The 60948-nt window shown below is 53.5% G+C and overlaps 5 protein-coding genes and 2 non-coding genes across 13 annotated transcripts; 2 read left to right on the top strand and 5 right to left on the bottom strand.

The window, feature by feature from the left end:
* The first annotated feature begins 281 nt into the window (after positions 1–281).
* On the top strand, positions 282–5324 carry EIF3G (eukaryotic translation initiation factor 3 subunit G). Its single transcript, XM_055238221.2, has 11 exons — positions 282–401; positions 542–588; positions 1081–1164; positions 1272–1360; positions 1502–1561; positions 3019–3123; positions 3218–3407; positions 4153–4260; positions 4389–4525; positions 4626–4732; positions 5209–5324. The coding sequence occupies exons 1-11, from the start codon at positions 382–384 to the stop codon at positions 5222–5224; spliced, it is 963 nt and encodes a 320-aa protein (XP_055094196.1). The 5' UTR covers positions 282–381; the 3' UTR covers positions 5225–5324.
* Positions 4929–8654, bottom strand: P2RY11 (purinergic receptor P2Y11). Its single transcript, XM_055238217.2, has 2 exons — positions 8589–8654; positions 4929–6703 (listed from the first exon to the last, which is right to left on the bottom strand). The coding sequence occupies exons 1-2, from the start codon at positions 8605–8607 to the stop codon at positions 5598–5600; spliced, it is 1125 nt and encodes a 374-aa protein (XP_055094192.1). The 5' UTR covers positions 8608–8654; the 3' UTR covers positions 4929–5597.
* Positions 8655–9032: 378 nt separating this feature from the next.
* PPAN (peter pan homolog) lies at positions 9033–14089 on the bottom strand. 2 transcript variants are annotated; one of them, XM_055238216.2, is made up of 12 exons: positions 13899–14089; positions 13640–13810; positions 12697–12798; positions 12448–12498; positions 12167–12337; positions 10639–10715; positions 10306–10410; positions 10081–10204; positions 9926–10004; positions 9714–9843; positions 9463–9632; positions 9033–9384 (listed from the first exon to the last, which is right to left on the bottom strand). In XM_055238216.2, exons 1-12 carry the CDS (start codon positions 13914–13916, stop codon positions 9164–9166), a joined length of 1419 nt encoding a protein of 472 aa, XP_055094191.1. In that variant the 5' UTR covers positions 13917–14089; the 3' UTR covers positions 9033–9163. The 2 variants fall into 2 exon arrangements, with proteins under 2 accessions (XP_055094191.1, XP_055094190.1); XM_055238215.2 differs by having other exon boundaries at positions 10306–10413; positions 13899–14015.
* Positions 10510–10589, bottom strand: LOC129461359 (small nucleolar RNA U105B). The gene has a single exon (XR_008650508.1). It is a non-coding gene; the product is annotated as a small nucleolar RNA U105B (small nucleolar RNA).
* On the bottom strand, positions 12562–12652 carry LOC129461350 (small nucleolar RNA SNORD105). The gene has a single exon (XR_008650501.1). It is a non-coding gene; the product is annotated as a small nucleolar RNA SNORD105 (small nucleolar RNA).
* A 6-nt stretch (positions 14090–14095) lies between the features above and the next one.
* ANGPTL6 (angiopoietin like 6) lies at positions 14096–27808 on the top strand. Of its 4 annotated transcripts, XM_063616040.1 has the most exons (8): positions 14096–14238; positions 15160–15293; positions 17615–17703; positions 23672–24263; positions 25305–25485; positions 26296–26483; positions 26557–26827; positions 27387–27808. In XM_063616040.1, exons 4-8 carry the CDS (start codon positions 23682–23684, stop codon positions 27575–27577), a joined length of 1413 nt encoding a protein of 470 aa, XP_063472110.1. In that variant the 5' UTR covers positions 14096–14238; positions 15160–15293; positions 17615–17703; positions 23672–23681; the 3' UTR covers positions 27578–27808. The 4 variants fall into 4 exon arrangements, with proteins under 4 accessions (XP_063472110.1, XP_055093409.1, XP_063472109.1 ...); XM_055237434.1 differs by lacking the exon at positions 15160–15293 and having other exon boundaries at positions 14121–14238; XM_063616039.1 differs by lacking the exon at positions 14096–14238 and having other exon boundaries at positions 14490–15293; positions 17615–17666.
* On the bottom strand, positions 26928–34020 carry SHFL (shiftless antiviral inhibitor of ribosomal frameshifting). 3 transcript variants are annotated; one of them, XM_063616074.1, is made up of 9 exons: positions 33699–34020; positions 33101–33224; positions 32853–32902; positions 30463–30501; positions 30110–30259; positions 28794–28897; positions 28517–28563; positions 27812–28076; positions 26928–27714 (listed from the first exon to the last, which is right to left on the bottom strand). In XM_063616074.1, exons 1-8 carry the CDS (start codon positions 33717–33719, stop codon positions 27844–27846), a joined length of 768 nt encoding a protein of 255 aa, XP_063472144.1. In that variant the 5' UTR covers positions 33720–34020; the 3' UTR covers positions 26928–27714; positions 27812–27843. The 3 variants fall into 3 exon arrangements, with proteins under 3 accessions (XP_063472144.1, XP_055093411.1, XP_055093412.1); XM_055237436.2 differs by having other exon boundaries at positions 28517–28671; positions 33699–34018; XM_055237437.2 differs by having other exon boundaries at positions 26928–28076.
* Between the last annotated feature and the right edge of the window lie 26928 nt (positions 34021–60948).

Below are 60948 nucleotides of genomic sequence, written 5' to 3'. Positions count from 1 at the left end.
CCAGCTACTCGGAGAGGCTGAGGCAGGAGAATGGCGTGAACCCAGGAGGCGGAGCTTGCAGTGAGCCGAGATTGCGCCACTGCACTCCAGCCTGGGCGACAGAGCGAGACTCCGTCTCAAAAAAAAAAAAAAAAAAAAAAAAAATTTTAAAGGTGAATAGGACCAGCCCTGAAATCAGCCTTTGCCGCGCTGGCCCTACTCTGGTACCAGCAACGCTCAGTAGCACACACAGTCGCGTGCGCCTCCACCTCCGTCCGCAGGTGTCGCTGTGGGTGCCGCGCCTGGGCCCCTCTAGGCGGCGACGGCGGCACCGGAAGTCTCGATTTTCACCCACTTCCGCCCTCTGGCCCGGCTTGGGCTGCGTGGAGAATACTTTTTGCGATGCCTACTGGAGACTTTGAGTGAGTCGGCGATCGCGGAAGGGGGCACGGAAGACCGTTGGGGTGCTCTGGGAAGTATTATGGGGCCTGGGTGCGCCGAAGCTGCGGGGGGCCGGGCCTGGCTGACTTAATCTTCGTTCCCCACACGTTTGTTTCCGCAGTTCGAAGCCCAGTTGGGCCGACCAGGTGGAGGAGGAGGGGGAGGACGGTAAGTGTACCCGGTCGCCTGGGGTATTGGCGGCCAGGCCCGAGCCGGGTGACTGCCGCCTGCTTCCATCTCCCAGTCTGGCACCGTGTACCCCGTCACGGCCTGCCCCTGCCCCGCGCCATCCTCCTTGGGACCCGCCTGTTGCCAACTCCAGGTGTTCCCCGGCGGGTCCCTCTTCCTCCCATGCCACTGCCCAAGTCCTCTCAGCTGTTCCCTTACTCCAGGGAGGAAGTTGTAATCTCCCGTCTCCTGTTTCTCTACTGGCGCCTGGTTGGCTTCATGGCCTGGCACCCACCTTCCTACGAGAGATCCCCCATCCTTGCCACTCCGAGTCCCCACAGGGCCATCCCATTGCGCTGCCTGGCCAGCCCTCTGCCCTTGGCCTGCCTTTCTCCGCTCTTGCTGTTGGCGTCATCCCAAAAGCCCTTCCATCGCAGCTGGGGAGCTCCTGCCCATGGAGCTGACCCCTCCTCCCTGCGCTGCCTCTTGCAGACAAATGTGTCACCAGCGAGCTCCTCAAGGGGATCCCTCTGGCCACAGGTGACACCAGCCCAGAGCCAGAGCTACTGCCGGGAGGTGAGTGAGGACTGCCACTCCATGTCCGGGCTGCCTCTCCCTCCAGCCCTGCCGCTCCTGATCCCCATGACTCAGGGCTCAGTCCTCTGTTTTTCCCCTTCTCCCAGCTCCACTGCCGCCTCCCAAGGAGGTCATCAACGGAAACATAAAGACAGTGACGGAGTACAAGATAGATGAGGATGGCAAGAAGTTCAAGGTGAGGGTGGGGGGGTGCAGGGAGTGGAGACCCTTGTGCTTGAGGGCCCTTAGACCGGAAGGGGGCGGGGTGTGTTGAGGAGGTTGATAAAGGAGATCCCTTGGTCCCGGGAGCCTGACCCTTCTCCCCTCCCATCTTCAGATTGTCCGCACCTTCAGGATTGAGACCCGGAAGGCTTCAAAGGCTGTCGCAAGGAGGAAGGTGAGGCTCTTCTTCCCCAGGGCTAACCTAGAGGAATTGGAAAACCGTGCTCCCGGACCTTTGTGTTTAGAGATGGGGCTTAACTCTTTTTTTGTTTTTGTTTTTGTTTTTGAGACAGAGTGTTGCTCTGTCCCCCAGGCTGAAGTGCAGTGGCGTGATCTCGACTCACTGCAACCTCCGCCTCCTGGGTTCAAGTGATTCTCCTGCCTCAGCCTCCCGAGTAGCTGGGGTTACAGGCATGCGCCACCACGCCCAGCTAATTTTTGTACTTTTAGTAGAGACGGGGTTTTGCCATGTTGGCCAGGCTGGTCTCAAACTCCTGACCTCACATGATCTGCCCGCCTCAGCCTCCCAAAGTGTTGGGATTACAGGTGTGAGCCATCGCACCCGGCCGGGCTTAACTCTTTGTACCTATTTTGTTGAAGCTGAACTGAGGCCTGGGGTGCTTGCACTCTCTTGGGGCCCTGAAAAGTCCAAGGCACAGCAGTCGATAAATAGCAACTAAATAAATCATAATAAATATCTAATAAAAGTTCGATGATATCAAATTATATTAATATCAAATAAATTTGATGGTAAATATCAAATAAAAGTTAGATTCTTTTAATTTTTTTAAAGACACAGGGTCTAGTTCTGTTGCCCAGGCTGGAGTACAGTGGCACGATCATAGCTTACTGCAGCCTTAAACTCCCAGGCTCAAGCCATCCTCCCACCCCACCCTCCTGAGTAGCTGAGATTACAGGTGGGCCCTGCCACACCGGCTAATTTTAATTGTTTGTAGAGATGGGGTTTCACTATGTTGCCCAGGCTGGTCTCCAGCTCCTGGGCTTAAGAGATCCTCCCACCTTCGCCTCTCAAAGTGCTGGGATTACAGGAGGGAGCCACTGCGCCCAGCCAGGGTTAGATTCTTATTCCTCTTGGCCTGTCAACCTGGAGGAATGGAGGCAGGAGGTGGTCGCAGCAGTTTTTGGAAGAAGCGTTAGCAATAAATACACTTAGAACAGCTTGCTGTGCGCTTAATTTTAACATACCCCACGCCAAGCACCTTGCATGAAGTGTTTCTCATTCAGTCTCCTTAGGAGCCCAGGGAGGCAGGAAGCTTTTGTGGTTCCTGTTTTATAAGGGAGGAAGCTGAGGCTCAGGTTGTCTAACTCAAGGGCCCGGAGGTCTGGATGGACCCCTGCACATCCCTGAGTATTGCTCCCTGGTGGGAGCTGGTCCGCCAGGCTGCACAGGCCCCATGCTGTGTAGCTGTCACCTGGAGCCCAAGGCTGACAGCTGCCCTGCTCAGGAAATGGGAACTGTCGCCAGGACTGTTCAGGGAGTGCTTGAGGAGGATGAAAATGGGGTTCGAGGCCCAGACACTCTGGGGGTGGCTGTTGTAGGTCTAGGGTACCCCACTGTGGAACCCGGCCTGCCCCTGCCCTCAGCTGTCCCCCATCCCTCCCTGAGCCCAGAATTGGAAGAAGTTCGGGAACTCAGAGTTTGACCCCCCGGGACCCAATGTGGCCACCACCACTGTCAGTGACGATGTCTCTATGACGTTCATCACCAGCAAAGAGGTAAGCGGGGCAATCAGGTGGGGCTGGCATCCTGGGGTGGGGGCAGAAGGGTGCCTCAGCTGCCTCTGAGCTCCCCCCAACCCGCCCCTGCCAGGACCTGAACTGCCAGGAGGAGGAGGACCCCATGAACAAACTCAAGGGCCAGAAGATCGTGTCCTGCCGCATCTGCAAGGGCGACCACTGGACCACCCGCTGCCCCTACAAGGACACGCTGGGGCCCATGCAGAAGGAGCTGGCCGAGCAGCTGGGCCTGTCTACCGGCGAGAAGGAGAAGCTGCCCGGAGGTGTGGGGCTGGGGGTGCTGGCTGCCATTGCGGGGGCGGGAGGGTCCTGCTGTCAGTGCACGGGTTCTGTCCCCACTGCTGCCTTAGTGCTGTCATCTCCCGCACGACAGTGCAGCGGGTTTGATGGCGCCAGACTCTCTTCGGGGCGTCTGTGCCTTCCTAATTGGCTGTACCTTCTATGGTTGGGAGACGGGTGTCTCCCATATATGTGCGACTTGGTAGCTGTGACTTTGCTGGTGGCCCTGTGACTGTCCTGATGAGCGGCTGTCTGTCGGCCCCAGGGTGCTGACCACCCCACCTTGTGTGTGCGCACTGTGTGTATAGTGTCTCTGTTGCATGCCTGTGGCTGTACCGTCCGAATTCTTTGGTGGGATTTGCTGGTGGCGAGTGAGAGTGGAGACGTGCACTTGTCGTCTACCATGCGAGGGGGACCTGGGCACTGTTCCTGTCGTGTGTCCCATGCCTGCCGTCACTGTGGATGTGAGGCTGCCGTCCCTGTTGCCCTCCCGCCCTCTCTGGGGTGGGATTGGGGCTCCTCCTCCTCCGCCAGTGTTGCCAGCTGGGAGCTCAAATGGTGTCAGCTTCTCAGGTGTCAACCTTGGTGTCCTCGTGCCCAACTGGCTGCCTGTGGCTTGGCACATAGTGCCTGCGCTGGATCAGCACTGAAGCCCGAGCTTCCTGGGGCGGCTCTGTCCCCACGCCCGCGCCAAAGTGACGTTGAACTCGCCTGTCTTTCCGTCCCCAGAGCTAGAGCCGGTGCAGGCCACGCAGAACAAGACAGGGAAGTATGTGCCGCCGAGCCTGCGCGATGGGGCCAGCCGCCGCGGGGAGTCCATGCAGCCCAACCGCAGAGGTGAGGGGCACCTCAACGCCAGGCTGGTGGGTAGGCACCTCCCGGCACCTCGTAATTATCCCCGAAGCGTGCACACGAGGGCCAGGCAGTGGCCTCCCCCTCACAGCCACTTCCCCTCTCCCACACAGCCGACGACAACGCCACCATCCGTGTCACCAACTTGTCAGAGGACACGCGTGAGACTGACCTGCAGGAGCTCTTCCGGCCTTTTGGCTCCATCTCCCGCATCTACTTGGCTAAGGACAAGACCACTGGCCAGTCCAAGGTGGGCAGGCAGGCAGGCGCGGCGGGGCTGTGTGAGGGTCGCCTGTCCGAGGGTCGCCTGTCCTAGCTCGTGCCCCTGACCCTATCCTGCCCCTCCACAGGGCTTCGCCTTCATCAGCTTCCACCGCCGTGAGGATGCCGCGCGCGCCATTGCCGGGGTGTCCGGCTTTGGCTACGACCACCTCATCCTCAACGTCGAGTGGGCCAAGTAAGACTCCACCCCCGCCCCGCCCCGCCCCGCCCCGCCCCGCCGCACCCCACCCCACCCCGCCCCGCCCCGCCGCACCCCACCCCACCCCGCCCGACCTCTCCCACCCCCAGCCCCTGCTCCCCGCCTCGTCCCAGCACCTTCACAGAGCATTGGGCCAACCAATAGCCCTGAGCCAATTTAACAGTCCCCCAGCTGGTTTTGAGGGGACAGTCCTTTATTGTCTTTTTCTAAAACCTGGCAGAGGGGCAGAGGGGCAGAGGGGTGGCAGCTCTTGTGCCTGGGGTCCCTGCCAGTCCGTGGGCCAGGCCTGGAGACTGGCCATCTGGCTCCGTGCCCGCTTTGTCCTCACATTACCCCATCCTTCTCTGCCCACCCACCCTTCTCTGCCCACCCACCCCCAAGATGCCACTTGGGTGTCTGGGGTCTTGGGGTGACCCCAGAGGTCTCATACCTGCCACCCTCCCGTACCCCAGGCCGTCCACCAACTAAGCCAGCTGCCACTGCGTGCTCAGCCCAGGACCCTTGGCGACAGAAGGCAGCCTCCGAGAGCGCGGGCTCCAAGGGCAATAAAGCAGCTCCACTCTCTCTACTTGGTTCTTTTTGTTCTTTCGTCTCCCGTCCTGTGGTGGGGGCCAGCGCCTCCCTTCCCCTGGGCGTGGTTTGGTCCGACCCTGCAGGGAGCCCTGTGGCTAGCGCTGTGGGTGGGAAAGGCGACTGCTCCTGCCTGGGCTGCAGCTGGGCCTGACTTGGCCGCAACCACAGGTGTTGCTTTTTGGGGGAAGGGGCGCGTCGGGGCTGGGGCCCTGCCCTCAGGGTGCTCCAGCAACACCTGGGGTGAGGAGGCAGCTTCCGCTAGGCCACGTCATGGGCTCAGCTCGTGGGACTGGGGCTCCGACGGTTTAGGGGCGGCTGTGGCATTGAGGGGCAGGGCTTGGCCGGTGCTCTTGGCGTCCTCTGGGTTCCAGCTGTCCCTGTAGCCGGGACAGTGTCGGCGGCAGCAGCCCAGGCTGGGCACCGCAGCCATGTAGAGTAGCGGGTGGACACAGAAGGCCAGGGGCATGAGGCCCCGCATCACCTGGTAGCCCACGTAGGGCCCCAGCTCCAGGGCTGCTGTGGCCTGGGCCATGTCTGCAAAGCTCGGGCAGCGGGTGCTCCAGCGCTGCCGAGCATCCACGTTGAGCACCCGCATGATGTGGTAGGGCACATAGGAGCTGGCGTAGAGGGCCACACCACTGGCCACCAATGCTGCCACACGCAGCTTCTCAGCCACAGTCATGCCTGGGCTGCGTAGCACGGCCCGCCCGAGGGCGCCGTAGGCTGCCAGCGTGAGCAGCAGTGGCAGGCCGCAGCCCAGCCCCGCCAGCGCCAGGCTGTACGTTCTGTAGGCTGCTAGTGTGTGGCCTGCTGTCCCCATACACTTGATGCAGGCCTCGGGCCTGGCCACGCTGCAGTTGCCCGCCCCCTGCTGCGGCCTCTTCAGGTGGGAGAAGCTGAGTGTGGGCGTGGCCAGCAGGGCGGCCAGGACCCAGCCGGTGGCACTCACAGCCCAGGCGTGCTTGGGTCGCAGGTGGCTTCGGGCAAAGAAGGGGTGCACGATGCCCAGGTAGCGGTTGAGGCTGATGCAGGTGATGAAGATGACGCTGCCCAGCAGGTTGCAGGTGAAGAGGAAGCGCTCCAGGCGGCATGCGGCCTCCCCATAGCGCCAGTGCTTGGGGGGATAGAGGTAGGCGGCCAGCGGGGGCAGCGTCAGGGCACAGAGCAGGTCGCTGACCGCCAGCTGGACCGAGAAGACCACGGCGGGGTGCCACGGGCGCTGCTCCCGGGTGCTGAAGCGGTACAGGGCCAGGCCATTGCTGGCCACGGCCACCAGGAACTCAACCACCAGTATGGGCCACAGAAAGTCCCCCTGGAACCCACTGAGGATGTTGTCGGCAGCTGCCAAGAAGTTGGCAGGGCAAGACTTGGCACCTGTGGGCAGAAGGTGTCACCAGCTAAGCCCTATTCCCCCATAAGGCGGCTCCTGCTATCCCGAGAGCCCATGTCTGCCATGGCATGGATCCCTTGACACGAGTTCTTTCCCCTCCCTGGAAGGGGAACGGGCTCCAATCCTTTATATGGACAGGATTGGGGCTCAGAGCCAGGGTTCTGCATTGGGCCCCGATGGACCAGCTTAGGCGGGCCAGGCAGTCTTGGAGCTCAAGGTCCACTGGTAACACAGGCAGCGGCCACCCTGCTCCCCCACCATACCTGGCCCCACTAGAGGCCTCCTCCCCAAAGTCCAGCCCCAGCAAGGCCTGCCGGCTCCACTTTAGATCTGTGCCGTCCGAAGCCCCGCGGGGGTCCAGCCCCCACCCTGCCCTGACCTCGGCACCTGCCGCCGCCCACAGCCTCTTCTCCCTGTGGCCACCAGAGGGCACCCGCGAGCGCCGGAGTCCTGTCCCATCCTTTTGCTTCCAGGTGCTCACACCTGGTTAGGGAGTTGCCGCCAAAAAGCCAGACTCACCCCACAAGGTCCCACAAGAGCGCTCCCGCCCGCCATACCCCCCAGTGCCACCCACTGTGCTCCGCGACTCACTCCCTCGCACCAGCCCACCCAGGCTTCTTGGCTGCTCTTGCAGACTTGTGCCTTGGTACCTTCGCACCCATTTTTTTTTTTTGAGACAGAGTCTCGCTCTCATCACCCAGGCTGGAGTGCAATGATTCGATATCAGCTCACTGCAATCTCTGCCTCCCGGGTTCAAGTGATTCTCCTGCCTCAGCTTCCTATTTGGGACTACAGGCACCCACCACCAGGCCTGGTTTAATTTTAAATTTTCTATTTTTAGTAGAGATGGGGTTTCCCCACGTTGGCCAGGAGGTCTCGAATTCCTGACCTCAGATCTGCCCGCCTCAGCCTCCCAAAGTGCTGGGATTACAGGCGTGAGCCACCGCCCCCAGCCACACCCAGACATTCTTGAAGCTCCTTTTCCCACGTCCGTGGTCCTGCCTGCAAGAGGCCCCAAGACCACCCTAACCACTGTGACAACAGCCCTCGTGCCCTCCACTCTCCCTTCCCTGCGGTATTTTCCCCCATACCCTGTGCCCCCGCCTGATGACGGTGAAAAAAATCTCCCTCCTTCGGGAGGATGGGGGGGCCCTGCTTACCTGCTACTGGCACCAGTGCTCACCACAGTGCCCAGGGCACAGCAGCACAGGGGCACTCACTCCTTGTGCACCCCACTCCTGCCTCTGCAGGCTGGGGACAGGCTTCTCCGGAGGAGCCTCCCCGCTCCCAACGCCAGCCTGCTCAGGGAGGAAGTGTCGTCTAGACCTGGCTTTTTTTCGAGACAGGATTTCACTGTCACCGAGGCTGAGGTGCAGTGGTGCAATCCCAGCTCAGTGCAGTCTCGACCTCCTGGGGTCAAGTGACCCTCCTGCCTCAGCCTCCCGAGTAGCTGGAATCACAGGCTCGTGCCACCACACCCAGCCTTGATCTAGGTTTTTTTGAGATGGAGTTTCCCTCATTGCCCAAGCTGGAGTGCAATGGTGCAATCTCGGGTCATGGCAACCTCCGCCTCCCGGGTTTAAGTGATTCTCCTGTCTCAGCCTCCTGAGTAGCTGGGATTACAGGCATGTGCCATCAGGCCCAGCTAATTTTTTATTTTTAGTAGAGACGGGGTTTCTCCTTGTTGGTCAGGGTGGTCTCAAACCCCTGACCTCGTCTTCCGCCTGCCTCGACCTCCCAAAGTGCTGGGATTACAGGCATGAGCCACCGTGCCCAGCCCCAGACCTAGGTGTTTTACCAATACCCACTGGCCCCACCTCCTGACAATCTGCAGACCTCCTGGAGACAGCCAACATGCCTTCTCCTTACCTGAGACGTTGGCTGCCATGCTCCCGTGCCGAGCCTCAGCCTGTGTCTGCTACCCAGTTCCCCAGACCCTCCCCCAGTCACCAGTGGCTTAGCGGGCCCTGCCCCAGCCCCGCCCCTAGTTCCTGGCCCAGCCAGCACCAACAGGCCAGGGTGCCTTTCCACCCACGTTTCCTTCCTCATTGTGCCACAGCCCTACTGAGGTTCAAGCTCATCTGCTGAAAGCATGACCTGTCTGCTTGCAGGGCTCTTTGGTGGATTGTGGGGAGGGGCCACTCATGCCTGCTGCTGCCACCAATGAAACCAACCCTGTGCAGGGTAGGGGAGAGACCCAGCTTCCAGGAAGAAACCAGGTGGGAGGGACTGTCAGGTGTCGCCGGCCCAGGCCTCTCTGGGTTGCTTTGTAGGGCTCCAGAATGCCCCATCCCAAACGCTGACATGGACCCCTTGCCAGTTCAGTTCTTTATTGGAGTGGAAAGGTTGGGGACACAACTCCTTTATGAAAGGAAACCGAGGGCCACGTCTCGGGCCCCAATCTGGGGCGTTCAATCCATCCGCTGCTCCGGTGCGGCTTGGGCTCAGGCCACTCTCTTCCGTGGGTGGCCCCGGCCCTGGCCTCGCCTACCATCCCGGGAAGCCCCTCTGGGCCCCCGCCTGGCCTGGGCTCCCTGGGGCTTGTCCTTGGGCTTGGGAAACTTCTGGTCACAAAGGCGACCCCTGCCTCGATCCATTTCCCGCCGCTTCCGCTTCTGCCCTGGAGACTTGGTGAGCCGTTTCTGTTTGGCCTCGGGGAACAGGTCTGTGGGGAGAGACAGTGTCAGGGCCCCCAAGGACAAGGACAGGCTCTGGGTGCCCTGCTGCAGACCCCACTCCATACCCTCACTGGGCGCCTCGCCCACCGCCTGGCAGAAATACTCGACGTCATCATCTTCCTGTTCATCATCGTCCTCACCCAACCCCAGGCTCGCTGTCCTTGAAGGGATCCCAGAGGCCTCTTCATCACCACTCCCGACCTGTGCCTTCTTCATGCCCTCCAGGCTCTTCTTCCTGGAGGAGGGCGTGGGGGTCAACGTGGCCGCCCATCCCAGGGACCCCCCTCAGCCCCGCCCTTCCCAGCCCTGCCTGGACCTGTGGGCCTCCCGCTGCTCCTGCTTGCGCTGCACGTTCTGGGCCTGCTGGGCCTGCCTCTGCGCCTTCAGCCGCAGCTTCTTCTCCTTGGCTTCCAGGATGGCCTGCAGCTCCTCCTCTGTCTTGCGCACTGAGCCAGGAGACGCGGGTCACCAAGATCCGGGTGCAGCTCCACACCCATGACCCCCCACCCCCGTGGGCCCTGGCCTCACCAAAACTGTGGAACATCACTTTGCCCTCCCCGACGCCCTCCTGGACCTTGATGAGCTGCAGTGTCATCCGCGGGCCGATCTGGGGGGACGAGGGAGAAGTGTCAGCCCATCGTTGGGACTGGCGGACCCCGGGGGTCCCCTGCCCTGGGCCTCACCTCGGTGAGCCGCACTGCACTCTGCTGGGCCCGCATGTTGCCACGGCCGGCGACAGCCTGAGGCAGCTCTGTGATGTTGTGGTCGCCGTCAGGCTCTGCCTCGCTCTCCGACAGCCCTGCGCCCCTGTGTGTAGGACATACAGGGCTCAGTGGGGGAGCTCAGGCTCCCAGGCCTGTTCTGGGGTCCCCGGGCCGCGGTGGCCTTCCGCCCCATGCCCTCCTCACGTGGCCAGCAGCTCGCTGATGTCCTGCAGGCGGCTCATGTTGGGGAACTTCTCCTGGAGAAGCTTCTTCATCCCACGACTCGCGCCCACAGGAACGACTTTGATGCTACTGCATGAACATGAGTGGACGGTTAAGGGGGTGGTCGGGGGCAAGTGGATGGTCGGCGGTCACGTGACGGGGCTGGTGGTCCCCATCTCACCCTTCCCACAGTGCATCAGGGCGTTTACTTTGAGACAGAGCAATCACAGAGTCTCAGCAGGAGTGCTCTCATCAGCTGCAGGTGGAGGCCCCCACCCGGCACCCCCTCATCTCCCATCCTGCTGGGACACTCACTAGTGGCGGAAGTCCAGCTCCTGGGAGTCGGGGTTGTAGTCGATGAGGAGGCAGCGCTTGATGGTGTTCAGGTTCACCTAGAAGGTGAGGAAGACACCATACTCCAGTAGACTCATGGCAAAGTTTGGGGAAGTAGGGGCTTTGGGGGATACACACACTGTTCGTGGACTGTGACACTGGCTAGAAATGCTGCTTCCAGCTCGTACCTGCAGTTTCAGCTACTCCAGAGGCTGAAGTGGGGGGACTGCCTGAGCCCAGGAGTTCAAAACCAGCCTGGGCAACACAGCGAGTCTCCATGTCTACAAAAAGTAGATGGAAAAATGAGTTGGACGTGGTGGCACATGCCTGTAGTCTCAGCTACTCAGGAAGCGGAAGCTGCAGGATTGCTTGTGCCCAGGAGTTCAAGGCCAACGTACAGAGACCCCATAATCCCAGCACTTCGGGAGGCTGAGGCGGGCGGATCACGAGGTCAGGAGATCGAGATCATCCTGGCTAACACGGTGAAATCCCGTCTCTACTAAAAATACAAAAAAATCAGCTGGAGCATGGTGGTGGGTGCCTGTAGTCCCAGCTACTAGGGAGGCTGAGGCAGGAGAATGGCATGAACCCGGGAGGCAGAGCTTGCAGTGAGATGAGATCGCGCCACTGCACTCCAGCCTGGGCAATAGAGCGAGACTCTGTCTCCAAAAAAAAAAAAAAAAAAAAGCTTACGAAGAAATCCTGGTCCCAGAGCCTGTATTAGACTCCCTGATGACTGATATCTTATATAATTTGTAAGTCCCATCTGAGAGTCACTAGTGACAAGGATTAGGAGCTAGGACTCAGGAGCCACATGAAATTAAAAATCCAGTCCTGCCCCCTGGAATCTAAACTTAGCATCTCTGCCAGCCTCAGTTTTGCTTTTTTTTTTGAGACAGTGTCTCACTTTGTCACCCAGGATGGAGCAGAGTGGTGTAAACACAACTCACTGCAGCCTCGACCTCCTGGGCTCAGGTGATCCTCCCACCTCAGCCTCCCCAGTAGCTGGTACTATAGGCATGCACCACCACACTGGGCTTTTTAAAAACCTACTTTTTGTAGACATGGGGTCTCACTATGTTGCACAGGCTGATCTCAAAGTCTTGGCTTCAAGCGATACTCCTGCCTCACCCTCCCAAAGTACTGGGATTACAGGCCCGAGCCATAGCACTGGGCCTGCAGCTTTCCTCCGTAAAACAGGGCCACGAGAACAGATGCTACGATCCTGCTCAGCCCAGCACTCAACACACACGGGAAATAGAGCTCCATCAGTATTTCTTTCCACCTGCTGGAAAAGGTGCAGCTTGCGGGATGGGGAGCGCTGGGGGCATCTCTGGACACTTTTGCCCAGCATCATCACACACAGGAGTGGGATTTGACCTCAGGACTCAGCAGACCCAGGAGCTCTCAGCCTCAGCGCTGGGAGGAGTGAGCAATCCATCTGAGGGCCTGTGGCACCTCTACCCGCTGCACCCCCCACATACGTGCCACCTTGCCAGGCCAGACCCACCTTGTGCACATTGATGGAGGGGAACAGGTTCTGGAACATGGTGGCCATGAGCTTCACATGCATGCCATGGGGGCCAAAGCTGTTGAGTACCAGGAGGGGTGGGTGGGCAAACTGCTGCTCGTGCATGCGGTGCCGGCGCAGGGAGGAGACCACATCACGCACCAGCGAGTACTGTAGGGCAGGAGCGAGGAGGGGGTGACCACCAACCACACATGGTTGCGGACACCCCCCAAGTCCAGCTCTCACCCCACATGGCTTTGTACCACCTCCACCCCTCTCACCTTCTTGACCTGGAAGGTCAAGGTGGGGCCTCCTGGGAGGCGCATCAGCTTCTGCAGGAGAAGAAAAGATCAGTGACGCTGGAGGGGTCTAGCAGAGGAGCCCGCGAGTAGGCACCTTTGCCCCATATCTTCTTCAGAGCGTTTACTTTGAAGCCAGAAATCACAGCAGCTCAGAGGCATATGTGTTCATCATGAGAGACAAGGGAAGTGGGGGTCTGGGGGAGATGAAGGGTGAGGGCATTTACTCACAAAATAGACACTGGTCTCTGTTTTGCTCAGGATCAGAAAGTGTGTGACCCCGAGGGGCCCAGCCACTGCCACGCAGTCCTTCAGCGAGTTCTTCTTACGAACCTGGAAATGACAAAAAGAAAAAGAGAAAACATAGCTCATCCCTTGTTGCGACGACTATAAGCTGACGGTGCAGATCCTGTTATGGTCTGTCTTGCATCTGACCCTTTCAACAAGCCCAGATAAGCAAAAGGATCTTAGCCTTTAGAGTCAATCGGACGCGGATTTGAGTTCTAACTCTGTCTCTTGCTCACAGCGCATCTTCCCATTGACAAATGAGCGAACTCACGCCCAGCGAGGTTAAGTAACTTGCTTCAGGTACTGAGGAGAAGTCAGTTTCCAACCCTGCTTTGCTGCCTCCAGATTCTAGTCTCTCATTTTTTTTTTTTTCTAACACGGTCTCCTCCTGTCGCCCAGGCTGGAGTGAAGTGGCACGATCTCGATTCACTGCAGCCTTAATTTCCTGGGATCAAGGAATCCTCCCACCTCAGCCTCCCGAGTAGCCGGGACCACAGGCGCGCACCACCATATCTGGCTAATTTTTCTATTTTTTGTAAAGACGGGGTTTTGCCATGCTGCCCAGGCTGGTCTCGAATTCCTGGGCTCAAGTGATCCTCCCGCCTCAGCTTCCCCAAATGCTAGGAATACAGGCATGAGCCACCACGCCCGGCTCCAGATTCCAGTCTTAACCGTCAGGCTTAGGCGACCAACTATCTCCCAAGCTGCGCGCCCTCACTCCAGCCCAGCAAAAGCCCTGAAAGACAGAGATGATGCTCCCCATGAGGGTCCCTTTTTCCAGCCGGGGAGACTAAGGCCTCCCACAGTTTTATAGCGGGAGCCATTACTGCAGCTACGAAGACTAGGCCGAGGGTGGGTGGAGGCGGGCTGGGGGTGGGGTACAGACCTGCAGACGGCTGGCAGTGAGCGGCTCCATGACCCGCCGCACGTCCAGACTGAGCTGCCGGATGTTGCGACCCGTGCAGCCCCGCGTGAACACGAACGAGTGCGGGTTCGCGGCATAGGCCTCGAGGTTGCGGAGCTGTGCCTGGGCGCGGGCGCGCTTCTGGTGCCGGGACTGCGGCGGCGAGAGACAAACGGTGAGCGCCGCGACCTCGGCCGGGACCCCACCTGCGCCACCTGCCTCCCAAGCTGCGGACCCTTACCCTCCCTGACTGGCCCATGCTGCTGTGTCCTCCACGAGGCCTCCTGCGTCCGCCGCTTCCGGCGCCGCGCAGCTCACTTCCGGCGCCTGAGAGCCTGCACGGCGTAGTGACGTCATCAAGCGGGCCTGCGCACTAGTGGCCTCTGGGAGCGGGGAGGGGCAATCAGATGGAGCGGTTGCTATGGAGACACGGGTGCCAGTTTCTAGGGAGATCGGGGCGGGGCTACGCGGCTCCGGGCTGCAGAGAAACTAATTCGCCGGTTCGAATCCTGCTTTGGCCCATTTACTCCAGCTGGGCTAAAACCACTTTCTGCATTCCGAGGCTCCTAAAATATCCCAAAGTAAGGCTGATAATGTCCCCCGGGCCCACGAATTAGGAGCGATCATGTATGCACAATGTTGGGCGCTCTGCCGCCAAGTACTTGGGGAGAAGCCACCGGAGGGAATGACTGTGGCAATCATTCATTTTCGTCCCGCAACTCCTCTGGGCCAGTTGTCCTCCCTGGGTACCCCTGTCTGCAGACAGGCTGAGGGATGGAAACTCCACATCACCTTCTGGAAACTCAGGGCAAGGCGGGCGTTTCGTGAATAACTCGCCCCCTCCTTCTTTCCGCTCAAAGCCTCAGTCTTGGCCTCAGGCCTCTGGCTTCTTCCCCAAAACCTTGTAGTGGGGGGAAGGGACACCCCCTCGCTGGGCTGAACATTACTCTCCCCTCCCCCATCGGCCTCCTCTCCCTCCTTGCTCTCTCTGGCACCCCAATTCTTCCTCCTCTCCCCCAGATGTGTCTCCCCTCCCCCTCGTCTTCCCCCTGTCTCTTTCTCCCTCATGTAACTTTGTCTCTGTCATCAGTTGTCTCTTTCATCATTTATAACTAAAGATGGAAACTAAAGAAATTTCCTTTCTCTGTGTCTGGCCCCATCCCTCTTTCTTTCTTCTCTTCTGCCTCCCTGTGTCTCTCCCCATCTTCCCATCTCTCTCTGTCTCTCCCCATCTCCCCGTCTCTCCCTATCTCTGCCATCTCCCTATGTCTCTCCCACCTCCCTATGCCTCTCCCATCTCCATCTGTCTGACTCTGTGTATTCTTCAGCCCCTCTCTGTGACTTACGAAGTTCCCTCCCTCTCTACTGCCATTGGGGAAGCCAGAAGGGGCTGAGGGTGGGGGGCCGAGGGGCCCAGTGTGGGGGCCCCAACCCAGGCCCAGAGCCCAGCCTGGCAGCCTCTCTCAGATCTGGGACGACCATTTCCTCTTTCAACCCTGGAGTCCACTCGAGTTACTCGGGAGCTCAGGACGGTGCAGACCAGGAGAAGGAGGCGGCTCTCCCAGCCTGTGGCTGGTCGTCGGTGGGGCCTTCAGACAGGTCTCGGACCCTGGGCCTGGGCTCTGCGGGGCTCTACGTGAGTTTCTTTGTACCCCTGGGAAATGACTGCTTGGTTACTTCCCCCAGTTCCGTCCTCGTGTGATTTGACTTGTGTGAAAATGTGACCGAGTGTGTGGGAGACAGATGGGGACCTCTGTGGTGTGGTGGATAGGTTTCCGGGTGTCACCTGTGTGTACCTGTTTTGTATCTGTGCACTACTGTGTGATCACAAGAACCAGGATGTGGACAAGCCTGACACACAGATAAAGACCCACTCAGCCCACCCCATTTCCCTTTAAGTTGTAATGTGTGTGTGACCATATTTGGAACGTACAGTTGTTGCCTGAAACTGTGTTATGTTTCCAGCTGTGTCTTTTTTAAAATTTTTTTAATCAACGAGATATCTTTTATTTATGAAAGCATAGTTCCAATGCAGAAGTCAAGCTTTATAGTTATATATTAGGATAGGTTCAGATCCAATATGACAATGTTTAGCAGTAACTTTAACATGTTAAACCTCTGATTCCTGAATGTTTTTCTCACTTAATATATTCTCTCCAATGACAAGCTGGTGTGCTTGGCTTCTTATGCTGAAAAATATATGCCTGAATTCTATAACAAGGTATTAACAAAATCATGAATAGTTAATTAAATAAGTGCCAGCACTACATAGAACTTACTGGCCACCAACTCAGAACCATAAAACTACACACACACACACACACACACACACACACACACACACACACAAAGAAAGATAGCTATCACTGTACATATGAATACTGTCCAGGATATCAGATCAATTATCAAATCCAAGGTCTCTGGTGTTCTGCCTTACACTGTTGAATATATGAATGCTTCTCTATTATACTGACTTGTATTATTTTCAACAAATAATTACGTGGACTCAAAATCTTACATTTTTATTTCTTTTCTTTTCTTTTTCTTTTCTTTTTTTTTTTTTTGAGACAGAGTCTTACTCTGTCGCCCAGGCTGGAGTGCAGTGGCTCACTGCAACCTCCACCCCGCCGCGTTCAAGCGATTCTCCTGCCTCAGCCTCCTGAGTAGCTGGGATTACAGGCGTGGGCCACCACGCCTGGCGAATCTTTGTATTTTTAGTAAAGACAGGGTTTCACCATCTTGGCCAGGCTGGTCTTGAATTGCTGACCTCGTGATCTGCCTGCCTCGGCCTCCCAAAGTGCTGGGATTACAGGCGTGAGCCACTGCGCCCAGCCTTACATTTCTATTTCTAATTATAAAATCCAGATTAATCCAGAAAACATAAATCACATGTAACTGAGGTAGGGTTTTCACTTTAAGAATATACTGCTTCTACCACAATTTAAAATTTTACAGCTGTGTCTTTTATATTTATTTTTATTTTTATTCATTAATTCTTCAATTTATTATTTATTTATTTATTTATTTCTGAGATGGAGTTTCAGTCTTGTTGCCCAGGCTGGAGTGCGTGCAGTTGCTCGATCTCGGCTCACTGCAACCTCCGCCTCCTGGCTTCAAGCAATTCTCCTGCCTCAGCCTCCCGAGTAGTTGGGATTACTGGAGCATGCCACCACGCCCAGCTAATTTTTGTATTTTTAGTAGAGACGGGGTTTTAGCATGTTGGCCAGGATGGTTTCGAACTCCTGACCTCAGGTAATCCGCCCGCTTCGGCCTCCCAAAGTGCTGGCTTTCAGGCATGAGCCACTGCACCCAGACTTTTGCTGGGTGTTCATGTGTGCGTGCGTGTGTGTGTCTTTGTGTCCGCTCTGTTATGTGCCCATATGTGTGTGACTGCTGTGGTGCACATGTGTGAGTTTCCGAGTCAAGCTACCTCGGCTGGCTCCTGTCCTGGTCTCTTTTTGGCTGTGTGACCGCAGGCAAGTCGCTTACCCTCTCTGAGCCTCAGTTTTCCCTGCCGTAAAATGAGGGTACATACAGAATCCAGCTCAGGTTGTGAGGATCAAATACATAAAAGGTGTGGAGAGTTTAGAGCCAAGCCCTACACACGCTGAGTCCCCAGAGATGTTCCTCATTCTATGTGTGGTGTGTGCGTGTCTGGGGCTGGGATCACGCCTGGCTGTCCTGGGGCCTGCAGCCTCCCACACTCTGGGCTCTGCATTGGAGTGTGTGGGGGAAGGGGAGGGATGTCCAGGACACTGACCTGTGTTATCAGGCTCTGGTGGCCTGGGCAGGGGTGTCTGGCAATTCTGTCTCATTTCTCACTCGGGAAATGCTAAATATTTATAGTTTGGGCTCCTGGGCCCAGCATCCCAGCTCCACTCCCAGGCTCTGGGGGCTGGGGAGTGGTTACCAAGGTTCCTCTCTCCCTCTGTCCCACTGCCCTCTCCCCTTCTCTAGCTCAGAGGCCCCACTGGACCCTCGGCTCTTCCTTGGACTTCTTGTGTGTTTGGTGAGCTTCGCTGGATTCAGGGTCTTGGGCAACAGAGGTGAGGGGGTGGGAAGGTAGGTGGAGGTTGATTCTCACTGTGGGGAAACTCCGACCATAGCTTGGCTTGGGGGCCCCCAGGCCATCCTGCCACCCCAGGCTGAGAGTGTGAAAGGCAGTGGGTGTTATACATATGTCCCAGTTCTGGGGGGTTGGTCAATCTCTGTTGTAGGGGGTGGGGCGTGTCAGTGATCAGGAGACAAAGAGAGGACCCCACCCCCGGACCCTTGTGAGCTCTGCTTGGTGTCTGAGTCCGGAAGTAAATGTGGCCATCTCCAGCCCAGAACCCTCCATGGCTCCTACCTGACTCAGAGTAAAACCCAAGTCCTCCTCCGGGCCCACAGGACCCTTCACACTTTGCCCTGTCACGTCTTACCTCCTTCTGCTTCCCTCCTCTCTGTTCTGGCCTCATAGACATTTCTGCCATTTCCTTTTTTTTTTTTTTTTGAGACGGAGTCTCGCTCTGTCACCCAGGCTGGAGTGCAGTGGCGCGATCTCAGCTCACTGCAAGCTCCACCTCCCGGGTTCACGCCATCCCCATGCCTCAGCCTCCAGAGTGGCTGGGACTACAGGCACCCGCCACCACGCTCGGCTAATTTTTTTTTTTTTTTTTTTGTATTTTTAGTGGAGACAGGGTTTCACCGTGTTAGCCAGGATAGTCTTGATTTCCTGACCCCGTGATCCACCCACCTCGGCCTCCCAAGTGCTGGGATTACAGGCGTGAGCCACCGTGCCCGAACTTTTTTTTTTTTTTTTTTTGAACCTTGCTCTGTCGCCCAGGCTGGAGTGCAATGGTGCCATCTTGGCTCACTGCAACATCCACCTCCTGAGTTCAAGCGACTCTCCCACCTCAGCCTCCTGAGTAGTAGCTGGGATTACAGGCATGCATTACCATGCCCAGCTAATTTTTGTATTTTTAGTAGAGACGGGGTTTCACCATGTTGGCCAGGCTGGTCTTGAACTCCCAACCTCAGGTAATCCTCCCGCCTCAGCCTCCCAAAGTGCTGAGATTACAGGAATGAGCCACCGCTCCTAGCCCCTTTCTGCCATTTCTTGGGTGCAATCTCAGGGCCTTTGCACCTGCCTGTTCTCTCTGCCTGGAATGCTCTTCCTCTTCTCTCTCTTCCTTCAGGTCTTTGCGAAAGTGTCACTTATCCTTTATTTTATTTTTATTTTTATATTTAGTAGAAATCGGCTTTCACCGTGTTGGCCAGGCTGGTCTCAAACTCCTAGGCTCATGCAATCCTCCTACCTTGGCCTCCCAAAGTGCTGAAATTACAGGCATGAGGCACTGTTCATGGTCAAGTGTCACTTCTTCTGTGAGGCCTTTCCTGAGTCCTCTATTTTATTTTTTTGAGACAGAGTCTCTCGCTCTGTTGCCCAGGCTGGAGTGCAGTGGCGCAATCATGGCTCACTGCAACCTCTGCCTTCTGGGTTCAAGTGATTCTTGTGCCTCAGCCTCCTGAGTAGCTGAGACTACAGGTGCGTGCCACTACACCTGGCTAATTTTTGTATTTTCAGCAGAGACAGGGTTTCGGCACGTTAACCAAGCTGGTCTCAAACTCCTGGCCTCAAGTGATCCTCCCGCCTCAGCCTCCCAAAGTGCTGGGATTACAGGCACCTCGGCCTCCCAAAGTGCTGGGATTACAGGCGTGAGCCAGCACACCCAGTCCTGATTCCTCTATTAAATGTCCCCCACCCCCAGGACTGTCACCCCCTTTCCTTTTCCATTTTTCTGCTGAGCACGATTACCCTCTGACCTACCTAGCGGCTGTTTGACTTATTTCTCTGTTCTCCCAACTTGAATGTCAGCTCTGCAAGGGCAGGAATTTTGTCTGTTTGGGTTAAGGCTGTGTCCTCATTGCCTAAAACAGCATCCCTGGCACACAACAGACACTCAAGGCATCTGTGGTTGAATGCATGAATGAGGCAATGTGTGCTTGTACAGGCATCAAGAAGTGTAGGTTTAGGGCCGGTGTGGTCGCTCACATCTGTAATTTCAGCAGTTTGGGAGTCCAAGGTGGGAGGATCACTTGAGCCCAGGAGTTTGAGACTAGCCTGGGCAATACAGTGAGACCCCCTCCCTACAAAAAAGTAGCTGGACATGGTGGTGCGCACCTGTAGTTCCAACCACTCAGGAGGCTGAGGCAGGAGGACCACTTGAGTGCAGGAGTTGGAGGCTACAGTGAGCTGTGATTGCTCCACTGCACTCTAGCCTGGGCAACAGAGCCCAACTCTGTCTCTTTTTTTTTTCTTCTTTTTTTAGATGGAGTCTCACCAGGTTGCCTAGGCTAGAAGGCAGTGGTGCAGTCTCAGCTCACTGCAACCTCTGCCAGGTTCAAGCCATTCTTCTGCCTCAGCCTCCTGAGTAGCTGGGATTACAGGCATGCGCCACCACGCCCAGCTAATTTTTTGTATTTTTAGTAGAGACGGGATTTCACCTGTTGACCAGGCACCCTGTCTCTACTAAAAATACAAAAATTAGCTGGGTGTGGTGGCACATGCCTGTAATCCCAGCTACTTGGGAGGCTGAGGCACAAGAATCGCTTGAACCCGGGAGGTGGAGGTTGCAGTGAGCTGAGATTGCAGAGCGAGACTCCGTCTAAAAAAAAAAAAAAAAAAAGAGGGGGTGGGGGAGAGAGAGAGAGAGAGCGAGCGAGCTTGTATATGGAGGTACAACCCTAAATCTGCTGTTCAAGGAGCACTGCTGAGACTTGAATAAGGATAGGAAGGGAATGATGTTAAATTGTGAACAATGTTCCAGGCTGCAAAAACAGCAGGTACAAAGGACCTGAGGCTGGAACTTGCTTCGTGTGAGGATGGGCATGGGAGGAGTGAGGGCAAGAGAGGATATGGCAGATAGTGCAAGCTTTTTTTTTTTTTTTTGAGACGGAGTCTCGCTCTGTTGCCCAGGCTAGAGTGCAGTGGCACTATCTCGGCTCACTGCAAGCTCCACCTCCCGGGTTCATGCCATTCTCCTGCCTCAGCCTCCCGAATAGCTGGGACTACAGGCACCCACCACCACGCCCGGCTAATTTTTTTGTATTTTCAGTAGAGACGGGGTTTCACCGTGTTAGCCAGGATTGTCTCGATCTCCTGACCTCGTGATCCGCCCGCCTCCGCCTCCCAAAGTGCTGGGATTACAGGCGTGAGCCACCGAGATAGCGCAACTTTTTTTTTTTTTTTTTTTTTTTTTGAGACGGAGTCTCACTCTGTCGCCCAGGCTGGAGATAGCGCAACTTTTTATGGACCATGGGTGGATTTGGGCTTTTCCTCTAAAGGAGGTGGGAGCCAAGAAGGATTCAGGGCAGAGGAGGGAGGGAGGGAGGTGAACTGACTCAGATGTTCACAGGCGCCCTCTGGCTGCTGTCAGGGAGACTAGACCTGGGGTTGAGGATGGAAATCCAGAGAGCAGGGAGGCAGCTGCTGTCATCCAGATGGTGTCTCGAGCTGGGAATTCAGGGAGGGTCTGGGGGCAGTGGGGAGTAGCGGGGACGTGGAGGAATTCAGGATCTAAACAGAAGAGCAGACAGGTCTGGCTGATGGATTAGATCTGCTGAGATGGGTTGGATCTGCTGGGATTTTGGTCCCAGGACGTGGAAGATGGGGTTTCCAATATCCGACTGATGGGAAGGCAGTTAGTGAGACGTTTCCCCCACCCCACCTCACCTCCTTGCACCCTGCTCCCTTTGCCTTTTTTTTGTTTGTTTTTGTTTTTTGTTTGTTTTAGACAGTGTTTTGCTTTTGTTGCCCAGGCTGGAGTGCAGTGGTGCGATCTCGGCTCACTGCAACCTCCACCTCCCAGGTTCAAGCGATTCTCCTGCCTCAGCCTCCCAAGTAGCTGAAATTTCAGGCCTGTACCACCACACCTGGCTAATTTTGTACTTTCAGTAGAGACGGGGTTTCACTATGTTGGTCATGCTTGTCTCGAATTCCTGACCTCAGGTGATCCATCCACCTTGGCCTCCCAAACTGCTGGGATTACAGACATGAGCCACAGCACCTCGCCTCCCTTTGCTTTTGCTTTAACCTCTCCCAGGTTGCTTTAATACATCAGGCAGGGTCCAGTCTCAGAGCTTTTGCACTTAGGTCTCCTCCTCCACCAGGCCTTCCCTTTAGGCAACCCCCTCCTCTCAAGCTGCCCCTGCACAGACCTCCATATTCTTTACCTAGTTTGCTGTTTTTTGTTATTGTTTTGTTTTAAGAGACAGAGTTTGCTCTGTTGTCCCCAGGCTGGAGTGCAATGCTGCAATCATAGCTCACTGCAGCTTCAAACTCCTGGCCTCAATCGATCCTCCCGCCTCTGCCTCCCAAAGAGCTGGGATTACAGGTGTGAGCCACTGAGCCCAGATTTACGAAATAGTTTAAAAATTAGCAGGGCATGGTGGGTCACACCTGTAATTTCAGCATTTTGGGAGGCAGAGGTGGATCACTTGAGGCCAGGGGAGACCAGCCTGGGCAACATAGCAAGACCCTGATTCTACAGAAAATTTAAACATTAGCCAGATGTGGTTCTGTGCACTTGCAGTTCCTCTTTTTTTTTTTTTTTTTTGGTAGAGACATGGTCTGGATACATTGCCCAGTCTGGAGTCTGGCTTGAATTCCTGGCCTCAAGCAGTCTTCCTGCCTTAACACAGGCCTGAGCCGCCTCACCAGTCCTACTGTTATTTTTATTTTTATTATTTTATTTTATTTTTTTTTTGAGACGGAGTCTCGCTCTGTCACCCAGGCTGGACTGCAGTGGCGCGATCTTGGCTCACTGCAAGCTCTGCCTCCCAGGTTCACGCCATTCTCCTGTCTCAGCCTACCGAGTAGCTGGGACTATAAGTGCCCGCCACCATGCCCAGCTAATTTTTTGTATTTTTAGTAGAGACGGGGTTTCACTGTGTTAGCCAGGATGGTCTTGATCTCCTGACCTCGTGATCCACCTGCCTTGGCCTCCCAAAGTGCTGGGATTACAGGAGTGAGCCACTGCGCCCAGCCCTACTGTTATTTTTAGCATTTAACATTGTCTAATATACTCTATTCATCCTATACAGTACGTATTTTTTTTGCCCACCAGGGGAGGGATTTTTGTCTGTTTTGTTCCTAAATGTATTCCCAGTGCCTAGAAAGGGGGCTGGCACACATTTGTGCCTAGTGACTGCTTTTTTTTTTTTTTTTTTAGACAGAGTCTTGCTCTGTCGCCCAGGCTGGAGTGCAGTAGCGTGATCACAGCTCACTGCAGCCTGGAACTCCTGGGCTCAGGCGATCTTGGGATGACAAGCCCTTGCCACCATGCCCAGCTAATTTTTGTATTTTTTGTATAGACAGGGTCTCTCTGTGTTGTCTAGGCTGGTCTCCAACTCCTAGGCTCAAGTGATCAGCCCGCCTCGGCCTCCCAAAGTGCTGGAATTACCGGCCTGAACTGCCCCATCAGCCTTGTTTTTGTTCTTATTTATTTATTTTTGAGATGGGGTATCACTTTGTTGCCCGGGCTGGAGTGCAGGGGAGCGATCTTGGCTCACTAAAGCCTTGAACTCCTGGGCTCAAGTGATCCTCCTGCCTCAGCCTCCCGAACAGCTGGGATCAGAGGTGTGCACCACCACGTCTGGCTAATTTTTAATTTTTTTGTAGAGACAGGGGTCTCCCCATGTTGCCCAGGCTGGTCTCGAACTCCTGGTCTCAAGCGATCCTCTCGCCTCGGCCTCCCAAGGTGCTGAGCTTGCAGGCGTGAGCTACCGCTCCTGGCCTCCCTGTCGAATGAATGAATGCATGAGATGCGTCATCCGGCCTGGCGCCAGGAGCTCGGTGTTGAAGCCAGAGTGGGATCACCCTGGGGCACTCCAGCCGCGGGGGGAATGAGATGGGGACTGGAATTATGAGCCCGGGACACCGCGGGTGTAGACGCGCGCATCCCCGCGTGGAAGCAGAAGGGTCTGCCTGGGCTCCAGCACCCCGTCTTCCTCCCATTTCTCCTCTGCCTGCAGGTCCGCCGCGATGGGGAAGCCCTGGCTGCGTGCGCTAGAGCTGCTGCTCCTGCTGGGCGCGTGGTGGGCGCGGGCGGGCGCTCCGCGCTGCACCTACACCTTCGTGCTGCCCCCGCAGAAGTTCACCGGCGCCGTGTGCTGGAGCGGCCCCGCGTCCACGCGGGCGGCGCCCGAGGCCGCCAACGCCAGCGAGCTGTCAGCGCTGCGCATGCGCGTCGGCCGCCACGAGGAGTTGTTACGCGAGCTGCAGAGGCTGGCGGCGGCCGACGGCGCCGTGGCCGGCGAGGTGCGCGCGCTGCGCAAGGAGAGCCGCGGCCTGAGCGCGCGCCTGGGCCAGTTGCGCGCGCAGCTGCAGCACGAGGCGGGGCCCGGGGCGGGCCTGGGGTCGGATCTGGGGGCGGAGCCTGCCGCGGCGCTGGCGCTGCTAGGGGAGCGCGTGCTTAACGCGTCCGCCGAGGCTCAGCGCGCCGCCGCCCGCTTCCACCAGCTGGACGTCAAGTTCCGCGAGCTGGCGCAGCTCGTCACCCAGCAGAGCAGTCTCATCGCCCGCCTGGAGCGCCTGTGCCCGGGAGGCGCGGGCGGGCAGCAGCAGGTAACCTCGCAGCCTCCCCGCAGAACAGCATCGTCTGTGAAATGGGGCTTTTGCAACCCCACGATCTCTTATCCACAGTTCTGAAATCCGCAAAACCCTGAAAACCGGATTCCTACTCGCCCTTTCTGATAACTTATTTGTGTCAAAAAGTGACTGGTGGCTATTTATAGTCTTTACTTAACCACTTAATGTGAATAGTCATAGGATCCTATAATTAAGCATATCATTATCACGTAAAGACCAAAACCCCTTTAGGAGTGTTATGTATATTCTATAACACATGCATATACATAACTCTCCCTGTGTCACTGTGTCTAAATCCAGCCGTGTTATTCTGAATTCTGGAACGTGTCCGGGTCTGGGTTTGGGATAAGAAAATGTTGCCCTGTGACAGTCCCTACATTACAGGGTTGGTGAGAGGAGTCAGTAAGTTAGATACTGTTGGATGTGTTCTTATTATCCCTACTTTACAGAGGAGGCTGGGGCACAGATCAGTTAAGCCATGAGCACCAAGAGCCGGTATTTAAGCCCAGCTCCGTCTGCACTTTATTTTTTTAATTTTATTCTTGAGATGGAGTCTCACTCTGCCGCCTAGGCTGGAGTGCAGCGGTGCGATCTTGGCTCACTGCAACCTCCACCTCCCAGGTTCAAGCGATCCTCCTACCTCAACCTTCCGAGTAGCTGGCATTACAGGCGTGAGCCACCATACTCAGTTAACTTTTTTTGTATTTTTAGTAGAGACGGAGGTTTCACCATGTTGGTCAGGCTGGTCTCGAACTCCTGACCTCAGGTGATCCACCCGCCTCGGCCTCCCAAAGTGCTGGGATTACAGGCGTGGGCCATCGCGCCCAGCCTGTCTGCACTTTAAAGCCAAGTTGTTTAGCTTGTGGGGAGGATCATTCCTAGGGCTGGGACACCCCCACTGCCAGATGTCCAGGTCATTTGGGAGCTGGGAGATTTATCCACCATTTCTGCCCCTGAGACCAGGCCTCCTGGCCTGAGGGTTAGTGCAATTACACCTGACTTTCTCTGTCACCCCAGGTCCTGCCGCCACCCCCACTGGTCCCTGTGGTTCCGGTCCGTCTTGTGGGTAGCACCAATGACACCAGTAGGATGCTGGACCCAGCCCCAGAGCCACAGAGAGACCAGACCCAGAGACAGCAGGAGCCCCTGGCTTCTCCCATGCCTGCAGGTCACCCTGCTGTCCCCACCAAGCCTGTGGGTGAGTCAATATTAGGGCTGAGGAATTGTGGGTAGAGGAAAATTGAGGAGTCAGGATTTTAGTGGCAGATTTCTCTCATTGTGAGAGGACCGGAAGAAATGATACTCTTATTCTGATTAAAAATAAGACCAAACTTCTAAGGTGTGAAAATAGGAGAAACAAGAAATAGAAGAGGAGGGACTCTTATTTTAGTGAGGCGATGGTAGATTTAGGACTGCTACTTTGGTAATGGTGAGGAGACCATAAAAAACTAGGGTTTAAGAACCCCAGAGTTAGCCGGGCACGATGGCTCACGCCTGTAATCCCAGCACTTTTTGGGAGGCCGAGGCGGGCAGATCACGAGGTCAGGAGATCAAGACCATCCTGGCTAACACGGTGAAACCCCATCTCTACTAAAAATACAAAAAATTTGCTGGGCATGGTGGCGGGTGCCTGTAGTCCCAGCTGCTCGGGAGGTTGAGGCAGGAGAATGGCGTGAACCCAGGAGGCAGAGGTTGCAGTGAGCCCTGATCGTGCCACTGCACTCCAGCCTGGGCAACAGAGTGAGACTCCGTCTCAAAAAAAAAAAAAAGAACCCCAGACTTGACATTTCCTCTGGTTAGAGACAAGGGACCCAGATTCTTAGGTAAGGAAATGGCTATTGGAGCTCGGATTCTGGTGAGGAAATGGGAGAGGCAGGACTCTTTGGTAGAAAAGTAGGAGAGGCAGGACTCTTATTCTGGTGAGGGGACCTGTGAGAATCTCGACTCTTGCTCCAGTAAGGGATTGGTCAGCCCAGGCTGTGCCTCCCCCATATCCCTGTGCCCACAGGCCCATGGCAGGATTGTGCAGAGGCCCACCAGGCAGGCCATGAACAGAGTGGAGTGTATGAACTGCGACTGGGCCGTCATGTGGTGTCAGTATGGTGTGAGCAGCAGCTGGAGGGTGGAGGCTGGACTGTGATCCAGCGGAGGCAAGATGGTTCAGTCAACTTCTTCACTACCTGGCAGCACTATAAGGTGGGCACAGGTGGGCAGAGGCAGGGAAGGGGAGGGAGCCTGTTCTGGCTTCCTGACTTTCCTGCCCTGCCAGGCGGGCTTTGGGCGGCCAGATGGAGAATACTGGCTGGGCCTTGAACCCGTGTATCAGCTGACCAGCCGTGGGGACCATGAGCTGCTGGTCCTCCTGGAGGACTGGGGGGGCCGTGGAGCACGTGCCCACTATGATGGCTTCTCTCTGGAACCCGAGAGTGACCACTACCGCCTGCGGCTTGGCCAGTACCATGGTGATGCTGGAGACTCTCTTTCCTGGCACAATGACAAGCCCTTCAGCACCGTGGATAGGGACCGAGACTCCTATTCTGGTAAGGAGAACTCTTATTCTGGTGGGAGGATAGGGGAGGTGGGACTCCTTGTGAGGGAATGAAAGGAGGTAGGGTAGGTAAGACGCCCCTTTGGTAAGTATCAGGATAAGCAAGCTTTTATTCTGTCAAGAGAACAAAGGTCAGGACTTTTATCCTGGTGGGAAGATGGGGAGTCCAGATTCCTTCTCTGATGAGGCAAAAAAAGAATCAAGACTCCACGTGAAGGGCAGAGGGTGAGAGCTAGTACTCTTATTCTAGAAAGGAAGTAGATAATTTTCTTTAATAAAGGAACGAACGGTAGACTCCTAGTTTGCAGAAAAGGTGGGAAAGGTGTGACTTGTACTTTGGTAAGGAGATAGGGAAGGAATTAAGGCTATTACTCTGAAGAAAGTTGGGGGGCCAGGGCTCCTATTTTTTTGCTGAGGAGATGGAAGATCAGGGCTTGTATTCAATAAGAATGGGAGGGGCCAGGGGATGCCTGGCAAAAGCCTTGCACTGTGAGGTGCGGGTAGAGGCTTTTATTCTGGTGAGAGGACATGGACTCTCTCTCTCCCCTCAGGTAACTGTGCCTTGTACCAGCGGGGAGGCTGGTGGTACCATGCCTGTGCCCACTCCAACCTCAACGGTGTGTGGCACCACGGCGGCCACTACCGAAGCCGCTACCAGGATGGTGTCTACTGGGCTGAGTTTCGTGGTGGGGCATACTCTCTCAGGAAGGCCGCCATGCTCATTCGGCCCCTGAAGCTGTGACTCTCTGTTCCTCTGTCCCCTAGGCCCCAGGGGACATTGGTCAGCAGGAGCCCAAGTTGTTCTGGCCACACCTTCTTTGTGGCTCAGTGCCAATGTGTCCCACAGAACTTCCCACTGTGGATCTGTGACCCTGGGCACTGAAAATGGGACCCAAGAATCCCCCGTTAATATCTTGGCCCCAGATGGCTCCCCAAGGTCACTCATATCTTATAATAACACAAAGTAGCCACAGACCGTGTCTGGTTTGTATCTGCACCCGGCAGGGGTCACTCCCTGGGCCCGCCCTCCTCGTCCTCCACCTCCTCCTCTTCTTCCTCCTCCTCCTTCAGGTCCTCCAGGATGAGGTTGTCCAGGTCTTCCAGGAGGCCGCCCTGGCTCAAGCAGGTGGCCACAGTGGAGCCACTGCTAATGTGAGGGTTGCTGGGGTGGAGCACTTTGGGCAGGTGGTTCTGCTTCCGGCTCTTGGGGTGAGCACAGGATGTCCCAGGCACGTGGGGCTCTAGGGAGGGAGAGGTGCTGCAGACATGGGGCTGGAGGTCCCATGAGAGTCTGGGGAGGAGGGGACTTAGGCCACCCGGGGCTCTAGGGAGGAGCTGAGACCACAAGATACGGGGACCAGCGCAACTGGACATTCAGGGATGTCAAAGATACAGGAGACCCGGGGACATGGGGGTCACCTGAGATTACAGGGGACAAAACAGGGGCCCCAAACCCAGAGACCATGGGGGCAGAGGCCATGGGGACCCTCAGGCATGGGCCACTGGGGTGAAACCTCAGAGCCTCGTGGGCAAGACCACGGAGACTGGGGGGGTCATGGAAGCCATGTGGAAGCAGTGGCTGCTGCTGTGGGAGATGAAGTGGACTGAGTGGAGATTTGGGGACTTAAAGGCACAGAAGGGGACAAAGACTGTCCAGGCTGCTGGGGGAGAAGAGCCTCACCTCGCCGGTTGTAGCAGTCGGCAGCTGAGCAGGAGTGAGTGTGGGTGCTGCGGCGATCCGGGTCCCGGTCCCAGCGCGGGGGGAGGATCCGTGTTGGATACACGGGGAAGCCGCACCCGTAGCAGGGGGACGGGGACCCCATCTGTGCCCAGCCCCTGGGGGCGGGCAGGGCTGTGAGGGTCCGAGGGCGAGGCTGGGCCAGGGTGGGGCCAGGGCAGGGAGGGGCAGGGCTGGGGTAGGGCAGGGCTGAGGGGGAGCTGGGGGTCAGCGCCCTCACCGGAAGTTGTGCCGACACTTCGGGCAGTGGAACTCAGCCAGGCCCCACATCTTGTCAGCTGGCACTGGCTCGTAGCGCTTCCGGCATTTCCGGCACCGGGACACCTGGTGGTGGTGGGGAGGGAGGTACAGAGAGGGGACCAAGGATTGTCAGAGGTGTCTGAGGTTGGGGTCAGGGCTAGCAGTGTGCTGCAGTGGCTGGCCTCAGCTTGAGCAACCCAACTCAATCAGTGACTTCACGTGGGTAGCCTGATATTGACCATGGTGGGAATATTTACACCACAGAAATTGGCAAACACTACACATCTTGGCTTCCTGCCTCTTTTGCAAGAACTAGTTAAGCATTGACCAGAAGTGAACTACTGGTCAGGAGGTTCAGAGGCCAGATTTGGGGCTGTGTTTTTGAGGTCAGATTTGGTTTCTTTTCTTTCTTTCTTTTTTTTTTTTTAGAGACAGAGTCTCGCTCTGTCACCCAGGCTGGAATGCAGGGTTGTGATCATGGCCCACTGCAGCCTCGACCTCATCCCCACCTGCTCAAACTATCCTCCCACCTCAGCCTCCTGAGTAGTTGGGACCACAGGGACACATCACCACTCCCAGCTAATTAAAAAAATTTTTTTTTGCCAGGTGCAGTGGCTCATGCCTGTAATCCCAGCACTTTGGGAGACTGAGGCAGTAGATTGCTTGAGCCCAGGAGTTTGAAACCAGCTTGGGCAACATGGCAAAACCCCATCTCCACACACACACAATAAAAATACAAAAATTAGCCAAGTGTGGTGACACAGGCCTGTAGTCCCAGCTACTTGGGAGGTTGAGGTGGGAGGATCACCTGAGCCCAGGAGGTGGAGGCTGCAGTGAGCTACGATCCCGCCACTGTACTCCAGTCTGGGTGACAGGGCGAGACCCCATGTCTTCAAAACAAATTTTTTTTTGGAGACAGGGTCTCGCCCTGTCACCCAAGCTGGTCTCAAACTCCTAAGTTCAAGCGATCCTCCCTACTTAGCCTCCCAAAACACTGAGATTGCAGCCATGAGCCACTGCGCCTGGTCAGGCTTGATTTCTGTAGTAGCTGTTCAATTGTGGGTCAAGGGTCAGGCTCTGGGGTAAGGAGGTATTGGGCTTCTCACATTTAAGGTCAGAAGTCCAGTCCTGGGTCAGGGGTTGGGATCAGAGATCAAGGCTGAGCTCTAAGTTTGGACGTCAGGGATTGGACTCTCAGTGATTGAAATCCTTAGGTCAGAGGTACAGTCACTGAGGATGGGAGTCAGGAGTGGAGTTCGGGACAGTCAAAGTCAAGGTTAAGTTTTGGGTCATCACCTCCTTCCGCTGGGGCACACGGCGCCACCAGACATGGTCGCAGGAGGAGCAGGCAAACTGCCGGTCCACAGCAGGGATAAGGTCATCCTGGGCACGTTGAAACATGCGTAGGTTGGCTTCTGTCAGTGGCAGGAGGGAGGTCGCCACTGCCTGTGGAATGGGGCAGGTGGGGATGAGGTGGGGGGGGTGTCACCCCTTCTGCACCAACATGAGCATCAGCCCTCCTTTCCGTACAGACGAGTCCTCTTCCTGCCCCAGTGAATATCTCCCCTCCTGCCCTAATGGACATCCTTCTGTGCCTGCAGATGTCCCCCTCCCCACTTCCCCATCCCAAGCCCTAGCCACCAACTCACCTGAATGTCCCGGTCCTGTTTCATATCTTCTGGTGGATCCTGGGTGGAGATAGCAGGGGCAGAAACTGGGGATGGGGCTCAGGCCTCTTTCCACCCGTTTGCTGGGGGAGGCCCCCGGCCGCAAGGAGAGTAGGGTGCCCCTAACTCGCCAGGAGCTCACAGAGCACTACTCACTTATTGAGAGCCAGGTGTGTGGCCTCGGCTGTCCTCATAGCAGCCCTGAGAAGTGGGCACACCTGTTACCTTATTGCTCAGATGGGGAAACTGAGGCTTAGGGGAGGGCTTGCCTGAGTGAGGCCAGCCTGACCCCGTACTGACTTCCTGCCTGCAAATGCCACATGCTTGTTGGTGTTGTGACATATCGCCCCTTTGAGGCCACGTTGTGCTCGGCTAAGTGGTGGGGATCTGGATTGTGAGAGATGTGGGTTCGAATCCCAGCTGTATCACTTCCAGCTGTGGGGACTTGGGCAAGCCACTCCCTGCCCCCTGGGTTCCCACTGACAGGCATGTTAGAGCCCAGGCTCTGACTCCAGGTGGCCAGGGTTCAAATCGCAGCTGCCACCTGCTTGCTGGCAAGTGACTTCAGCTTCAGTTTCTTTGTGAAATGGGGATAAATAATAGGACCTGTCTCCTGGGGTCAATGTGGCGATGAAATAAATCAATTCCTGGAGTCTTGCCATGTGGGAAGTACTCAATGAATGCTACCCTCTGCTAATATTATTATTGTTATTATTATTATTATTATTATATTTTTGAGACGGAGTTTCGCTCTTGTCGCCCAGGCTGGAGTGCAATGGCACAGTCTCGGCTGACTGCAACCTCTGCCTCCCAGGTTCAAGTGATTCTTCTGCCTTAGCCTCCCAAGTAGCTGGGATTACAAGCATGCACCACCACGCCCAGCTAATTTTTTGTATTTTTAGTAGAGAAAGGGTTTCACTGTGTTGGCCAGGCTAATCTCGAACTCCTGACCTCAAGTGATCTGCCCACCTCAACCTCCCAAAGTGCTGGAATTACAGGCGTGAGCCACCACACGTGGCCCCTCTGCTATCATTTTTATCATACTTTTATATGTATAAATGTAGACTATGATACATGTTTTATTATACTCTGGTTTTGTTTGTTTGTTTGTTTTTGTTTCTTTGAGACAGAGAATCGCTCTGTCTCCCAGGCTGGAGTGCAGTGGCGCAATCTCGGCTCTCTGCAAGCTCCGCCTCCCGGGTTCATGCCATTCTCCTGCCTCAGCCTCCTGAGTAGCTGGGACTACAGGGGCCCGCCACCACACCCAGCTAATTTTTTTTTCTTGTATTTTTTGTATAGACGGGGTTTCACCATGTTAGCCAGGATGGTCTCGATCTCCTGACCTCATGATCCACCTGCCTTGGACTCCCAAAGTGCTGGGATTACAGGTGTGAGCCACCGCACCTGGCATTTTTTTTTTTTTTTTTTTTTTGAGACAGAGTTTCGCTCTTGTTGCCCAGGCTGGAGTGCAATGGCGTGATCTCAGCTCACTGCAACCTCCGCCTCCCGGGTTCAAGCGATTCTCCTGCCTCAGCCTCCCGAGTAGCTGGGATTACAGGCATCCGCCACCATGCCCAGCTAATTTTGTATTTTTTAGTAGAGACGGGTTTCTCCATGTTGGTCAGGCTGGTCTCAAACTCCAGACCTCAGGTGATCCGCCCGCCTTGGCCTCCCAAAGTGTTGGGATTGCAAGTATGAGCCACCGCGCCTAGCCTATTATACTCTTTAAGGGCTCTACACTGAGCCTTTCAGGCAGGCTAAATCCACAGTGTTCCCATCACCAAAGCTGTCAAAGAAGCAAAGTAGCCATGATGCACCTGTGCTTCAAAGCCATTCATTCATTCATTCATTCAACACAAGGGTTCCGTTCCCCTGCCTCTCTCTCCTCCCCAATCCTCTGCTCATCCCAGCCTTTCTAGAGACTGCCACTAACAACCCTTCCCCACCTCCCAGCCTTTGCTTATGCCATTCCCTCCCCCACCCCAAGACCCCTGCCTTTCTTTCCCTTTCCCCTCCCAGGGCTTACTCCTCCCCATCCTTTAAGACTTGGTACCTCCTCCTCCAGTAAGTCTTCTCTGACCTCTGCGCCCCCCCTACGATGGCAATAATCCTGGCTCCTTTCATTGTCTAGTTTCATGGCTCTCTCCCCCATTGAATACAATCAGCACATAATGAGCGCCTACTGTTTGCAGGCTCCCTGGCCGGACAAATGATGGAGAGGTGAAAAAGTGAGATTGGGTGATGAGTTATGGACAGACAATGCCTGGTCCCTCCTGTTTCAGAGGAGGGTCAGTCACCATGAACGGGTCGGGTCCCCCCTCTTGCTTTCCCTCCCGTGACCCGGTCCTTCGCGAGGGGAGGGGACAGGTTACCTGGGCATCCAGATCGTTACTTAGTTCTTGACCATCTTTTTGCTTTACCCCTGCGGGGAAGAGTGCGTATAAGGGAAGGGCCCTTGAAGGGTCTGTGGGAGTTCCAGGCCACCCAGAGCCCCGACGCAGAGCCTCCCCGAGGCTGAGACCTCCGGGGGAGGTGATCTCAACGCCTCTCCCTAGGCCACGCCCCCTCGGCGCTCCCACGCGCGGTCCCCGCACCAGGCCTGGGACCCCCGCAGCCTCACCGTACACGATGGAGCGCCCCACTCCCGTGTGGTCGCTGCCAAATTTCCTCATCAGAGCCCCCGCCTTCTTGGAGGATACCTTCCCATGAAACTTCTCCCGGAGGCGCCGGACGCTCTTCTCCAGCTGGGATGGGGACAGGGGGGTTCCGGTGGGGGAAGGGGAAAGGCAATCATCCCTCCCCCACCTCTAGGCAGGGTTCTCCCGGCCCGAACTTGACCCTTGGTTTTGGCCTCCGCTGCCCCCCCCCTTTCATCCCTCTACGGCATTTCCTGGAAAAAGCCAAAGTCCCCACAGTGCTTTGGAGGAGGGCGCAGACTGGGGCGAGCGTCCCAGCCTAAGGTGGGGGGGAGGCCAGGTTATCTCTGGCCTCTGACCTTTGACCCTGCAGCCCCCGCTTTTCCTCGGGGAGGCCTCATTTCGCTCTGGGGAAACGTGGGAGTCACTTTCCTTTTCAAGGGGGGCGAGCGTCAGGCAGGGGTAAGGATCTGGGGTTCTAGGATGGGGGTCCCCAGGAACTGCGAAGCCCCCTCCGCACCTCCTGGCCGCTCCTCGGGGTCTGTCGCGGCTGCCCCTGGCCCAGCTGTAGCCATCTCTTACCTCTACACCTTCCTGAGACATGGTGGCGGCGGCGCAGTTCCCCGTGAGGGTCCGCACTGCGCGGCTCAGCCGCCCCCCTACCTGGGCGCGCCCGTCGGTCCAGCAGCCGCGCAGGGCAGGGGGCGGTGCCTCGGGGCCGGCTCCGCCCTTCCTCCCCGGCCCCTGTTTCGCTTTCGATTCAGGGGGGACGGGGCGCGCTGGCTCCGCCCTGGCTCCGCCTCTGGTCTTGCTCCCCAAACCCAGGCGGGCGCCCCGGGTCTGCACCCTGCGGCGGAGCGCGCAGACCTCGGACGGGGGAGGCGGCGCGGCCTCTGCAGTCGGTCACATGTCCCCACGCTGCGCGGGGTCCGCGTCTTCACGTCCCTCGTGGGGGCGGGGCCGCATCGGAAGGCCGCGGCGAGGCCCCGCGCCCCCCCACCCAGCGCGCGCTCCCCCAGTTCATCACCCTCCTCTCTGTCCTCCCTCCTTCCCCGGGAATCTGGCGCTCATGAGGACCTGGGCCCTTTTCCTACCCTGAGTCTCTGCCCTAGCTACGGTCACCTCTCTGAACCTCAGTTTACCCCTCTGTGAAATGGGGAGGATCCTGGTGTCTACATCATGGAGTGGAGTATGTGCCAAGATTCCCGAGTGGATCGCCTAATAGCGCCTGGCTTGCAGTAGGCGGTCAACTAGTCACTGGGCCACCTGCTGTGTGCCCTTGATAGAGGCAGGCAGTGCGTGTGTGGTTGGGGGGAGCGGTGCTTGAGAAAAGTACAGATTCTTGGTCTCTAGTAGCCCAGTAGAATCCAGCTGTCTGAGGGATCCAGGGCATCTGCAATGGTTAAGAACCCCGTGGGCCGGACAATTCTAACCCAGTACAGGGCGCATCGGGGAGCCCTTAGGTGGTGGGGCTCTGGCCCAGCCTGGGGACACAGAGATGGCAACTTCATTGGAGGAGGGGATGCTTTGTACAGTCACTGAAATTGGAGGTCTTAGCTAGGGGAGGAATAGAGTGGGGAGATAAGACAGCCGTGCAGAGCCCCCAAAGCAAGACTAAGTCTGGGGTTTTTGGGCAAGGGCTTCTCAAGCCCAGCACTCTTGACACTTTGGGCTGCCTAGTTCTTTGTGTGGGGGACTGTCCTGTGTATTGGGGGACATTTAACACCATCCCTGGCCTCTACCCACCAGATGCCAGTGGTTCCCTACTCTCCCCGTTGTGACTACCAAAAACGTCTCCAGAGACTGCTGGATACTCTCTGAGGGGCAAAATCGCATGTGTTCAACGACTCCAAATTTTTTTCTCCATTGCACACCCCTATAGGTAAAACTGTTAAAATTACACCCCTAGATGGATATGTATTCATTTATTTATCTTTTGAGACAAGGTCTTGCTCTGTTTCACAGGCTGGAGTGCAGTGGTTTGATCATGGCTCATTGCAGCCTTGAACTCCTGGGCTCAAACGATCCTCCTGCCTCAGCCTCCTAAGTAGCTGGGACTACTGGCATATGCCACTATGCCTGGTTAATTTTCAATTTTTTTTTTTGTAGAGATGGGGTCTCGCTATGTTGTCCAGGCTGGTCTCAAACTCCTGGCCTCAAAGATGGATATTATTTATAAATTATATACAAATGCAATTATATCAATATATTCTGTTAACTGTTACATAACAGTATCTTTATTATAGAAATTTATGTTCTTTTTTTTTTTTTTTTGAAATGGAGTCTCCCACTGTTGCCTGGCTGGAGTGCAATGGCATGATCTCGGCTCACTGCAACCTCCGCCTCCCAGGTTCAAGTGATTCTCCTGCCTCAGCCTCCCGAGTAGCTGGGATTACAGGTGCCCACCACCATGCCTGGCTAATTTTTTGTATTTTTAGTAGAGACGGTGTTTCACTACGTTGGCCAGGCTGGTCTGGAACCCCTGACCTCGTGATCCTCCCACCTTGGCCTCCCAAAGTGCTGGGATTACAGGCATGAGCCACTGCACCCAGCCAAAAGATATGTTCTTTAGGAAACAAAAAACTGTAATCTCAGCTACTTGGGAGGCTGAGGCAGCAGAATCGCTTGAACCAGGGAGACGGAGGTTGCAGTGAGCCAAAATCGTGCCATCGCACTCCAGCCTGGGCAACAAGAGCGAAACTCCGTCTCAAAAACAAAACAAAACAAACAAACAAAAGGAACACACACACAGAAAACTGCAAATTCAAAAAATATACATGAGGGCTGGGCTTGGTGGCTCATGCCTGTAATCCCAACACTTTCGGAGTCTGAGGCAGGCAGATCACTTGAGGCCAGGAGTTTGAGACTAGCCTGGCCAACATAGGGAAACCCCATCCCTACCAAAAATGCAAAAATTAGCTGGGCGTGGTGGTGCATGCCTGTAATTCCAGCTTCTTGGGAGGCTGAGGTAGCAGAATTGCTTGAATACAGGAGGAAGAGGTCGCAGTGAGCCGAGCTTATGCCACTGCACTCCAGCATGGGTGACAGGGCAAGACTCTTAAAAAAATATCGATAGATAAATGAAGCTGGGCGTGATGGTTCACACCTGTAATGCTAGCACTTTGGGAGGTCAAGGTGGGAGAATCACTTGAGGTCAGGAGTTCAAAACCAGCCTGGGCAACATAGCAAGACCTTGTCTTTGAAAAAAGAAAAGGAAAAAGTTATTAAAAAAACCTAAAAAACAAACAATAAAACCCCCCAAATCTAGATATTCTAATGTTTTCCAGTTGAACCCCAAAGCTTTGTTTATAGGGTGTATATACTCCACTCTGGAGACTACTGTATTTGCAAACTACAAGCAGTTCATGATTCTTCGTGGCTGAATGGTGGAATTCTAGGCAGGGGTGGGGGCTGGAAACTGCACAGAAGACCTGGGATTTTATCCTGAGGGAAGTGGTGAGGTTTGGAGGGGATTGCCTGTCATAGTTGCCAGTTACTAATCTATTTGCCCAGTGCAGAGGGAGGTCATAGCTGTGTCCCATTCACTGGCCGAGATGGGCACTGAGTGGGCAGGAAACAGGTAAGAGTCTGAGCTAGCCCTGACACAAATCAGATCTGCTAGGTTTTTTGTTTTTTGATTTTTTTTTTAGCACAGAATATGCAGAGCAAAGGTCTGTTAGGTTATAATCACCGTGGCAACCATATAGAGTGTTTACTTTGTTCCCAATGCTGTTCCAGGCACTGTGGACATGACAGCAAACAAAACAAAGATTCCTGCCCTCATAGAGCTAGCATTTTTTAAAATTTGTTTTAAGAGACAGGGTCTCACTCTGTCACCCAGGCTGGAGTGCAGTGGCACAATCATAGCTCCACTGCAGCCTCAACCTCCTGAGCTCAAGCAGTCCTCCCGCCTTGGCCTTCTGAGTAGCTGGGACTGCAGGTGTGTGCCACTACACCCGGCTAATTTGTTTGTTATTTTGTTGTTGTTTTGTTTGGGTTTTGTTTTTGTTTTGAGATAGAGTCTTGTTCTGTCACCCAGGTTGCAGTGCAGTGGCATGATCTCAGCTCACTGCAACCTCTGCCTCCCGGGTTCAGGCAATTCTCCTGCCTCAGCCTCCCAAGTAGTTGGGATTACATGTATGTGCCACCACACCCGGCTAACTTCTATGCTTTTTTGTAGAGCTAGAGGGGGGTCTCACTATGTTGCCCAGGCTGGTCTTGAACCCCTGGGCTCAAGTGATCCTGCTGCCTTGGCCTCCCAAAGTGCTGCGATTTCAGGCGTGAGTCACTGTACCTGGTCCATCCTTACGATTTCATGTAGTCTTTGTAGCTTAGGACTTGAGAAATGGCTTTGCTGCTGGGCTGTTCTGGCTCAGGGCCTCTCAGAAGGTTGCAGTTAAGGAGTTGGCCAGGGCTTCAGTCATCTGAAGGTTTGACGGGGGCTGGCGAATCAGCTTCCAAGGTGGCTCACTCATAGGGCATGCAGATGGGTGCTATGATTGGCGGGATGCCTCGATTCCTCCCAGTATACTTGAGTGGCATGAGTGTACTCCCAGCATGGGAGCTGGCCTCCCGAGCACACCTTCCAAAAGCTGAGAGCCAGGTGGAAGTTGTATCTTTTAATGATCTAGCCTGAAAGTCACACATCACTTCTGCCACATTGTGTACATTAAAAGCTCGTTGGCTGGGCACAGCGGCTCATGCCTGTAATCTCGGCACTTGGGAAGCCAAGACAGGAGGATCACTTAAGGCCAGGGTTTTGAGGCCATCCTGGGCAACATAGTGAGACCCCATCAGCCAGGCGTGGTGGCTCAGTCTTGTAACCCCAGCACTTTGCGAGGCCAAAGTGGGTGGATCACCTGAGGTCAGGAATTCGAGACCAGCCTGGCTAACGTGGTGAAACCTCGTCTCTACTAAAAATATAAAAATTAGCTGGGCGTGGTGGCGGGTACCTGTAATCCCAGCTATTTGGGAGGCTGAGGCAGGAAAATCACTTGAACCCAGGAGGCAGAGGTTGCAGTGAGCCAAGATTATGCCACTGCACTCTAGCCTGGGTGACAGAGCAAGACTTTGTCTCAAAACCAAAACAAAACAAGACAAAAAAAGCAGCAAATCTTGACCTGGAACTGGACCCTGGGAGGCTTAAGCTGGGCAACTGTGTTCAATTATGGAGGAAGGCCGGGTGCGGTGGCTCACACCTGTAATCCCAGCACTTTGGGAGGCCCAGGAGGGCAGATCACTTGAGGCCAAGAGTTCGAAACCAGCCTGGCCAACATGGCCAAACCCTGTCTATTAAAAATACAAAAAGTAGCCAGGCATGGTGGTGCGTGCCTATAGTCCCAGCTACTCGGGAGGCTGAGGTGGGGGAATCACTTGAACCTGGGAGGCAGAGGTTGCAGTGAGCTGAGATCGCACAACTACACTCCAGCCTGGACAATAGAGTGAGACTCTATCTCAAAAAAAAAAAAAAAAAATGCTGTGCATGGTGGCTCACGCCTGTAATCCCAGCACCTTGGGAGGCCGAGAGCCCAAGGTGGGCGGATCACCTGAGGTCAGGAGTTCCAGACCAGCCTGACCAACATGGAGAAACCCTGTCTCTACTAAAAATACAAAATTAGCCAGGCATGGTGGCACATGCCTGTAATCCTACCTACTCGGGAGTTTGAGGCAGGAGAATTGCTTGAACCCAGGAGGCGGAGGTTGCGGTGAGCCGAGATCGTGCCATTGCACTCCAGCCTGGGCAACAAGAGCAAAACTCCATCTCAAAAAAAAAAAAAAAGGAAAAAAAAATATTGTGGAGGAGATGGAGACCATTGGAGCATGTGCGTGCTTTTCACAATCTAGTCAATTTCCCACTCCAGTTGAGTCAAATGAAAAATTGATCAGGAATGCTCAGAGCTGGAGAAGCTGTAGGGAAATGAGAAATCTCCCAAATCATTAGAGACAGCATCCGTTGGTGAAACCTTTTGGGAAGGACACCATGGAAAAATCTACTACTAAACTATTAAGCATGCTGGATTAATCATGTCTCTCATTTTCTGTTGCTGTCTTCTTCTTCTTCTTCTTCTTCTTCTTCTTCTTCTTCTTCTTCTTCTTCTTCTTCTCCTTCTCCTTCTCCTTCTCCTTCTCCTCCTCCTCCTCCTCCTCCTCCTCCTCCTCCTCCTTCTCCTTCCTCCTCCTCCTCTTATTCTTCTTCCTTTTTTTTTGTTTTTGAGACGGAGTCTTGCTCTGTTGCCCAGGCTGGAGTACAGTGGAGCGATCTCGGCTCACTGTAAGCTCCACCTCCTGGGTCCACGCCATTCTCCTACCTCAGCCTCCCAAGTAGCTGGAACTACAGGCGCCCGCCACCACGCCCAGTTAATTTTTTGTATTTTTAGTAGAGACACGGTTTCACCATGTTAACCAGGATGGTCTCGATCTCCTGACCTCATGATCTGCCCGCCTCAGCCACCCAAAGTGCTGGGATTACAAGCGTGAGCCACCGCGCCTGGCCTTTTTTTTTTTTTTAGACAGAGTCTTGCTCTGCCACCCAGACTGGAGTGCCGTGTCATCATCATAGCTCACTGCAGCCTTGAATTCCTGGGCTCGAGTGATCCTCCTGCCTCAGCTTCCCAAGTAGCTGTGACGATAGGTGTGCACCATCATGTCAGCTAATTTTATTATTTATGTCGAAACGGGGTCTCACTATGTTGCCTGGGCTGATCTCGACCTCCTGGGCTCAAGTGACCCTCCCTCCTCGGCCCCCCAAAGTCCTGAGATTACAGGCATGAGCCACTGCACCTGGTTTGAATTTTTCTTGCAACAAGCATCTAATCTATCATTTTTGTAATGAGGAAAAAAAATACCCAATAAGATAAATTCAATTAATTTTCTTTTGTTTTTTATTTTTTTCTTTTTTTAAGACAGTGTCTTGCTCTGTCACCCAGGCTGGAGTGCAATGGCATGCTCTCTGCTCACTGCAACCTCGACCTCCCGGCTTCAGGCGATTCTCCTGGCTCAGCCCCTGGTGTAGCTGAGATTACAGGTGCGTGCTGCCATGCCTGGCTAATTTTTTGTATCTTTAGTAGAGATAGAGTTTCACCGTGTTGGCCAGGCTGGTCTCGAACTCCTGACCTCGTGATCCACCCACCTCAGCCTCCCAAAGTGCTGGGATTACAGGTATGAGCCATCGCGCCCAGCCAATCCAATTAATTTTTAAAAATAACATGTATGAAACCCTGGACACTATATTTGACAATGAAGCCTAACAGGTGAGAAGTAATTTGGGATTTTATAATTTGAGTAGTTCTCAGTAAATGGAACATCCTTTGTAGCACAGAAATCTGTTGTTTGAGTTTTGTGAAATCAGTTTCATACATTTTTCCAGGAATACATTATGTGCAAAAGTTGAGGAACCTGTTTGGTGGGGCTCTACTCAAATGAATTTGGTGAGTGGTGAGTGGAGAAATTATGATGGCTAAAATACCCTGAGTGTATCTGGAGCTCACTGAGTGTCAGGCTCTCTGCAGGTTATGCCCTATGCCTTAGGATCTTCTGGCTTAGGCATGATTGGCCCTTACAGATAAAGAAACAGCCTCCAAGAGATTAAGCAAATCATGTGGATACCCAGTTTATAAGTGGTATAGCCAGGATTTGAACTCAGGCCAACTGACTGCAAACTCCTTCAAGCTGGAATTTAGGTTGAGAATTGTAGAGATGAAGGGGGCATGCTTTGGAACCAGACAGTCCTTAACCAACCTTCCTTCCTTCTCTCCTTCCTTCCTTCCTTCTCTCCTTTCTTCCTTCTTTCCTTCCTTCCTTCCTTCCTTCCTTCCTTCCTTCCTTCCTTCCTTCCTTCCTTCTTTCCTTCCTTCCTTCCTTCCTCCCTCCCTCCCTTCCTCCTTTCCTTCTTTTCTTTCTTTTTTTTGACAAGAGTCTTGCTCTGTCACCCAGGCTGGAGTGCAGTGGTGCAATCTTGGCTCACTGCAACCCCCACCCCATCGGTTCAAGCAATTCCCTGCCCCAGCCTCCCAAGTAGCTGGGATTATAGGCACCCGCCACCATGCCTGGCTAATTTTTTATATATATATATATATATATATATATTTTTTTTTTTTTTTTTTTTTTTTTGAGATGGAGTCTCACTGTTTCACCCAGGCTGGAGTGCAGTGGCTCAATCTCGGCTCACTGCAAGCTCTGTCTCCTGGGTTCACGCCATTCTCCTGCCTCAGCCTCTCCGAGTAGCTGGGATTACAGGCGCCCGCCACCACGCCCGGCTAATTTTTTGTATTTTTAGTAGAGACGGAGTTTCACCGTGGTCTCGATCTCCTGACCTCGTGATCCGCCCGCCTCGGCCTCCCAAAGTGCTGGGATTACAAGCATGAGCCACCGCACCCGGCCAATTTTTTATATTTTTAATAGAGATGGGGTTTCACCACATTGGCCAGACTGGTCTCAAACTCCTGACCTCAGGTAATCCTCCCACCTTGGCCTCCCAGAGTGCTGGGATTACAGGCGTGAGCTGCTGAGTGCAGTCTCTTTTGTTTCTGGTGTTTTGTTTCTTTTTTTCTTTTTTTGAGATAGAGTCTTGCTCTGTCGTCCAGGCTGGAGCACAGTGGCGTGATCTCACATCACTGCTACTTCCACCTCCTGGATTCAAGGGATTCTCGTACCTCAGCCTCCCAAGTAGTAGCTGGGATTACAGGCGTGTGCCTCCATGCCCAGCTAATTTTATGTCTTTAGTAGAGACAGGGTTTTGCCATGTTGGCCAGGCTGGTCTCGAACTCCTGGCCTCAAGGGATCTGCCTGCCTTGGCCTCCCAAACTGCTGGGATTATAGGCATGAGCCATCACGTCTAGCCGCTTTCTTCTTTTTTGGGGGGTGGGGACTTGCCACGTCACCCAGGCTGGAGTGCAGTTGTGTGATCATAGCTCACTGCAGACTTGACCTTCTGGACTCAAGTGATCCTCCCACATCAGCCTCCCAAAGTGCTGGGACCACAGGTGTGAGCCACCACCCCCACCACTTTGGTTTATCTTGCTTTTCCTAGGGTGTGGCCTGTGGGAAACAGTCCGTCACTCCACTCCAGGGACCGCTGCCACATCTCAGCTCCTGACAGCAGAAACATCCATCGTTAATCATTGATCCTACATTCTGGAGGAGAACCAAGGCCAGAAGTCCCCAAGGGAAAGTACTGAGAAAAAGCCAGTTGGGGCCGCGTGTGATGGCTCACGCCTATAATCCCAGCGCTTTGGGAGGCGGAGACGGGCAGATCACGAGGTCAGGAGTGTTTGAGACCAGCCTGGCCAATATGGCAAAACCCCGTTTCTACTAAAAATACAAAAATTAGCCGAGTATGGTGGTGCGGACCTTTAGTCCCAGCTACTCAGGAGGCTGAGGCAGGAGAATGGCGTGAACCTGGGAGGCGGAGCTTGCAGTGAGCCGAGATCGCGTCACTGCACTCCAGCCTGGGCGACAGAGCGAGACTCTGTCTCAAAAAAAAAAAAAAAAAAAAAGCCAGTTGGTGCAGACACCAGACCTGTAATTCTGGGATGTGGGATGGACAGACAATGTCCTCTTTCTACTTTACATTTTGGAATTTTAAATTTGCCGATAGCATTCCCTCCCCTCTAAGCATGATACTCTGCCCTTTTTTCCTTTTCTGATTGCAAAAGCAAAGCGTGTTGGACTCCTCCTCCAAAAATTACACGTTAAGAAGTGTTTGATCCAGAAGGAGGAAGTCCCTGTGTACACACAGTAAGAAACGTTACATATTTTTGTCCTTGGCTACTTAAGTGTTTTCCATGTTGAAGAATAGGGGATGCAGGATGTGCACGTTCTGGTTCTGGGGGAAGGAGCGTACGATAAAGGCTTGCGATGGAGCTTCCCACTTTCTTTTCTTCTCTTTTCTCTTTCTTTCTTTCTTTCTTTCTTTCTTTCTTTCTTTCTTTCTTTCTTTCTTTCTTTTTCTTTCTTTCTTTCCTTTCTTTCTTTTTCTCTTCTCTTCTCTTCTTTTCTTTCTCACAGAGTCTTGCTTAATTGTCCAGGCTGGAGTGTAGTGGTGCAATCTCGGCTCACTGCAACCTCCGCCTCCCATGTTCAAGGAATTCTCCCATCTCAGCCTCCCGAGTAGCTAGGATTACAGGCGCCCGTCACCACGCCTCGCTAATTATTTGGTATTTTTAGTGCAGTCGGTGTTTCTCCATGTTGGTCAGGCTGGTCTCGAACTCCCGACGTCAGATGATCCACCTGCCTCGGCTTCGCAAAGTGCTGGGATTGGAGGCGTGAACCACCGCACCTGGTCCCCATTTTCTTTTCTACATGTCTGCCTTTGGGGGAATCTTTTTGTTTCCATGTATCCTAAAAAGATAATAAGCACAGACCAGGTGTGGCGGCTCCTACCTGTAGTCCCAGCTCCTCAGGGGGCCAAGGCAGGAGGATCACTTGAGCGCAGGAGTTCAGGCTGCAGTGAGCCGTGATCATGCTACTGCACTCCAGCCTAGGTGACAGAGTGAGACTCTGTCTGTGAAAATAAATAAAAACTAAAATTAAAAAAGTAATCAGTATAGCTGGGTGTAGTGGTTCATGCTTGTAATCTCAGCACTTTGGGAGGCTGAGGGGTGGGGAATCACTTGAGTCCAGGAATTCAAGACCAGCAGCTTGGGCAACATAGCAAGAATCCATCTAAAAAAAAAAAAAAAAAAAATAGGAAGAGAGAAAGAAAAAGGAGAAACAGTGGAGAAATTTAAAGACTCAATGGGCCAGGCATGGTGGCTCACGCCTGTAATCCCAACACTTTGGGAGGCCGAGGCAGGCAGGGATCACGAGGTCAGGAGATCAAGACCATCCTGGCTAACATGGTGAAACCCCATCTCTACTAAAAATACAAAAAATTAGTCAGGTGTGGTGGCACGCTCCTGTGGTCCCAGCTACTCTGGAGGCTGAGACAGGAGAATTGCTTGAACCTGGGAGGCGGAGGTTGCGGTGAGCTGAGATTGCGCCACTGCACTCCAGCCTGGGTGACAGAGAGAGACTCCATCTCAAAATAATAATAATAATAAATAAATAAACAAAGACTCAAGGAAACCAAAAGGTGGTTCTTTAAAAAGATAAAGAAAATTGACAAACCTTTAGCAATACTGACAAAGGAAAAAAAGGTGCAAATAACTAAAATTAGAAATGAAAATAGAGGCATTACTACTGACCTTACAGAAATTTAAAGGATTGTAAGAGAATGCTGTGAACAATTATTCACCAACAAATGAGATAATCTATCTAGATGAACAAATTTCTGGAAATACATAAAACTAACTCAAGAAGAAATAGAAAATCTCAACAGATCTGTAATAAGAACTAGAATTAGTAATCAAAAACCTCCAAACAAGAAAAGGTCATGACTGAATGATTTCAGTGATGAAGTCTACCAATAAGATAAGTACACGTTCTTTTCAAATGCTTCCAACAAATAGAAGAGGAAGGAACATTCCTTCCTTCCTTCCTTCCCTCCTTCCTTCCTTCCTTCCCTCCCTCCCTCCTCCCCCCCTCCCTCCCTCCTCCCCTCCCTCCCTCCCTCCTCCCCTCCCTCCTTCTCTCCTTCCTTCCTTCCCTCCCTCCCTCCCTCCTCCCCTCCCTCCTTCTTTCCTTCCTTCCTTCCTTCCTTCCTTCCTTCCTTCCTTCCTTCCTCTCCTCCTTCTCCTCCTCCTCCGTCTTCTTCTCTTCTCTTTTCTCTTCCCTCCTCCTCCTCCTCCTCTTCCTCTTCCTCCTCCTCCTCCTCCTCCTCCTCCTCCTCCTCCTCCTCCTCCTCCTCTTCTTCTTCTTCTTCTTCTTCTTCTTCTTCTTCTTCTTCTTCTTCTTCTTCCTCTTCTTCTTCTTTTCTTTCTTCTTCTTCTCCCCTTCCTTTCCCTTCCCTTCCCTTCCCGTCCCGTCTTGTCCCATCCCTTTCCTTTTTGACAGGGTCTCAGTCTGCTGCCCAGGCTGGAGTGCAGTGGTGTGAATGATTTACTGCAGCCTTGACCTTCTGGGCTCAAGCAATCCTCCTGCCTCCCATGTAGCTGGGACTACAGGCACACACCACCGCATCCGGCTAATTTCTTGATTTTTTTGTAGAGACAGGGTCTCACTTTGTTGCCCAGGCTAGTCTTGAATTCCCAGACTCAAGTTGTCCTCCTGCCCCAGCCTCCCAAAAATGTTGGGATTACAGGAGTGAGCCACCCCACCTGGTCTCTCTCTCTCTCTCTCTCTGTCTCTCTCCTTTTCTTGGATACAGGGATTTTCTCTGTTGCACAAGCTGGAGTGCAGTGGCCTGGTCGTAGCTGATTGCAGCCACCTCTGTCTCCTGGGATCAAGGAATCCACCCACCTCAGCCTCCTGAGTAGCTAGAACTACTGGTGTGTGCTATCATGCCCAGCTTTCTTCTTTTCTTTTTCTTTCTTTCTTTTTTTTTTTTTTTTTTTTTTTGAGACAGAGTTTCACTCTTGTTGCCTAGGCTGGAGTGCAATGGCGCGATCTCGGCTCACTGCAACCTCCACCTCCCGGGTTCAAGCGATTCTCCTGCCTCAGCCTCCCTAGTAGGTGGGATTACAGGCATGTGCCACCATGCCCGGCTAATTTTTTACTTTTAGTAGAGACGGGGTCTCTCCATGTTGGTCAGGCTGGTCTCCAACTCCTGACCTCAGGTGATCCGCCTGCCTCAGCCTCCCAAAGTGCTGGGATTACAGGTGTGAGCCGCTATGCCCGGCTAATATTTTTTTAATTTTTAATTTGAGACGAGGTCTTGCTGTGTTGCCCAGACTGGAAGAGGGATTTTTTTGTTTGTTTTTTGAGACAAGGTCTCATTGTCACTGAAGCTGGAATGCAGTGGTGTGATCAGAGTTCATTGCAGCCTCAAACTTCCAGGGTCAATCCATCCTCCCACCTCAGCCTCCAAAGTAGCTGGGACTATAGGCACATACCACCAAGCCTGGCTAATTGTTGTATTTTTTGGTAGACACAGGGTTTTTCCATGTTGCCCAGGCTGGTTTAGAACTCTTGGACCCAAGCGATCTGCCTGACTCAGCCTCCCAAAGTGCTGTGACTACAGGTGTGAGCCGTCATGCTCAGGAAGAGGAGAAAATCTTTCTTTCTTTTCTTTGTCTTTTTTCTTTTTCTTTTTTCTTTCTTTCTTTCTTTTTTTTTTTTTTTTTTTTGAGATGGAGTCTCGCTCTGTCACCCAGGCTGGAGTGCAGTGGTGCGATCTCGGCTCGCTGCAAGCTCTGCCTCCCGGGTTCACACCATTCTCCTGCCTCAGCCTCCTGAGTAGCTGGGACTACAGGTGCCTGCCACCACATCTGGCTAATTTTTTTGTATTTTTAGTAGAGACGGGGTTTCACCATGTTAGCCAGGATGGTCTCGATCTCCTGACCTCGTGATCTGCCTGCCTTGGCCTCCCAAAGTGCTGGGTTTACAGACGTGAGCCACTGTGCCAGACTTTTTTTTTTTTTTGAGACAGAATTTCGCCCTTGTTGCCCAGGCTGAAGTGCAATGGCACGATCTTGGCTCACTCCAACCTCTGCCTCCGGGGTTCAAGCGATTCTCTTGCCTCAGCCTCTCGAGTAGCTGGGATTACAGGCATGTGCCACCACACCTGGCTTATTTTTTTTGTATTTTAAGTAGATACAGGGTTTCTCCATGTTGGTCAGCCTGTTCTCGAACTCCCAACCTCAGGTGATCTGCCTGCCTCAGCCTCCCAAAGTGCTGGGATTACAGGTGTGAGCCACTGTGCTGGCTAATTTTTTTATTGTTGTTGTTATATAGATGAGAGGTTTTTATGTTGCCTAGGTTGGCCTCAAACTTCTAGCCTTGCCTCCTTATGCACCAGGACAACAGGCCTGAGCCACCATGGTTCCCAAGAATATTTCTTAATAATTTCTTAATACACCCTATGGGGCCAGCATTCCAGATACTGATACCACAAGAAGAGAATACTACAGACCAATATTCCTTATGAATATAGATGCAAAAATCCTCAACAAAATGTTAACACACCAAATCCAGCAGCACATTAAATGGATTGGATACCATGGCCAGCTGAAATTTATTTGCCTAGTGAACCCTGCCTCCTAGTGGTCATGCCTTGCATAGTCTCCACCCATGCTGAATAATACTGGCTCATGTGACCAATAGTTCGTTGCAGAAATGATGGCATGTGACTCCTGAGACTAGGTCATAAAAGGCACTATGGCTCCCTCTGCTCCTTCTCTTGGAATATTGACTCTTGGAGAGTCAGCTCCCATATTGTGAGGAAGCTCAAGCAGCTTCATCTCCATAGCCTCTCCATAGGGCTCCATGGAGAAATCCACATGACATGGACCTGAAGCCTCTCACTACCAATCCCCACCAACTTGCCAGTCATATGAGTGAACTACCTTGGAGGTGGGTCCTCCAGCCCCAGTCAAGCCTCTGGATGACAGCAGCCCCTCACTGACATCTTGACTGCAGCCTCATGAGAGCCTCTGAGCCAAAACTATCCAACTAAACCACTGCCTGTGAATTCCTAACCCACAGAAATGAAATTATAATAATAAATATTTATTGTTTAAGCCTCTACATTTTGAGGTGATTTGTTTCATAGGAATAGAAAACAAATGCCCTAACTCAGGAGTAGGCAATTTGTTTTTTTCTGTGAAGGACCAGATAATAAGTATTTTAGGTTTTCAGGCCACATAGGCTCTCTATTGTACATTCTTCTTTGTTGTTTATTTTTATTTATTTTTAGAGACAGGTCTCACTCTGTTGCCCAGACTGGAGTGCAGTGGCATGATCCACCCTCCTCAAGTAGTTGGGACTACAGGCACACACCATCATGCTTGGCTCTCAGGAAGTGGCGTGATCCATCCTCCCAAGTAGTTGGGACTACAGGTGCACACCACCATGCCTGGCTCTTGTCTAGGCGGATCATGAACTCCTGGCCTCAAGGGATCCTCCTACCTCATCTTCCCAAAGTGTTGGGCTTACAGGCAGGAGCCACCATGCCCAGCTTGTTGTTGTTGTTGTTAATCAATCCTTTATTTATTGATTTATTTATTTTTCAGATGGAGTCTCGCTCTGTCACCCAGGCTGGAGTGCAGTGGTGCGATCTTGGCTCGCTGCAAGCTCTGCCTCCTGGGTTCACGCCACTCTCCTGCCTCAGCCTCCTGTGTAGCTGGGACTACAGGTGCCCACCACCACGCCTGGCTAATTTTTTGTATTTTTAGTAAAGATGGGGTTTCACTGTGTTAGCCAGGATGGTCTTGATCTCCTGACCTCGTGATCTGCCCGCCTTGGCCTCCTAAAGTGCTGGGATTACAGGCGTGAGCCACTGCGCCTGGCCAATCAATCCTTTAAAAATGTTTTAAGGCCAGGCAGGGTGGCTTACGCCTGTAATCCCAGCACTTTGGGAGGCCGAGGTGGGCAGGTCACCTGAGGTCAGGAGTTCGAGACCAGCCTGACTAACATGGAGAAACCCCATCTCTACTAATACAAAAAGATTATCTGGGCATGGTGGCGCATGCCTGTAATCCCAGCTACTGTGGAGGCTAAGGCAGGAGAATCACTTGAACCCAGGAGGCAGAGGTTGTGGTGAGTGCACCATTGCACTCCAGCCTGGGTAACAAGAGTGAAACTCTGTCTCAAAAAATATATGTATTTTAGCTGGGGGTGGTGGCTCACGTCTGTAATCCCAGCACTTTGGGATGCCGAGGCGGGTGGATAGCCTGAGGTCAGGAGTTCGAGACCAGCCTGGCCAACATGGTGAAACCCCGTGTTTACTAAACATAGAAAAATTAGCTGGGTGTGGTGTTGGGTGCCTGTAATCCCAGCTACTGGGGAGGCTGAGGCAGGAAAATTGCTTGAACCCAGGAGGTAGAGGTTGCAGTGAACCGAGATCGCCCATTGCACTCCAACCTGGGTGATAAGAGCGAGACTTTGTCAAAAAACAACAACAACAACAACAACAACAAAACCCTACTCTTAGCTTGAGGACTGTACAGAAACGGGCCATAAGCCAGTTTGCCTGCCATCTTTCCTTCCTTCCTTCTCTTTCCCTCTTTCCTATCACCTCCCTCCCTTCCCCTCCTTTCCCCTCCCCTCCCCTTCCTCCCTCCCTCCCTCCCTCCCTTTATCCTTCTCTCTCTTTTTCTCTTCTCTCCCTCCTTCCCTCCCTCCCTTCCTTCTCTCTCACTCCCTTTCTTTTACTTCTTCAACCATTCATTCAGCAAAATTAGCATCTATTATGTGCCAGGCCCTGAGTGCATCTATGATTATAACTGTGGCTAAGACAGGGAGCCTCCCTGCTCTCCTGGGGCTCTCAGTCCAGTAGGGGAAACAGCAAAGACACAGATAAAGAATCTCAGCTGAGTGCGGTGGGTCATGCCTGCAATCCCAGAACTTTGGGAGACTGAGGCGGGCAGATCACCTGAGGTCAGGAGTTAGAGACCAGCCTGACCAACATGGTGAAACCCCGTCTCTACTAAAAATACAAAAATTAGCCAGGCATCATGGTGCATGCCTGCAATCCTAGCTACTAGGGAGGCTGAGGCACGAGAATCGCTTGAACCCAGGAGACAGAGGTTGCAGTGAGCCTAGATCACACCACAGCACTCTGGCCTGGGCGACAGAGTGAGACTCTCTCAAAAAAAAAAAAAAAAAACCGTACTAAGAATCTAGAATCTGACTATGCACTGTGACGTTTTCTTTTCTTTTCTTTTTTTTTTTTTTAGGTTGAGTCTTGCTCTGTCGCCTAGGCCAACATATCTTTCTTTAGAGATGGGGTCTCACTATGTTGCTCAGGGTAGTTTCAAACTTCTGGGCTCAAGTAATCTTCCTTCCTTGGCCTCCTAAAGTGCTGGGGTTATAGGTATAAGCCACTGTGCCTGACCAATCAACTCAGTTTCCACCCGTCAATCATCTGAGCCTTTCCACCTCAGGGCTGGTCAGTTCTTCTCCTACTCAAACACCTTCCATGGCTCCCTGCTGCCTTTGATAATGGCCAAACCCTTTAGCCCAGCATTCAAGGACCTTTAAGAAGTCAACCCCGCAGTGGCTCACACCTGTAATCCCAGCATTTTGAGAGGCCAAGATGGGAGGATTGCTTGAGCCCAGGAGTTCAAGACTAGCCTGGGAAATATACTGCAACCTCATCTCTAGAAAAAAATTTAAAAAATTAGCCAGGTGTGGTGGCACACACCTGTGCCTGTAATCCCAGCTAGTCAGGAGGCTGAGATGTAAGAATCACTTGCATCCAGGAGGCAGAGGCTGCAGTGAGCCAAGATCATGCCACTGCACTCCAGCCTGAGCAACAGAGCAAGATCCTGTCTGAAAAAGCAAACAAACAAACAAAAAGAAGTCAGCCCAACTGCAGCCTCAGCCCTCTCTCCCTCCTCTAGTCTCTCCTTCACACCCAAGTTCAACAGACACCTTGCAATCCCTCTGGCACTCCTTGGAGGTTCCCAGAATCCACATGGGCTTCTGCCTTAGCTTGGCAGAAGCCCCTACTCCTGCCCCAGCCCACGTTGATGAAACTCAGTCACCCTCCCTGCATCTCCTCTGGGCTCCTAAACTGCCTGGGCTTCTCCATCAAAGCTTCCATCATAGGCCGGGCGCGGTGGCTCACGCCTGTAATCCCAGCACTTTGAGAGGCCAAGGCCGGTGGATCACGAGGTCAGGAGATCGAGACCATCCTGGCTAGCACGGTGAAACTCTGTCTCTACTAAAAATACAAAAAATTAGCTGGGCACGGTGGCGGGCGCCTGTAGTCCCAACTACTCAGGAGGCTGAGGAAAATTGCTTGAACCCAGGAGGCAGAGGTTGCAGTGAGTCGAGATTGTGCCACTGCGGTCCAGCCTGGGCGATAGAGCGAGACTGTCTCAAAACAACAGCAACAAAACAACAACAACAACAACAACAACAACAAAAAACAAAGCTTCCATCACTACGAGCTCCTTGAAGGTACAGAGCAAGTGAACCACTAGGGCCAAGTGCAGAATGTGGGCACCAAACTCATCCACCCATTTATTCACTGACTCATTCATCCATCCATCTATGCACTGAATCAACACTCATTTCCTGAGCACCTACTGGATTCCAGCTCGTGCTGTAGAAACAGGGAATACCGCAGTGAATAAGACAGATACAACCCCGACTTTAAGGAGCTGACATTGTGGGGCAGGGAAAACACCCATTTAACATCCATCCACCTCGGCCTCCCAAAGTGCTGGGATTACAGGCATGAGCCACCATGCCAGAGGTGACATTTAAATAGAGCCCAGATAAGGGAACGGTTCAAGCCGAGCTGACTTTAGGGGGAGGGGTGCATCTGGGAGAGGAACAGTGGGTGCAAAAGCCCAGAGCTGGGAATCATCTCCCCGCTGAGGTGGGTGTTGGAAGGATGCAAGGCAGGCCAGTGTGGTCAGAACGGAGCCAGATGTAGTGAGCATAGCTCACTGCAGGCTCCAACTCCTGGGCTCAAGTGATCCTCCCGCCTCAGCTGCCCAAGTAGCAGGGGAGGAGGGAGGAGACAGGTCCTCTGTCTGATTATGCCAGATCAGGTTGTGCAGGTCCCCTGGTGAAAGCTGAAACAGGGACAAATGTCCAGGGTTTGGGTGTGATATCCTGTGCTCTTTATTTGGGGTTAAACCCAGTGGCCCAGAGCTGCCTGGTGACACCTCCCTGAAAGCAGAAGAGGCTCAGGACTGACAGCCGTGGGTGCACATATATTCCGAAAATTCCTCCAGTTGGTCCCGCAATTCTTCCTTGCTGGCATCTCCATCTGCTGGCCAAAGCATAAGGAACGTCTCCCTGCCCAGAACGTAGCTGTAACTGTGGGTTACAAGAAGCAAGAAGGTGAGGAGAACCTGGTGCCCCTGGGGATATGGGGACCTCCCAGCCCTGCCCTGTCTGACAGCCTGCCAGAGCCTTAGCCTGTAGTGTCCACGCCCGAGGGCCCTCTCTGATCTTCCAGCCTCTTAGTCCAAATCACTGGGAATTAGTAAATGCTTCCCTGGCCGGGTGCGGTGGCTCACACCTGTAACCCCAGCATTTTGGGAGGCCGAGGTGGGTGGATCACTTGAGGCCAGGAGTTTAAGACCAGCCTGGCCAACATGATGAAACCCTGTCTCTACTAAAAATACAAAAATTAGCCAGGTGTGTGGTCCCAGCTACCACTTGGGAGGCTGAGGCAGGAGAATTGCTTGGAACCTCCAGCAAAAATTGTAGAACTGAGGGCTGGGTTGAGGGTAGGGAAGAAGGCCCAGGCCTGAGTCCCCAGGACAGGTGGAACCCCTCACGCACTCAGATTTGATTCTCCACAGGTCTGACGTCTGGCCCATGATGAGGTACGATTCCTGTTCTTGCAACCCCAGGGAGTCACGGCAGGTGGCGTGGGAGACGAATTTCTTCATGGCCAGGGGTGTGGCAGGGTCCGTACCTGGAGAAAACCCAGTGTGTGTGCATACACAGGTCTGACCCTCCCACACAATGGGACCCCCAGGGTGGGCCCGCAGGGTGACCCCACACTGGGATTCCTTCTTTGCCACCTGGGACATACCACTCTTAATGATGTCTTCGAGCTGCATGTTGTAATAGATGTAAGGGTTGGAGGCAGAGACCTCCACAGATTCCAGCTTTGTCTTGTACACTGGGGAAGCGGAGGGTGTCATGTTGGCATTCGGCCTGCAGGTGGGCTCTGCCTGTCCCCTGTGGCTCCCCACACTCACCAAAGTCCACGCCTGCCTCACATGCTGTTGTCTGGAGCTCCTCCTGCCTCCATTGGCCACTGGGCTTCTGCAGGGATGGACACTGTCCTGCAGGGTCAGGAGGGCGTCTGCTCTGGCTGCGCTGGGACAGGGGACTTCCTCCCATTCACCCCCCACCCTCCCTCCCTTCAGCCCCCAGGCCTGGGTCTCTGGATCTGGCCCTTTGGTCTGTGGGGCTCTCTCTATCTCTTTTTCTTTTCTTTTTCCTTCCTCCTCCCTTTCTTTTTCTTCTCTCTCTCTCATATTATTATTATTATATTTTTAAGAGATGGGGGGCTCTCACTATGTTGCCCAGGCTGGTCTCAAACTCCTGGGCTGAAGCAATCCTCTCACCTCGGCCTCCCAAAGTGTTGGGGACAACAGGTGTGAGCCATCATACTTGGCCTATTTATTTATTTATTTTTTGAGACAGAGTCTCTCTCTGTTGCCCGGGCTGGAGGGCAGTGTGATCTCAGCTCACTGCAACCTCCGCCTCCCAAGTTCAAGTGATTCTCATGCCTCGGTCTCCTGAGTAGCTGGGACTATAGGCATGCACCACCACGCTCAGCTAATTTTTGTATTTTCAGTAGAGATGGAGTTTCACCATGTTGGCCAGGCTGGTCTCAAACTCCTGACCTCAAGTGATCCACTCACCTTGGCCCCCAAAATGCTGGGATTACAAGTGTAAGCCACTGAGCCCGGATTTTTTTTTTTTTTTTTTGAGACGGAGTCTCGCTCTGTTGCCCAGGCTAGAGTACAGTGGCGCAATCTCGGCTCACTGCAAGCTCCGCCTCATGGTTTCACGCCATTCTCCTGCCTCAGCCTCTCCGAGTAGCTGGGACTACAGGCGCCCGCCACCACGCCCGGCTAATTTTTTTTTTTGTATTTTTAGTAGAGACGGGGTTTCACCGTGGTTTCGATCTCCTGACCTCATGATCCGCCCGCCTCGGCCTCCCAAAGTGCTGGGATTACAAGCGTGAGCCACCGCGCCCGGCCCCGGATTTTTTTAAATTTATTTTTGAGACAAGGTCTTGTTGTATCACCCTGGCTGGAGTGCAGTGGCACAAGCATAGCTCACTACAGTCTCCAACTCCTGGGCTCAAGTGATCCTCCCGCCTCAGCCGCCCAAGTAGCTGGGACTACAGGTACTTCACCTTTCCTGGCTAATTTTTTAAAAAGATTTTTTTGGTAGAGATGGGGTCTCACTGTGTTGCCCAGGCTGGTCTGGAACTCCTGGCCTCAAGCCATCCTCCTGCCTCGGCCTCCCAAAGTGCTGGGATTACAGGCATGAGCCACCATGCCCAGCGTCTGTCTCTCTTTTTGGTCACTTTCTTGTCTATTTCTCCCGTCTTCGTCTCTTTGTGTCTTTCTCTCTGTCTCCGTGTCATTTGATCTTTGGCAGTGTGAGCATGTGTGTGTGACAAGCTTTGTCTCTCTGTGCCTTTTGTCTCTCTTTGCCTCTGCCTCTGTCTCTTTCTCTTTCTGTCTAAACTCAGGCCAGACTACAGCCAGGAGGAGGCTTGAAGGGCTCCTGAATCTGCCCCCCACAACCTGGCAGCCCCAGTCTGGCAGCATGGGGCTCACCCTCAGCACATCTCACCCTCTGCACATCTGCAGACGTCTTTGTGGCAGATCTTTCGCAGGGAAGATTGCTCTGTGGGCAGGTTGTAGAAAGTGCTGCACCTCCGGGCTGTGGATGGAGGGTGCAGGGGTTGGGGGAGGGCATTGTCTTGGGCCAGTGTTCCTGGGGGTTCATTGCCTACCTCGCCTAGTCCTGAGAAGTCTTCACCCGCTCCGGGCCCTGGCCTGCCTTCCCCATCCTCCAAAGTCCAGGCTCGGTCCTGCCCCTCCTTGTCCCTGGGCTGTGCCCTCCAGGTCCTCCCAGACCTTCCCCTGTTCCTGGCCCTGCCCCCTACAAACCTCACTTTGAAGGGCCCTGGCCAGCCACCTCTGTCGACAGCCACGCCCACTCAAAAGAGCCTGCCCCTTCCCCACCCATTCCCAGCAGGCCATGCCCAGTCCCCCTTCAACTTTGCCCCATCTCCTTCCTGTCCCCGCCCACCTAGGTCAATCCAATAAGACCTCGCCCCTTATGTCTACCCAGGCCCAGCCCCCTTTTGGCAATGCCCGGTCTCTCATCGCCTGGCACCTGGCCCTGTCCTTTGCAGGCCTCATCCCCATGCACGGGGGCCCCTACTTACAAGGCTCGTAGTAGTCGTAGATGGTGACCAGGGCGGCCTGCAGGAACTCCACCTGCAGCATCCTGTGGACCCGAAAGCCCAGCACCGTGTTTTTCTCATGGGAGAGCTGGAGAGAACAGAGTCCTGTCTGAGCCGGCCAGGGCCACTGACTGTGGGGCACTGACCTTGTGGCACTGACCGCGAGGCCTTGGCTGTTGGCATTGGCCATGACCACGGACCATGTGGCCTTGACCACAGGAATTGCAACTGGAGGAGCTGACCTGAGAGGGCCTGGCTCTCTGCAAAACCCACCCAGGGGACCAACCTTGGGTTCTCCAGCCCCCAGGGTGCCCACACACCTCTGGCGGAGGGCACCCGGCCCCTCTCACCTTTTCCAGGTAGAGGACAACAGTGCTGTCACTGGTACTTGTCTTGGTTTCGTACTGAAAGGCATACCTCTCCACATCACTCGTGAGCTGGGGCAGAGGGTGGAGACTGGAGGGTGGCTGACAGCCTCCAAGGCCCCTAGCCCTAGAGCTCCAGCCTTTGTCCAATCAACCCCATGCTAGGGGAAACTGAGGCCCAACAGGGAAAAGATTTGGTTTTGGCCATGCAGGGAGTCAACCAGAAGTAACGATGGAGCGTTAACCCAGGAGCCTTGATTTGAGTAGACACTGCCCTGCATCCATATGGGAAGTATGGGAAGGTTGCTCAGGAAGCAGGTAGGTGGGGTCTGCATTACCTGTTTGAGGTCATCCTGGTTGGGGTAGAAGCCCGTGAGCAGGGAGACCTCCATGATAGTCATTGTGGCCTCTCGATTGTTCTGGAATCTGGAAGTTCACAGCCCCAGTCTTTCCCCACTATCCTCCCGCCTCTCTCTCCATGCTACCCACTGCTGTTGTCTCTGGCTTGGACTAGCGCAGTAGCCTCCTCCCAGGTCTCCCCATGTCCCCTTTGCCACTCACAACACAGAGCTTTAGCAAGCAGAAATCTGACTACCTCGCCTCGTTGCTTCAATTACCAAATGCCTTGCCTCAATCCTGACACCCGTCCACGTCACCTCCTCCCACCTCAGCCTCCATTTGATCACTGTTAGCCTTGTTCCCTGTCCTGCCACCAGACCTTTGCACATGCTGTTCATTCCTGCCTCTTCATCCTGAAACACCCCTCATGTTTTCCATCTCAGTGGATGCATCACTCCCTCTGGGAAGCCTTCCCCAACCTACACCCTACACACCAGATCATTTTTTTTTTTTTAGACAAGGTCACCCAGGCTGGAGTGCAGTGGCTCAATCATGGCTCACTGTAGCCTCAGCTTCCTGGGCTCAAGTGATCCTCCAGTCTCAGGCTCGTGAGTAGCTGGGACTATAGACATGCATTACCACCCTTAGCTAATTAAAAAAAATTTTTTTTTTTAGAGATGAGGTCTTGCTGTGTTGCCCAGGCTGGCCTCAAACTCCTGGGCTCAAGTGATCCTCTTGGCTTCCAAAGTGCTGGGATTACAGGCATGAGCCACCGCACCAGGCCCAGATCATTCTCTAATTTGTCTCTCATGACTCTGTAAACCTCTCCTTTGCCACATGAAATCACCATTGCCATTTCATTATTGGTTCTGTATGATTATTTGATGATTGTCTGTGTCTCCTGATAGACTGTGGGCTTCGCCAGGGCAGGGAGAGGCTGCCTTGCTCATAGCTGGGTCCCTAGCTCCAAGAACAGGGTCTGGCACACAGTAGGTGCCCAATAATGTTTCTATCTGAAGCAGACCTGGGCAAGGGAGGTATGGGACAGGGCAGGACTGGGGTGGGGCTGGGGTGTTTGGAGAAAATGAGAACCACGGGGAGAGCTTCAGGGCTTGGAGCCATCTCCGAGCATCTGAGTCATAGAGCACGTCAGCTGAGGTAGAGCCTGTCATCTGAGGACATGCAGACATGGCAGGAGGCAGGGACAGAATGGGGGACAGGCATGGAGAGGCAAGCTTGGCTGGTTCCCACTGTCCACTCAGTACACAGGTAAGGCCGCTAAGGAATCTGGATACCAGAAAGTGAGACCCTCCTCCCGCCCAGTTCAAGATCCTGGTGCCCTGACCTTGTTTCTATCCGGAGCCGAAAGGTCTCATCTCCCTTTTTATTTTCTGCAGAGAGAAGGCAGCAGTTTAGAGGCTGGGGAGCATAGTGATCAAGTGCACACTCTCTGGAGCTAGCTTCTTGGATTCAAATCCTGACTCTGCTGTGTGACTTTGAGCAGGTTGCTTAACTTCTCTCAGCTTCAGTTTACTCATCCGTAAGGGGGGATCATAATATCCCCAACCCAACAGTGTTGTTGTGAGGATTAAATAAGTTAATATAAGTAACGCCCTCAGCATGGTGCCTGATCAGTGCTTTGTAACTATTATTATTATTGTTATTATTATTAAGAAATCAAGAAAAAACCAAAACCTTGGTGAGGTTTAGTCCCTAAAATTCATGGGACTGGTGAGGATTGTTCCTCTTATTCCCACAGTGAGCTCCCAATAGTCCTCTCTCCTTCTAGGTGCCCCAGGCTGGGAACTGTGGAATCCAACTATTTCTCTGTTTTTTTTTTTCTTTTGAAAGAGGGTCTCACTCTGTTGCCCAGGCTACAGTGCAATGGCGCAATCATGGTTCACTGCAGCCTCCACCTGGGCTCAAATGATCCTCCCGCCTCAACTTCTTGAGTAGCTGGAACCACAGGCATGCATCACCATGCCCAGCTAATTTTTTGTAGAGATGGAGTCTCACTGTGCTACCCAGGCTGGTCTTAAACTCCTGAGCTCAAGTGATCCTCCTGCCTCAGCCTCCCAAAGTGTTGGAATAACAGGCATGAGTCACTGTGCCCGGCCCACTAATATCTGATCATCTCCAGAGCCCCTAATCTGGCCCGGCCTCCATCATCTCCTGCAGGACCACTGCAGTCACCTCCTTCCTGGTCACCTGGCTCCCACCCTCACCCTCTAGAGTCTACCCTCACCCTCTAGAGTGGTCAGATCAGAGAGAGCCTGTGCAAACCTGTGCTAGGTCATGTCCCTCCTCTGTTGGGAACTTTCTGTGCCCCACCTTACTCAGAACAAAAGCCAAAGTCCTCCCTGTGGCTAACAAATCCCTACACCATCTTCCCCATCACCTTTCCAACTTCTCCTAAAACTCTACCGTCACTCCTCCTGTAGCCACACCAGGCTTACCTTCTATGGCACTGTGGAGCGTCACATTCAGGTGGTACAGGTTGCAGTTGTCCTCCCAGGACTCTGGGGACTTGTGGTGCATGGTCAGGATCTGCCGGGCCAGGAAAGGTGGCTGTCAGAGGCCTTCCCCACCCACTGCCTTTCCTCTGCACCCCAATCCTTGACTTCCCAGGTCTCTGGCCATGTGGGGAATTTACTGCAAGATTGTCCCCACCGACCCCATCAATTCTTAGGTGCAGTGGCCAGAGCAGTGTCTGGAGTCTAGACCAGCTCTGTGTAATAGAACTTTCTGCAGTGATGGAAATGGTAACAACTGGCATTGTCCAGTATGGCAGCCATTAGCCACATGTGACTACCGAACACTTGAAATGTGGCTAGCTCGATGGAGAAACTGAATTTTGAATTTTATTTAATTTTAACACATTTAAACTTAGATTTCACAGAGGCTTGAAGAAAGGTATGACTTGCTCAGGGTCACATAACAAAGGCAGAGATTCAGCCATGACTCCATTGTCTGGAACACGACACCAGGCCACCTTTTGGTGAACAAAAGAGCTGTCCTCCCGGGCATATGTCATGGGGCTGGAAGATGTCATGGATGTCAGGCTGGGCATGGTGGCTCATGCCTGTAATTCCAGCACTTTGGAAGGCCAAGGCGGACAGATTACTTCAGGTCAGGAGTTTGAGACCAGCCTGGCCAATATGGTGAAACCCCGTCTCTACTAAAAATACAAAAAATTATCTGGGCATGCTGCTGTGCACCTGTAGTCCCAGCTACTCAGGAAGCTGAGGCAGGAGAATTGCGTGAACCTGGGAGGCAGAGGTTGCAGTGAGCCGAGACTGCGCCACTGAACTCCAGCCTGGGCAACAGAGCCAGATTCCATCTCAAAAAAAAAAAAAAAGTCATGGACGTCATCCCAGCACTCAGCCTCCCAAAGCGCTGGGATTACAGGCGTGAATCACACTGACTGGCCTATATTTATTTATTTAGGTTATAAATAAATAATAATATGAGTATGATACATTACTATTTATTTATTTATTTATTTATTTATTTATTTATTTATTTTGAGACGGAGTCTCGCTCTGTTGCCCAGGCTGGAGTGCAGTGGCGCGATCTCGGCTCCCTGCAAGCTCTGCCTCCCGGGTTCAGGCCATTCTCCTGCCTCAGCCTCCCCAGCAGCTGGGAATACGGGCAGGTGCCGCCACGCCTGGCTAATTTTTTGTATTTTTAGTAGAGACAGAGTTTCACCGTGTTACAGGATGGTCTGGATCTTGTGATCTGCCCGCCTCGGCCTCCCACAGTGCTGGGATTACAGGCTTGAGCCACTGCACCTGGCCTGAAACAGAGAGTGTACCCTGCCTTTGTCTTGGACTTCTCAACCTCCAGAACTGTGAGCAATAAATTTCTCTCTCTTTCTTTCTCCTTTCTTTCTTCTTTCTTTCTCTTTCTTTCTTTCTTTTTCTTTCTTTCTTTTTCTTTCTCTTTCTTTCCTCTTTCTTCTTTCTTTCCTCTTTCTCACTTTTCTTTCTCCTTTCTTTCTTTCTTTCTTTCTTTCTTTCTTTCTTTCTTTCTTTCTTTCTTTCTTCTTTCTTCTTTTTTCTCTCTCTCTCTCTTTCTTTTCTTTCTTCTTTCTTTCTGACAAAATTTTGCTCTGGTCACCCAGGCTAGGGTGCAATGGCTCAATCTTGGCCTCTGCCTCCTGTGTTCAGGTGATTCTCCTGTCTCAGCCTCCCGAGTAGCTGGGACTACAGGTGCCTGCCACCATGCCTGGTTAACTTTTGTATTTTTAGTAGAGACAGGGTTTCACCATGTTGGCCAGGCTGGTCTCGAACTCCTGACCTTAGGTGATCCTCCCTCTTTGGCCTCCCAAATTGCTAGGATTACATGCGTGAGCCACCATGCCCAGCCAAGCCACTGTACCCAGTCTTTGCTTCTTGCTTTCTTGCTTTCTTTTCTTTTCTTTCTTCTCTTTCTTTTCCTTCCTTCCTTTGAGATAGAGTCTCACTCTGTCATTTAGGGTAGAATGCAAGGTTTTGATCATGACTCACTGTGGCTTCTGCCTCCTGGGCTCAAGCAATCCTCCCACTTCAGCCTCTTGAGTAGCTGTGACTATAGACATGTGTCACCATGCCCAGCTAATTTTTCAATTTTTTGTAGAGACAGAGTCTCACTCTGTTGCCCTGGTGCATCTCGAACTCCTGGACTCAAGTGATTCTCCTGCTGGGCCTCTCAAAATGCTGGGATTGCAGGCATGAGCCACCATGCTGGGCCAATTTCTGTTGTTTATAAGCCACCCAGTCTATTTTGTTGTAGCAGCCTAAACAGACTAATACAGTAGAATACAAGACCTACCGAGATGGTGCCTCTCCCGTTGCCACTGGCTTTGATCTCTAGGTCGTCCTGGGCAAGGAACTGAAGAGAACAAAGAGGAAGATTTAAGGGTGGAGGAAGCAGCAAAGTGAGGGTCAAGTGTAGGGGGATGTGGAGCCTGAACACTTACCAGGGCCTCGGTTATTCCCTAACCTGGGACCTGGTGATTCATTTTCCATCTCTCTCCACACAGATGGTTTTGCTTTTCCCTCTTCAGAGAGCATTTGTGGTGTCTACACTATCATAAATCAACTGGAACTGCTCATCCAGCCTGTGTATTTTTTTTTTTTTTTTTTTTTTTGAGACCAGCTCTCAGTCTGTAGCCCAGGTTGGAGTGCAGTGGTGCGATCTCGGC

Source organism: Symphalangus syndactylus, chromosome 13 (assembly GCF_028878055.3).
Source record: "Symphalangus syndactylus isolate Jambi chromosome 13, NHGRI_mSymSyn1-v2.1_pri, whole genome shotgun sequence".
NCBI lineage: Eukaryota > Metazoa > Chordata > Mammalia > Primates > Hylobatidae > Symphalangus > Symphalangus syndactylus.
Note: the sequence above shows the minus strand (reverse complement) of the source record. Positions and strands in the feature narration are given on the sequence as shown.

What these genes read in the sequence shown, in the direction of transcription:
- PPAN (XM_055238215.2), bottom strand. An exon ending in AGTGATGTTCCACAGTTTTG is followed by an intron (nt 9,844 to 9,925) that starts GTGAGGCCAGGG and finishes CTCCTGGCTCAG; the next exon opens with TGCGCAAGACAGAGGAGGAG. An exon ending in GAGCAGCGGGAGGCCCACAG is followed by an intron (nt 9,633 to 9,713) that starts GTCCAGGCAGGG and finishes GCCCTCCTCCAG; the next exon opens with GAAGAAGAGCCTGGAGGGCA.
- ANGPTL6 (XM_063616040.1), top strand. Translation starts at nt 23,682, where the DNA reads ATGGGGAAGCCCTGGCTGCGTGCGCTAGAGCTGCTGCTCCTGCTGGGC. An exon ending in GCGCGGGCGGGCAGCAGCAG is followed by an intron (nt 24,264 to 25,304) that starts GTAACCTCGCAG and finishes CTGTCACCCCAG; the next exon opens with GTCCTGCCGCCACCCCCACT. An exon ending in GGACCGAGACTCCTATTCTG is followed by an intron (nt 26,828 to 27,386) that starts GTAAGGAGAACT and finishes CTCTCCCCTCAG; the next exon opens with GTAACTGTGCCTTGTACCAG.
- SHFL (XM_055237436.2), bottom strand. Translation starts at nt 33,719, where the DNA reads ATGTCTCAGGAAGGTGTAGAG. An exon ending in GTAACGATCTGGATGCCCAG is followed by an intron (nt 30,502 to 32,852) that starts GTAACCTGTCCC and finishes ATCTCCACCCAG; the next exon opens with GATCCACCAGAAGATATGAA. An exon ending in GTGTGCCCCAGCGGAAGGAG is followed by an intron (nt 28,898 to 30,109) that starts GTGATGACCCAA and finishes CACCACCACCAG; the next exon opens with GTGTCCCGGTGCCGGAAATG.
- EIF3G (XM_055238221.2), top strand. Translation starts at nt 382, where the DNA reads ATGCCTACTGGAGACTTTGA. An exon ending in CGTTCATCACCAGCAAAGAG is followed by an intron (nt 3,124 to 3,217) that starts GTAAGCGGGGCA and finishes CGCCCCTGCCAG; the next exon opens with GACCTGAACTGCCAGGAGGA. An exon ending in AGACCACTGGCCAGTCCAAG is followed by an intron (nt 4,526 to 4,625) that starts GTGGGCAGGCAG and finishes GCCCCTCCACAG; the next exon opens with GGCTTCGCCTTCATCAGCTT.